Below are 59,881 nucleotides of genomic sequence, written 5' to 3' on the forward strand. Positions count from 1 at the left end.
TGCTGGGAAAGATTGAAAGAGGGAGGAGAAGGGGACAACAGAGGATGAGATGGTTGGATGGCATCATTGACTCAATGGACATGAGTTTGAGTAAACTCTGGGAGTTGGTGATGGACAGGGAGGCCGGGTGTGCTGTAGTCCATGGGGTCACTAAGAGTTGGACACGACTGAGGTACTGAACTGAACTGAAAATCCCATTCCAGTAATTGATGTCCCCACTCTGGCGAGCCTAAAATGTATGTCATCCACAAAATGATTTACTGTCTGAACTTGGAACTCAGCCCTCCACCTGTTCTGATCATTCAGAAAAGATCAGGTAGAAACCATGGGCTTCATAACTGGCCGCCAAGCACCCCAAGGGCTTGCTCTTCATTTCCCTTGTCATTCACCATCGCTTACAGTACTGGGCGCCCAGAGATGAGCAGGATTGGCCTGGCCCGGGAAACTCCCAGTGTCTGATCGATGTAGAGAATGAAGTTTCAAACTGACACCCGGCACAGAGGATTGGAGTGCGGGTGGGGCAGAGGGGAGACACTGAGCTTGATCAGGTGGGGTGTAGGGCTAGATCTAAGCTTTATAGGTGCAAGAGGAGAGAGCAGAGGTACAGCGCTCTAATCCACCTAGACGACTCAGATTCAGGGCTGGGTGGCCCTTGCTAAGAGAATACTACACTGCTGGATATTGCAGACTGGGTGTAGGAAACCGGTTTTAGGTGATACTTATCCATGACAAGCCATTTGTCCACATGCTTCAGTGAGTCACAAACTCCCCGGGGCAAAACCCGAGTGTTGTGCCTACAACTTCTTAGGGCACCTGCAAAGAACGTTTAAGTGCGGGGGCGCCCTCAACACTGGGTTTCTATTTAGACCTTGCCAGGCGCCAGCCCAGCAGCCTGACCCCGCCCCCTGCTGCCTGGACCCACCCCCGGGGGCGGAGACATCCTAAACTGGAGGCTTGGTGTAGAGCCGAGAGCTGCTGCGGCGCAGCGCATTCCTAGGCGCTGCGCTCGGTGCTCTACTTAGAACCCCGAGTTCGCGGCGCGGAAACTGCGCAGGAGAGTCCACTCGGGCAGGTGCGGCGCGGTGCCGCGGTCTGGTCCTCGCCCTTGGAGGACAGATGTGCCTGGGCGTCGCGGCGCGCAGACCTGAATTCAGGTGAGGGCAGAGGGAGACGACGAGATGCCCTCGGAGGAGCCCTGCCCCCCCGGCGCCCGGGGGACCGAGCGCGCGCCGGGCCGCGAGCCGCGCCTACCCAGCCAGCTGCTGCCAGAGCTCTACGCCTTCGCGGCGCGCGTGCTGTTCTGCCTGGCGCCCGTCTACCTAGCCGGCTACCTGGGACTCAGCATCACCTGGCTGCTGCTCGGCGTCCTGTTGTGGATGTGGTGGCGCAGGAACCGCCGCGGGAAGCTCGGGCGCCTGGCTGCCGCCTTCGAATTCCTAGACAACGAACGCCAGTTCATCAGCCGCGAGCTGCTGGGCCAGCACCTGCCCGCTTGGGTGAGCCGGGCCTAGCCGGGCGGAGGGTCGGAGTTGGGGGGATGCCTTGGGGGTTCGGAAGGAAGCTGAGGTCGGCGAAGGAGCTGGGGCGCGCAGACCCGAAGGAGGGCGGGAGCCTAGGACCCTCACACCTGGTCCCCAGGGGACAGACCCTGGGGGCTGTGGCCGTGCCTCTAGCCGCGGCGCTCCCTGGTCTCATTCCCACCGCTGGTCCTGCTGTGCTGGGAGCGTGAACCAGGGTTTCACTTGAGGGCCCAGAACCTGGGAGAAAAATCGCAGGAGGGCCACACCCAGGAGAAAAACAAGGGCGTCTGGGACTCTGCAAAGTTACTGGTGAGGGAGACAGAAGACACTTCTTCCACTCGCCTGTTGATTCAAGGCAAAAACGCAGGGTGCAACACTGACAGATACAGTAGTGACAGAAACGCAGACTAGCTGCCGTTGGCAGAGGCCGGGACAGAGGGAGGCGGCCGGGCTAGAGACCAGAGTTCAGGGATGGGACTGCGAGGGAGAGAGAGAGGCCCAGCCTCCGCCTAGCTGGGACACAGGCTTCTCTCCCTCCCTGGACTGGTAGAGACACACCGATACACACTCTGCAGCTACACAACCATCTCCTGGTGTGGAATGACCTGGGCTGTGGCTTCTCAAATGCTTCTGATCCTGAGAATCTCCTGGCCCACCTAACAGAAACAAGCCTAGGCCCCACCTCACAACCCCCAGGTGGAATTAAGGAACCTCCCTGAGTCTCATGATCAGTTTGGGAAACACCTGCAAGAGGGGCGTTTGGTCTGAGACTTGGTCTGCTGTAAGCCCTCTTCTCTGGATGATGAACTGGGGCTGGTTGTCTCTGATGGCTTCCAGATACATTCAGGCACACTGCGGGAGAGCTGTCCAGAGGCCACCAGACCCCTCACCTCCTCTGGCTTGAGGCCTGTACTCTAGAATCCAGCCAGGCTGTAGGTTCCTCACCCCCACCGGTGACAGTAACTGCTGAAGGGGGATGAGAAGAAGATATTAGAAAGGCCCGTTTATGTTAAATTCGAAAGTAAGCCTTATTGCATTAGTTTTCTACAGTTGCTGTAAAGTACTACAGGCTGGGTGGCCTAGAAATTTATTAAGACCAAGGTGTTGGCAAGGTTGGTTTCTTCTGATGCCTCTCCTTGGCTCTGTCCCCTTATGTCTTCATGTGGCCCTCCCTCTCTACATATCTGTGTCTACATTTCCTCTTCTTATAAGATCATCAGTCAGATTAGATTAGGGCCCACCCTAATGGTCTTGTTTTAACTTAATCATCTCTATAAAGACTCTATTTCCAAATACAGTCACATTCTAAGGTACTCGGGATTGGGACTTAAAAATATAAATTTTGGGAGACACAATTTAGCTCATGATACCTTTTATTTATTTATTAACTGCTCCAGGTCTCAGGTGCAGCATGCAGGAATTTTTTAGTTGTGGCATGTGATCTAGTTCCCTGATCAGGGATCAAACCCGGGCTCCCTGCATTGAGAGCACAGAGTTTTACCAACGGACCACCAGGGAAGTCCCCATAATACTTATTAATATATGGATGGACAGTAAAGCTTCAGAATTAGGTTTACAAATATTGGGTAGCAGCCTTGGAGACTGAGTCTGGGGCCTGTCTTCCCCAGACCTTGCTTGTTCTATGGAGGCTTGTGATCTTGAGAAGTGTGGACCCAGAGAGCAGACCTGTACCTGACCACACTCCTTACTCACTGATGAGGATCTCAGGCTGGCTGTTAGGCCTCTGTCATGACCCCCATGGCAGCCTCAGTCCCTGAGACCTCACCAAATGACACCTCCCCTTTTTTGCCCCTCCCTGTGTTAGGGAGGCCTCCAGGCACTTAGCTGTATACCAAGGCAATGTTTCTGAAATTGGAGTAAGACTCAGATCCTGTAGGGGCCCTGATACTCCCCAACCCCCTATCTCCTACAGACACCATAGAAACTGTTCTGGCTTCTCTTGAGGGAGGTGACCCCAGAGCTACATGGACCTAGCCAACAGGGAGCTCAGCGAGATGGATGAGACAGAACCCAAGACGGTACCTCCTGGATTCTTATCCTGTAAACCATACCCCAGGCCTGAGCCCGCTGGGTTGAAGCAGTGGCCCTGCCAAGAGCAGTCTAAGCAGAGAAGGCCTGTGAGCATAGCGTGGAGGCACGGTGTGGTTGGTATCTGAGCAGGTGTTGGGTGCTTTGCCTGGCTGATGTGTGCAGTGCAGGCTGAAGGACAGGGGCCAGATTGAGGTAGGTGTGATGGAGGTTGGGGCTGATTCTGAAGGGAGTCTGGGGAAGGTTTTGGAAAGGTCCTGTAAAAAGCAGCAGGGCGGGAGGGGTGAAGCTGGAGGAAAGAGACCAGGTGAGAAACCAATTTTAGCCAAGGTGGTATCAGTGGTAGTGGGGACCAAGGTGCGAGGGTGCGGGGGGAGGGCTCTAGAGCAGGGTGCAGGAGGGACCAGGGTCTTCTGCATTCTGATTTGGAGAGCTGGGTGCCTATGACTGGGACTGGGGATCTGGAATGTGAAGCAGGTCTGGGGAAGTAGGTTGTCTGTGTGAACACCTGTGGAGAGCACACAAATAGATGCAAACGTGGGCTTTTGAATCTGCCTCGTGGAGATTTCCATGCCCAGGGATGATGTGGAAAATCTGGAACCTACTTGGTTGAATTTCCCTCTCTCTGCCTGCCTCCTGAGGACAGACACTGTTTATGAAGACAGAGGTGGCTCCCATGTGGTGGGGAAGAGGGACCCTTGCCCACGATTTCAGAGCTTGGGCATCTTTATCTGACATGTGGACCCTTCAGTGGGCCTTCTTCCCTGTTTGGAGAACTGGTTTTCTTGAGTGAAAGGGGATTAATGGACTATGATCTTTGGTGTCCAGAAATATTTTTACTAATTAACAACTGGCAGACCACTAGCCAGGGTGTTGAAGAAAAGGTCTTGAGGGCTTTGAAGCCCTGCAGGTCATCACCCAGCACCCAGTGAGTGGGGGTGGACCCCCGCCCCTGCTGCCTGTCCAGCCATGTGCGCACCTTGCTCTAATTTGCACCCAGTCCCTGTGAGGGGACAGAGGCCAAGGCCAGGCTGAGCCAGACCCGAGAGGCCACAGCAATCCCTTCTCACTGCAGCGGTCATTTCCTGCCCCACTAGACTCCTCCTCAACATGTCATACCAGCTGCTGCCTCCAGGTGATAAGAGAAGTTGCTTTCCCGCGCTGGCTCTCATTGTCCCCACCTGTGAAATCCTGTTAAAGGAGGTTGTTTCTGGTCTAACTTGATACAGCTCCACTCCTCCTCTGGTTCCCTTCCAGGAACAGCTCAAGGGAAGGCTGCTTCTGCTATAGAAGGGGTCACAAGTGATGATGCCAGGGAGGCCCTTGTCCTGTGAATGTGACCCAGCCACGTGGACAAACAGCAGTTCCTCTTCTGAACAGGGGAGCAGCCACTGCCTGCCACTCATGCCAATGTTCCTCATACTCAGTTTTTAGATTTTTCAAAGAATTAAGAGCAAAGAGTTGGACACGACTGAGCGACTTTCACTTTCAAGAGCCTTTGCGGTCAGCCCACCTTGCCAGGGCTGGGAGCGGTGGACAGCACAGTGATAGAACTAGAGACCCTGATCCCATAGTCCCCGCTCCACCACTCATCTAGCCATTGGCCTTGAAGGCTCTGTTTCTACACGTGGTTGTGATGAGCTGAGTCTGAAAAGCTGCTTGTTCAGAGCCAGACATGACTGCATGCTCTGGGGGTCTGTCACTGTATCCTTTGCAATTTCCCAGCCCTCTCAACTCTCTATTTTCCTAACATGAAATGAAGCTCATTACCAAATGGCCCAGCAGCAAATGTGCTCTGGAGTTGGATGGCTGCAGGGTGCAGGGCCCACTGGAGACTCCAGCCCTTCCTGGGGTTCCGTTCATGGAATTCCACCTCTGGTACTTCCTAAACTTCCCACCTGATCTTCAGAGTCAGTCCTTGGTGCTCTGGGCTCCTCAGGTAACCTATACTGCTTGAAGCCTCCACCCTCCCCTGCCCAGAGGCTCAGGCCCCCAGCTGGGTCTCCACAGGCTGCCTCCAAGATCTGGGCACAATTGGCCCTTTGCCGCCCTGTGGTTTATGGGTTGTTGCTCATGGAGCCCTTGACCAGCGCTCACTTGGATAATTGGTTTGTTTATCAGATATTTTTGTGCCCCTGCACGAGTGGGCCGGTGTGAGGAGGGAAGTTTGGTGCAAGTCTCACCTGCCTCCAGGTGGATGTGTCTGGGGGATGAGGGCCCACCTGGTAGTCAGGGGAAAGAACTGTCAGAAACCTTGTGTCTATCTGTGGTCTCAGGCCTGGCCATGCTCACTCTCCTGGCAGCTGATAGCAGTCAGTTGGCAGCTTCGTGGGAGACAGTTAACCCTCATGTGTCTCCTGCAGGGGGAGTGGGCTGATGTGATGTGGTGGTGTGGACTTGGAGTCTGAGGCTCATTCACTGGGGGACCTTGCGAAGGTCCTCTATCTTCTCTGAGTCTCTGATTCCTGCCTGAAAATGATGAGGTTCTAGGGGATGCTCTAGAGCCTTTTTAGCTGCAGGAGTGTGCCACCACTGATCAGCTCCAACTTAGCTTTTCTCCAGTGCCCCAAACCCACAGGACACTGTTCCCAATCTTTCTTGCCTCCCCACCACCTAAGTGGGGGTGCCCACTGAAGCAAACACCCAGGAGAGGTGAGCCATTCGCTCAAAGCGATCCAAGGTTCGCAGCAGCAGCCCTGGGACGATGATACCTGGGATGGATCCTTCTAAGTTTCTGTGCCAGCTGTTCAGCCCGACAACCAGGGCTGAGCGCTTTGCTTTCCTGAGGTTGAGAGTTCACATTCCTTTTGTGGGTGGAGCGGCAGTCTTCCAGGGCCCAGGCTACCACAGTCAGTCCTGTACTAATTCTGCTAATTAGGGGAGTAAATGCAGTGACAGCTGTGAGCTAGGGTGGGAACTCTCAACTTCAATCCCAAAGCTCAATTCTCAGAGTCAGGGCCATGGAGCCTGGTTTTAAACATCAAGACTTGTTGGGCGTGGCTTGGAGCTGGGGACTTCTTTCCCAAAAGGCCTCTGCAGCCCCGTGAGGTCATTCATATGGCTCCGAGTCAGGCCCATCCTCAGGAAGGAAGGGGCAGGGCAGGTTTTAATCATGCCCCTTGGGTCTCTGCCCCACGACCTAGTGATGCATCATGGACTTATCATGTCCTGGGCCTGGGTTGGGTAATAAGAGAGGCAGAATATGGGCCTGGCACAGGGAACTTAGGCATCCACATGTTTGTTCCTTTACTCAGTGAGCAAGCATCTATTGAGGACTTGCAATGTCAGGCACCATGCTGCACCCTGGCCCACAACATGAGTGACACATGGTCCCTGCTTTCAAGGAACCTCTGAGCTGAATGCAGACCCACGAGAACAGACTTTTCTGACACAGCCTGATCCTACAAGGTGGAATGCACGTTCTGGGAAAACATGGGGGAGGGAATGAATCTAACCCAGACAGCCTCCTTGGAGGAAGAGGCTGTAGGAGGGGGTGGGTCACTCCGGACCCAAAGTTTCCATCATGTTTGGTCACTTGAGTGGCTCATCTTGTCCTGGGGTGAGCAGATCTGGATGGCAATTAATGATACCCAGACTCACAGGACTCTGATGCTGGAAAAGATTGAGGGCAAAAGGCGAGGGGAGTGGCAGAGGATAAGATAGTTAGATAGCATCACCAACTCATTGCACACGAATCTAAGCAAACTCCAGGAAATAGTGAAGGAAAGAGGAGCCTGATGTGCTGCAGTCCATGGGGTTGCAAAGAGTCAGACATCAGACAAGACTTAGCGACTGAACAACAGCAACGAGACTCACAGGAGACTGCCTGGTGCAAGTTATGGGGAGCTGAATCTTCCTGGAATAGAGGAGTCCCCGAAACCTTTTCTCCAAGCTAAGGATCCAAGTCATTGGGAGGTCAGCTGGTAGGTTGGGATCAGGGCCAAGGGTAGAACAGCCCCTGTCCTTCACCAGGGGACAGAAAGGCACGGAGAGCTGAGTTCAGCTTGTCTTGGCCTTGTGGTCCAGAGCCTTGACCCCAGACAGAGACGGTCTGTCCGTGGGAATGACCCCAGTGACTTTGGGGGAGCTGCTGGGAGGTGTGAGCTGTCATCCTCATCATGACCCATGAAGGCCACAACACAGCTACATAGAGGAGCAGGGGACTGGGGCCCTGCCTTCCTATCCTCCCATCCTCCATTCAGAGTTACTTCTCCTGGTAGACTCTCAGGCATTTTTAAATCTCAGGAAACCTAGAGCTCATAGCCCCAAAGTGTTCCTGTGTGCTGGAGGAAAGTTTCCCCTCTCCCTCTTCCCCTCCTTCCTCCTCCACCAACTCCTCCTCCACCACCTCCTCTTCTACTGCAAATAGTGAAGAGACAGTTAAATGTTTTCTGGCCCAGTGGGAACTATTAAAGGGACAGAGTCTCATTCTTGTTACCTCTCCTGTCACTTCAAACCAAGGAAATGATGGTTGAATCCCTCAGGCTGCACTGGGAGTCAGGGCTCAGCTCCTGTGCACCCTTTCTGTGTAGGTGTGGGTGGCTGCTCCTGCCTGAGAAGTCCCATCCCACTGTGCCCAGGGTCACTAGTCCTTGATAAGCCAAGAAACTCTCCAGGAGGTAGGATGTTTCAAAACCCCAGGTTCACCCAATCCATTCTTTTGCCCACACTGTGTTTACTTTTTAAAGTAACTGGCTATAAACTGGTTAAAAATCTCATTTTTCTGGTTATAAAAGTGCAAATATTCCCATGGTAGGATATTTGGATATGGACTATAAGTAAATATTAGAGTAAGCATTTACAATTCCACCACCCGGAAATATACCCTATGTTTGAGAACACTTCCTTTGTATAAAAGGTATATGAAAACAATCTTTTGAAAACTTGTACTCTTGAATTTTTTTTTTCTTTTTGTGGCCTTAATATTATCTTGCAAACATTCTTTCAAAAAATCCTTAAAGGTTATGATATCCTTAATATGAAGAGACCGTAAGTGGCTTGACCATTTCTCGGACATCCAGTATTTTGGTTATGTCAAAGTTGGACCTGTTTCTTTGGTGGGCCGAGGTGGGTGTTGTTTCCTCTCTGTGTCTGCAAATTTCTCCCTCTGATCTTCCAGTCTGGCTCCCTTGACTCTTCCTTCAAGTCAAAGCTCAGGGACCTGCGCTGCAACCCTTCTGTCACACCCACTGCCCGTGTTGACTTGCACCTACCTATTTTTATGTCCCAACTTTTCCTCCAGATCAAATATTCTTTTAAGGTGTGTGTCTTATATCTCTCTGTACCCTCAGCTCTTTGCTCAGTGCCCAGTTCAGATAGGCTTTCAATAAAAATCTGTGGCATGAATGCCACACTGAACATCGGCAATGTAAATCTTGGTCCCTGGGCTTCCCTGGTAGTCCAGCAGGTAAGACTTGGGCTTCCAGTGCAGGGGACCTGGATTTGATCCCTGGCTGGGGAACTAAGATCCCACAAGCTTTGCAATGTAGCCAAAAGATTAAAAAAAAAAAAAAACAACTCAGACCCTGTTTCTCTAATTCCTTATATAGATTACACATTAAACTTATCTGTCAAAACTTAAGAACTTGAAAGGTCCTCATTTCCTCTTCACTGTGGCCTTATCAGCATGGAGGAGGAACAGGCAGAGGAGGAAGAAGATGATGACTATTGTTGTTCAGTCATGTCTCTTGGAGCTTGCTCAAATTCACTGAGTCAGTGATGCCATCCAACCATGTCATCCTCCATCATTCCCTTCTGCCTAAAGTCTTTCCCAGCATCAGGGTCTTTTCTTCACATCAGGTGGCCAAAGTATTGGAGCTTCAGCTTTAGCATCAGTCCTTTTGATGAATATTCAAGGTTGATTTCCTTTTAGATTGACTGGTTTAATCTCCTTACTGTCCAAGTGACTCTCAAGAGTCTCCTCCAACACAGTTTGAAGGCATCAATTCTTTGGCGCTCAGCCTTCTTTATGGTCCAACTCTCACAACTGTACATGACTACTGGGAAAACCATAGCTTTGACTAGCCGGACCTTTGTTGGCTAAGTAATGTCTCTGCTTTTTAATATGCTGTCTAGGTTGGTCGTAACTTTTCTTTCAAGGAGCAAGCATCTTTTCATTTCATGGCTACAGTCACCATCTGCATTGATTTTGGAGCCCAAGAAAATGAAGTCTGTCACTGTTTCCATTTTCCCCCATCTGTTTGCCATGAAGTGATGGGACCAAATGCCATGATCTTCATCTTTTGAAGGTTGAATTTTAAACCAGCTTTTTCACTCTCCTCTTTCACCTTCATCAAGACGCTCTTTAGTTCCTCTTCACTTTCTGACATTAGGGTGGTATCATCTGTATATCTGAGGTTATTGATATTTCTCCTGGCAAAATTCTCTTGATTCCAGCTTGTGCTTCATCCAGCCCAGCATTTCACATGATGTACTCTGCATATAAGTTAAGTAAGCAGGGTGACAATATACAGCCTTGACGTACTCTTTTCCCAATTTGGAACCAGTCTGTTGTTCCATGTCTGGTTCTAACTGTTGCTTCTTGACCGACATACAGATTTCTCAGAAGACAGGTCAGGTGGTCTGGTATTCCCATCTCTTGAAGAATTTTCCAGTTTGTTGTGATCCACACAGTCAAAGGCTTTGGCGTAGTCAATTAAGTAGAAGTAGATGTTTTTCTGGAATTCTCTTGTTGTTCCTATGATTCAACGGATGTTGGAAATTTTCTCTCTAGTTTTTATGCCTTTTCTAAATCCAGTTTGTATATCTGGAAGTTCTTGGTTCATGTACTGTTGAAGCCTGGCTTGGAGGATTTTGAGCATGACTTTGCTAGCTTGTGAAATGAGCACGATTGTCTGGTAATTTGAACATTCTTTGGCATTGCCCTCCTTTAGGATTGGATGGTTGGCTTTTTACTAATTTAATGAGCAAAAGGATAAGTTTTTTTACCCTCAAGGCATTACCAGACCTAGCAGGGTCACTGAACTCTCTGGCAATTTAGGATTATACTCAGGTGGGGCTTCCCCAGTGGCTTAGTGGTAAAGAATCTGCCTGCAGTGAAAGAGACCTGGGTTCGATCCCTGGGTTGGGAAGATCCCCTGGAGAAGGGCATGGGTTCATAGGAGCCCAGCAGGCTACAGTCCATTGGGTCACAAGGCGTTGGACACGAATGAAGCGACTTTGCATGCATGCATGCACTCCTTGAAGCAATGACTCTGCAGGTAACTCGGAGCAGTCCCTCTCTGCTCTGAGCCCTTACTCCTCAGCCTGGATGACAGGCTTCTGCCACCCACATTATCTGTCTGCTCAGTCATCCTGCTGAGTCCAGCCAACTGAGGACAGTTCAAGGCTGGTTGTGCTGTTCAGGAACCTACAGATTCTAGAACAGTGGTTATTGTTTAGTTGCTCGGTCATGTCCAACTCTGCAACCCCATGGACTGTAGCCTGCCAGGCTCCTCTGTCCATGGGATTTTTCAGGCAAGAATACTGGGGTGGGTTGCCATTTCCTTCTCCAGAGGAATCTTCCCAACCAGGTCTCCTTCATTGACAAGTGGATTCTTTACTCCTGAACCACCAGGGAAGCCCAAAAATGGAATTCTAAGCTGGCAAAGCAGTTATTTCTCTTAAGGCACTTTGGGCAGGGTGATTTTCACCCCAAAAGTAACAGATTTAATAGCTGTTTCCAGGACTTTCCTGGTGTTCCAGTGGTTAAGACTCCAAGCTTCCAATACAGGGGGCCCAGATTCAGCACCTGGTTGGGGAACTAAGATCCCACATGCTGTGCTGTACAGTCAAAAATAATAATAATTTTTAAAAGCAGTTTTCATGGTTAAACGTTTACCTCCCAAGAACAGAGAAAAAAAGGGATGTAAGGCAATGTTTCATCAGGAGATAAGTGACTGAAATATGGGCTATTTTCTGGTGGGGGAGGAACTCTGCAGAGGCACCCAGAGAGCAGGGACTGTCTCAAGAGGACAGGAACCCAGCAAGGCCTCTTGTGCAGCGTCCCCTTCCCCGCCAGACACCTGGGAGAGGATCTTCTCTCTTCTTTCCATTGGGGATGGGTTGGTAAGATCAGATGAGTCAGCAGGAGTGTGTGTATAGAAATGCCCTTTGGAGCAGGATCCAGAGGCTTTTTTCTTTTTCTTTCTAGAAAAGAGAGTATGTACTTAGATCTTTGTGTGTACATGTGATTCAGTGGCAGAAAGTGAAGAGGAACTAAAGAGTGTCTTGATGAGGGTGAGAGAGGAGAGTGAAAAAGCTGGCTTGAAACAACACTTAAAAAACTAAGGATCATAGCATCTGGTCCCATTCTTTCATGAGAAATAGATGGTTAAGAAATGGAAGCAGTGACAAATTTTGTTTTCTTGGGCCCCAAAATCATTGTGGATGGTGACTTCAGACATGAAATTAAAAGACAAGTGCTCCTTGGAAGAAAAGCTATGACCAACCTAGACCACGTATTAAAAAACAGAGACATTACTTGGCCAACAAAGGTCTGGCCAGTCAAAGCTATGGTTTTTCCAGTAGTCATGTATGGATGTGAGAGTTGGACCATAAAGAAGGCTGAACACCAAAGAATTGATGCTTTCAAATTGTACTGCTGGAGAAGACTCTTAAGAGTCTGGACTGCAAGATCAAACCAGCCAATCCTAAAGGAAATCAACCCTGAGTGTTCATTGGAACGACTGATGCTAAAGCTGAAGCTCCAATACTTTGGCCACCTGATGTGAAGAGCTGACTCATTGAAAAAGACTCTGATGCTAGGAAAGATTGAGGGTGATGGGAGAAGGGGGTGGCAGAGGATGAGATGGTAAAATAGCACCACCAACTTGATAGACATGAATTTGAGCCAATTATGGGAGACAGTGGAGAACAGAGGAGCCTGATAGGCTGCAGTCCATGGGATCACAGAGTTGTAGATGACTTAGCGACTGAACAACAAGTGATTCTGTGGATGGGTCTGTGTAGTTCTGGGTGTGTGTGTCTGTGTGTACATGTATCTGTGCATCTGTGTATATCTTGGTATGTGTGTCTACATGTGTGTGTCCACCTACCTGTATATGTCTGTGTGTATCTCTATGTCTGTACACAGCTGCTCCCAAGGGAGGAGCCACTGTCTCTGTGAGTGTGAAGCAGGATTCACCGAGTGACAGGCATGCTCTCTAAGTGAAGCCCTCTAGTCCCTTGCCTCCTGAGAGAGTCTGGTGGCCAGAACCTCCTGTCCAGGCCTCTCAGCCCAACTTCAGCCCATCTGTGGGCTCCACCCCTCCACCCCCTGCCCACCTATGGCATGCAGCCCTCACAGTCTGGTTCCATTTCCTCACTGCTGTGCAATCACTTTTCCTAAAGAGTTTAAGAAATAAAGCATGTGACCACCTAAAGATGAAGCACCAACATGACCATTTTGGTGGCCTCTGCCAGTCTAGAATTCTTAGACTTGTTTTATTTATTTGTGTGTGTGTGTGTGTGTGTGTATTTATATGGCTATACTGGCTCTTAGTTGTGGAATGCAGGGTCTTCAGTTGCAGCATATGGATCTAGTTCCCTGACCAAGGATTGAACCTGGGCTCCCTGCATTGGGAGTGCAGAGTCTTAGCCACTGGACCACCAGGGAAGTCCCAGACTTGGTTTGATTAGCAGTCTTTCTTGCCTCTCTAGGCTCTGATTACCACCACTCTTGACCATATCTAAAGATGCCATCATTAAATTATTAGTCCACTTTGCCTGGAAGGCTTTGGCCCAAGTACGCTAATAGCAGCATGGCAGTGTTAGCTTAAGGAGGCTGTAGATGTGGGCTGAGAGCTCATCTGTTGAAACTTGCCCAAGGGCTCCTGCGGGCGGAAGAGCAGGCATCTGAGATTCTGGTGACTTGACCACAGGCCCCAGCAACTTTTGAATTTTCCAGGATTGCTCTGGAGAACTGCCCATACCCGTAATACATCAGTCAGAAGAGTGTTCGTGTTTCTATGGAGATGAACCTTCAAGAGCTCTGTCTCCATTTAGAAGTACATCTGTCCTTTCTCTCTCTGGATTGTAGATCCTGTGGGCAGCACAGGACTGAGCAACTTCTCTGCTCTCAATCAGGATAAACCCGAGGCTGCAGGAAAAGGGCCACACACCTGTTAGAGGCCAGGGCAGCCTCAAGCCAGGCAGAATCGTGATGCTGTGTTTTTCACCTGTTAGTTCATGCCTCCCTTTGCTCTTTGTGGCACAAAAGATATTCCCTTTGTAAAAGAAGTGAGGTCCGTAGGCTACGGGTAAAAATTTGATGACAAAGCGATATTCTCCTAAGAGTAATCACTGGAGACACAGGCTGTGACTGTATCCCTGGTCAGGAACACTGGGGAGCAGAAGGGCCACCTTGTTCTAGGTCTGGGGCAGGTCCTCCAGCCTGGGAGGCCCTGAGCACTCATGCTTTCGCATCCTCCACCACCAGGATCAGAAGGAGCAGGTGAGCTTATTAAAGATGCAAGTTTCAAGGCCCTGCCCCATCCTCCTGAGTCAGAATCTCAGAGGGACCTGACCAAGAATCCACATTTCACCAGCTTTCTAGGTGAAGTTTTTATACAGAAAAGTTTGAGAACCGCTCAGAGTCTAGCCCTTTGCATTGCCTGGTGGTGGGTGTGTCTCTCATCCTAGCTGGTCCCAGAGACTCCTGGATACTCCCAGGCTCATGGGAATTGGAACGAAAATGACTTTAGGATTCAGTCTGAGAGTGAGCCAACCTGGCTTCTTTTTCTGCCTTCCCTTTGTTTACCTGGGGAGGGAAAGACAGAGGCAGAGGCTTTGATTGGATCCTTTTGCCCTGCCTATGTTTGGAGCACCCCCATTGGGCAGAATTTCCCATGGGGCCTCTTGGGCACTGGGCTCAGCCAATCAGCAGAGGCCAGGGAAACAACAGGGTCCTTCCTCTTGTGCTTCAGCGGTTTTAGCTGTGTTATCCTCTTCTCATCTTCTGCTCCCTTTTCTCAGCAGTCTCCCAAAGTGCAAAGCCATGGGCACGAGGAGACCCAGAGAATTTGCTGGGCTTTGGATCAAACAGAACTAGACATACAACCCACAGGATCTTGTTTTTGGCAAGTACCTAAGGTCAGAGGTGTCAGTGTTTGTACTTCTGAGGTCTGTATGCCTTCCACTAACAGTCACCATTTCTGGAGCATTTACTCTGAGCTGGGAAGTATAATGAGCACCATACTTGAATTGTTTTATTTAATTTTCTCAGTAACTCTGTGAAGTTGGTAGTACTGTGCCCACATTATGGATGAGAAAACTGAGGTTGACAGAGGTGGCATTTTAAATGCATAGGAGTAGGTTAGAAAAGCACTAAGAAGTAGACTTCAAATGCTGACATTTCAGGCAGCAGCAGGAGAGGGTAAATGGATGAGGGAAAAGAAGGCTGGACTTAGGTGAGAAGATCTGAGTTCTGGTCTCCTGGTTGATTTTGGCAAGTGCTATTCTCTGAGCCTCTCCTCATATGTAAAATGGGGATAATTGCGTGTTTGCTGTTCACTTTATACAACATGAGGAGGATCAAATGAAAGTGTCTATGGAACCCTATGCATGTGTTAGTTGCTCAGTATGTCCAACTCTTTGCGACCCCATGGCCTGTAGCCCACCTGTGTCTCCAGGGAAGAATACTGGAGTGGGTTGCCATTCCCTTCTCCAAGGGATCTTCCTGACCCAGGGATCAAACCAAGATCTCCTGCCTTGCAGGCAGATTCTTTACCATCTTTTATCACCAGGGAAGCCCTTAGTGACTTAGAAAGTGTGGCCTAGTGGTGAAGGCTCAGGTCCCATGAGGGCAGTCCTCTGCCAAATTAGACTTTCTGCAGGAGATGAAAACAGTGGTATGTAATGTTTTATAAGAGGAGTGAGTGTGGACGAGTGGAAAATCACAGACAGTCCTGGATCTGGGTCACAGCTCTCATACTCCACAGCTGGTGATTGTAAGTTCACTCTCAGCCTTAGTTTCATTATCTGTAAAATGGGGCTAATAAGGGATTAAAGTAAGTCTTAAAGGACATAACATGAATTCAAAAAGGTTGAAAACAGGATGGAAAAAAGATACAACTGGACAACTTTGAAATAAAAGCAAGCCCATAGTAACAATTTTCATATTAACTCAGATATGTCTTAAAGACAAAGATGTTATATGCTTATAAAAGTATGAAAATGTTAGTTGCTCAGTCCTGTCTGACTCTTTACACCCCATGGACTGGAACCCACAAGACTCCTCTGTCCATGGAATTTTCCAGGCAAGAATACTGGAGTGGTTGCCATGCCCTTCTCCAATATGCTCATTAAAGGAACCATATTTAAGAAGGTGTAATAATCATGGCCATATATGTACTTCATAATATAAACTTGAAATATAAGCCAACTACTCACAGACTGCTCGGAGAATTAGATAAATCAGCAATTGGGCTTGAAGTTTTTCATATATTCCTCTCTGAAAATGAAAAATCAAGTATACAAAAGGGTAAACAAGGATAAACACTATTTAAAGGCAGTGATTAATAATTTGTCATATGTGGAACAGTCATGGGAATTAATCATATACCAGGCTACAAAGATATTTTTGATATATTCCAATGAATCATGTACCAGGCCACAAAGGTATTATCAATATATTCCAATGAGCAGAGTGTTCAGAACATAAAGAAATGAAATTAGAAAACAATAATGAATAGTTGTAGGTATATGTCTAGATAATTTTAAAATATTACTATTTAAAAACCATTGTTTTAGAAAGAAAAACACCAATACAATATATTAATGCATATATATGGAATTTAGAAAGATGGTAACAATGACCCTATATGCGAGACAGCGAAAGAGACACAGATGTAAAGAACAGACTTTTGGACTCTGTGGGAGAAGGTGTGGGTGGGATGATTTGAGAGAGTAACATTGAAACATGTATATTATCATATGTGAAATAGATCGCCAGTCCAGGTTCAATGCATGAGACAGGGTGCTCAGGGCTGGTGCACTGGGATGACCCTGAGGGATGGCATGGGGAGGGAGGTGGGAGGAGGGTTCAGGATGGGGAACACATGTACACCCATGACTGATTCAAGTGAATGTATAGCAAAAACCACTACAATATTGTAAAGTAATTAGCCTCCAATTAAAATTAAAAAAAAAAACTTTTTTAAAAACATGGATATTTCAAAAACTGAGAGCTGAATAATGATGAAAAACAATGTTGAAAATTGTAAGGGAATTTATAACTTTAAATTTATGATAAAATAAGAAAAATTGAAAAATAAATGATTCAACTCTAAAACTCAGAGAGTCTGACTAATAAAAGAACAATAGGTTTAGATCAAAGAAGAAAGAAGAACATGATAAATATAAGGATGAAAATGAAGAAACATTTTAAAATAACAGTAGAGACTTTTTTGGCAGTCCAGTGGTTAAGACTTCATGCTCTCAGTGCAGGGGGCATGGGGTTTGATCCTTGGTTGGGAACTAAGATTCCTCAGGCTGCTCAGTGCAGCCAAAAGTATAAAAGGTAAAGAAAATTATTAACTGAAGTTAGTTGTCTGAAAAGATTAAACAACAGGACAATAGGTACAACTTTGTCAAGCTTGATTATGAAAGATAAACTATTGATGCTTTTGAGCTGTGGTGTTGGAGAAGACTCTTGAGAGTCCCTTGGACTGCAAAGAGATCCAACCAGTCCATTCTGAAGGCGACCAGCCCTGGGATTTCTTTGGAAGGAATGATGCTAAAGCTGAAACTCCAGTACTTTGGCCACCTCATACGAAGAGTTGACTCATTGGAAAAGACTCTGATGCTGGGAGGGATTGGGGGCAGGAGGAGAAGGGGATGACAGAGGATGAGATGGGTGGATGGCATCACTGACTCGATGGATGTGAGTCTCAGTGAACTCTGGGAGTTGGTGATGGACAGGGAGGCCTAGCGTGCTGCGATTCATGGGGTCACAAAGAGTCGGACACGACTGAATGACTGATCTGATCTGATCTGATAGAATGAAAAAGGCAGAAATGACTATATAGGCATAACAGATTAAAACAATGAAACATTGTAAATAACTATGTTTCAAGACATTTGAAAGCCTGGATGAACTAGATACATTTCTAGAAAAATATAAATGTCAAGATTACCACACTAAGAGATCAGTAGACCTCTAACCTTTAAGGACACCATTGACCTCTAAAGAGAAATGGTGATTCAGTTCAGTTCAGTCGCTCAGTCGTGTCCGACTCTTTGCGACCCCCTGAATCACAGCACGCCAGGCCTCCCTGTCCATCACCAACTCCCAGAGTTCACTGAGACTCACATCCATCGAGTCAGTGATGCCATCCAGCCATCTCATCCTCTGTCGTCCCCTTCTCCTCCTGCCCCCAATCCCTCCCAGCATCAGCGTCTTTTCCAATGAGTCAACTCTTCGTATGAGGTGGCCAAAGTACTGGAGTTTCAGCTTTAGCATCATTCCTTCCAAAGAAATCCCAGGGCTGATCTCCTTCAGAATGGACTGGTTGGATCTCCTTGCAGTCCAAGGGACTCTCAAGAGTCTTCGACACCACACTTCAAAAGCATCAATTCTTCAGCGCTCAGCTTTCTTCACAGTCCAACTCCCACATCCATACATGACCACTGGAAAAACCATAGCCTTGACTAGATGGACCTTTGTTGGCAAAGTAATGTCTCTGCTTTTGAATATGCTGTCTAGGTTGGTCATAACTTTCCTTTCAAGGAGTAAGGGTCTTTTAATTTCATGGCTGCAGTCACCATCTGCAGTGATTTTGGAGCCCAAAAAAATAAAGTTTGACGCTGTTTCCACTGTTTCCCCATCTATTTCCCATGAAGTGATGGGACCGGATGCCATGATCTTTGTTTTCTGAATGTTGAGCTTTAAGCCAACTTTTCACTCTCCACGTTCACTTTCATCAAGAGGCTTTTGAGTTCCTCTTCACTTTCTGCCATAAGGGTGGTGTCATCTGCATATCTGATGTTATTGATATTTCCCCTGGCAATCTTGATTCCAGCTTGTGCTTCTTCGAGCCCAGCATTTCTCATGATGTACTCTGCATATAAGTTAAATAAGCAGGGTGACAATATACAGCCTTGACGTACTCCTTTTCCTATTTCGAACCAGTCTGTTGTTCCATGTCCAGTTCTAACTGTTACTTCCTGACCTGCATACAGATTTCTCAAGAGGCAGGTCAGGTGGTCTGGTATTCCCATCTCTTTCAGAATTTTCCACAGTTTATTGTGATCCACACAATCAAAGGCTTTGGCATAGTCAATAAAGCAGAAATAGATGTTTTTCTGGAACTCTCTTGCTTTTTCCATGATCCAGCGGATGTTGGCAATTTGATCTCTGGTTCCTCTGCCTTTTCTAAAACCAGCTTGAACATCAGGAAGTTCATGGTTCACGTATTGCTGAAGCCTGGCTTGGAGAATTTTAAGCATCACTTTACTAGCATGTGAGATGAGTGCAATTGTGCGGTAGTTTGAGCATTCTTTGGCATTGCCTTTCTTTGGGATTGGAATGAAAACTGACCTTTTCCAGTCCCGTGGCCACTGCTGAGTTTTCCAAATTTGCTGGCATATTGAGTGTAGCACTTTCACAGCATCATCTTTCAGGATTTGGAATAGCTCAACTGGAATTCCATCACCTGCACTAGCTTTGTTCATAGTGATGCTTTCTAAGGCCCACTTGACTTCACATTCCAGGATGTCTGGCTCTAGGTCAGTGATCACACCATCATGATTATCTGGGTTGTGAAGATCTTTTTTGTACAGTTCTTCTGTGTATTCTTGCCACCTCTTCTTAATATCTTCTGCTTATGTTAGGTCCATACCATTTTTGAGTGAGTTAACCACCTTCAGAAGTCTCCGGCTAAGATGGTTTTATAGGTTAAGATGTACTAAATTCCATCAATCAGATAATTCATATATTTATACGTTGTTTCAGAAGATAAGGAAAAGTGTCCCACTTATTTTACAATTATTCATAAAATCTCTGTATCGAAATCAGATAGTAATTGTCCAAGAACAAAAGCTGTTCAGTTCAGTCGCTCAGTCATGTCTGACTCTTTGTGACCCCATGGACCACAGCATGCCAGGCTTCCCTGTCCATCACCAACTCCCAGAGCCTACTCAAACTCATGTCCAGTGAGTCAGTAATGCCATCCAACCATCTCATCCTCTGTCCCTTTCTCCTCCCGCCTTCAATCTTTCCCAGCATCAGGGTCTTTTCCAATGAGTTGGTTCTTTGCGTCAGGTGGCCAAAGTATTGAAGTTTTAGCTTCAGCATCAGTCCTTCCAATGAATATTCATGACTGATTTCCTTTAGGATTGACTGGTTGGATCTCCTTGCAGTCCAAGGGGACTTAAGCTGTAGGTATTACTTTGAATCATTAGTGTATAAAACCTAAGTGAGATATCAGGCTAGCTAAATATTTTAAGTAGGATTTATCCTAGGAAAGAGAGATGGTTCTGGTTTAGAAAGAAACATCAGTTAAGTTGATCACATTAATGGATGAAAGGGAAAAAATAACTTTGAGTCGCTCAATAGATATGAGAAAGTATTGAATATAGTTCAGTACCCATTTATAATGAGAGCTCTTGGAAGTTTAGAAATTGAAAAGAACTTCCTCAGTCTGATAGAGGCTGTCTTCCCAAATTTATAGCAAAAATCATGCTTAATGGAGAAACTTCCTTTCGAGGTTGGGAACCAGATAGAGCTATTTGCTATCACCATGAGTGCCTGTGTAGTGCCAGAGGACTGGCACAGAGAAACAGGTATAAGGATAGGGAGTGGGAAAAAAAGAAATTGTTATCACTTGGAGGTTACAAATGTGTATAAATTACCTATAAGAATTAACAGAAAAAAAAAAAAAAAAAGAATTAACAGAACTGGTAACAAATTTCAAGAAAAGTTGCCCAGAAAATGAAACATCATTTTTAGTAACTGCAAAACCCACAGAGTAATGTAACAAAAAATGTGTAGGACTTCTTTAGAGAAAAGGTTATGATCCTAAATGTGAATACAATCATACAAAATGATTGTATTTTTCAAAAATGAATTTGGATGAGTTCATACAAATATTAATAAATAAAGGGAAATATTCTGCTCATGGATGCAAAATGTCATACTGTTAAAGAGGTCAGTTCTTCCACAAATTAATCTATGAATTTGGAAATATAACCATCAAAATCCGAGGAGGGTATTTTTGGGGAAGGTTGACAAGATGATTCTGAAATTCATATGGAAGCAGAAATACCTACTATTATCTAAAGCAGTTTGAAAAAGAAAAGCAAAAAGAGGGGAATCACCCTACCCCAAAATAGTGTGGTAGTGGTGCCAGAACAGGCAAACAGACTGTGGTGTTCAGTGCCAAGTCCTGAAACACGCTGAGGTGCACGTGAGAAGCTTGTGTGTGAGGGAAGTACCTTCACTAGTTAGTAGGAAACGTGAACTAACCTCCCACCTCCTCCCCCCTCCCTCTCCCCCTCCCCCCGCTTCCTTTCTCCTCCTGTGCTCCTTCCCCTTATCTTCCTTCTTAGAAAATTGACTTCAAGTGTGTGGATAAATTATATACCTACCTCACCCACTATAAAAAAAAATTCCAGACTATTGAAGACCTTACTTTTATGTGAAAACTAAAACACAAAGCCAATAGATAAAAACAGAATAACTTTGAGACTTTGGAATCAGGAAAGGTCTAAATTATAATAAGAGAAAGACTCGTTTGTCTGCATGGGACTGACGACGCACTGGGTGTGAGCAGTTGCTCCATAAAGGTCAGCCTGTCTGCTTCCTTCCTTGGTCCAGAACTTACTCAGGGGCAGTCACAAAGGAGGTGGCCCAGCTCTTGTGTTGTCTCCCGGAGGAGGGAGACAGGGCTAAGATTCAGGCCCAGGGAGGCCCTTCGGTGCCTAAGGCGAAATAGGGTGTCCTGATGGTCTCTTTGTCTGAATCACTGCTCGTGTCAGGGGTTCAGACTCACTCTCTGGGAACATCTCTTAGGCAGGAGCCTCAAATATGGGCGAGGGTGGTCAGTAGAGACTGACAATGTACTCAGTGTGGGCCCTGGGCCTGCCATGCTGTCCTCCCTTCAGGGTCAGTGTGGGTCACTCTAATGCAGGAGGTGGGCTGTCAGTGGCCCCTTACAGCCAGCCCTGACTGAACTCTAGGATCATGCCAGGAGCTTGTTAAAAATGAATTAGAAGCCCCACCCTGGTGCCCCCTGATGAATCTATTGGATTCATCAGATGGAGGCAGTGCGGGAATCTTTGCCTGACTAGATCCCGAGTGTGGGTGAGGTCAGACCCAGCACACTGGATCACCTTTCCAGGATCCAGCAGATCAGCACTTCTCAGCTTCCAGGGGAGAAAACCACCTGGGCAGGGGTGCAGTGCATTGGAAGGGGTATGCACATAAGGTGTGTGGGGCGGGATGGGAAGTTAAGGTGGAAGGAAGGGTATGAAAGGTCCAGCCAGCAGGCCTGGGCAGGAGAGGGGCAGAGGCTCCAGTGACAGCCCCGCTGTAACCAAACTCTCCCTTTTGTGGGCCCCCCTGCCCCGGCCTGGGTGCTGATCCTGTACTGGAATAGCCTGTTAATGGCTTGCTTCCTTTAGCAGCCTGGGAGCTCCTTGAGGACAGGAGCATTCATTCACTCCACATTCATTCATTCATTCCACAAATAGTTATTAAGACATTCATACACCTGAAATGGGCACTAGGAGGGAGCACAGCTGAGTCAGCCCACCAAAGCTTGCCATGCGGTGAGGAGGCAGGCAGAAGGCCAAGCAACTTTAATGAGGGGTGTTGAAGGCTGTAATGGAGAAGCAGCAACACCTAATCGGGACACTGAGCCTCAACCTGAGAGCTCTGGGAAGGCTGCTGGGAAGAAGGGAGGTCTAAGAGAGAGGTGAATGGAGAAATCAAAGGAAGGAAAGAGGTCTGGTTCAGCCCCACATGCAGGAGTTTTACTTCAGTGCTGGGTAGTGAGTGTTCCCAGGAGTAATTGAGGAGTCTCCCCCTGCGCTGGCCTGGAATCCAGTTTGGTGAACTGGTCAGGCTCCTGCCCCACTCCCCGCAAGATTCCTTCCCCATTATCCCCTTGCGTTCCTGGGCCAGACTGGCTCCCTCTCTGGGAACCAGGCAGTATTGGCAGCACCTGGGAATATTAGATGCTTCTCCAAGTTGGTATCGGCCCCAGGCCCAGAGCTGGGGAAGCTGAGCCTGGGAGGATGGTGTGATGTTCCAGGGGTCTCAGAAGCACTGCGCTCCTCTAACCTCTCAGACTGTTAACAACTGCTCCAAGGGAATTCCCTGGTGGTCCAGTGGTTAAGACTCCTTACTTCCCCTTCAGGGGACATGGGTGCCATCCCTGGTTGGGGAACCAAGATCCTGCAAGCCACTCAGTGCAGCCGAAATTTAAAAAACAGGACAAAAAATATTGCTCATGAGAGAATGAAGTTTCTCTCCCCTCCTTTGGGAACAGCTCTTCTCCTGGGCAGGTGGACGAGGCCTCGGTCTGTGTTTGGATCCTTGGGGGATCTCTGGGCAGCACAGGGGCTGGCATTTGACAGGGCTGCACTAGGCGTGTGCACTGTATAGACACATATACTCAGTCCCTGGACAGCGCACCTTCTGAGCCCCTGGGGTGGGAAGGCCTGGCCCTTTCTCCTCCTCAGGAGGTCCCAGGCCCACCAGGAACCTGATCTGGGGTTGACTTCATGCTCCAGACACTTGCAGGGCGACAGTAAAACGACATCGTTTCATGGATCCATGGCACCCACACATGCTTACTGTGTCCATCCCAGAAAATCCTGGTGCCGGGGATGATGGTGGGACTGGAGTAGGAGGTGGGTATTAAGCTCAGTAGACATTCTGAAACTGAGACTTTTGTGGGGAGGGATTCAGCACCCTCAGAATCATGTCATGCGAAGGTTAGGCAACAGAATTGTCACTTCACAGGGACCTCCCCCCACCTCCATCCCCCTCACCTGGCAGGCCCAAGGCTGTGAATATAGGACCTGGCCCGAGGGCCCTCCCTGCTGAGGACAGGGAGCCTTGGGTGGGGCCCAGGGAGGTGAGGGGGCACCCCACTCTGTAGTTGCCCCTGAAAATGGCAGAGTGCCCTTGTTGGTCTTTCAAATGGGCAGCAGTTACCTTTGGGTCAGCACTGTCATAATATATTGTTAAGTGAAAAAAAGCAGGCTAAGAAAAAGCGCTGTGACCTCAGTTTCTGTGAAAACTACAGATACTTGTTTCTAGAAGAGCCTGGAAATCAACCTGGTAATGACAGTTATTACCAGGCAGTGTTCTCTGATAAAATATTTTTCCTTTTGTTTAGCTATATTTCCTAATTTTTCTGCAGAGGCTATGATTACTTGTATCATTAAAATAAGGGGGATGGAATTTGCAAGAAGCCAACTCAGGTGTCACCCTGGGGGAGGCCCAGGTTGGGGTTCTATGCTTCCATCAGGAAGGTGAGGGTGGAGGGTCAGTGCAGAACGGCCCTTCCATGTCTCCCGGCCAGGGTCGCATCAGTGTCAGGTGGTCCAAGGCGGGTGGGCACCACCGGGCTAGTTCCCCTCCTGGAGGGTGGGCTCTGGGTCTCCAGGGTGGGTCTCAGCAAAGCTCCTGTGCTTGGGAGTGGGAGCCTGCCTGGTTCTGGGAGGGCGGCAGGTCTCAAGTCTAACTTCCTCTTCGGCCTTCTGTTCCCTAGATTCACTTCCCGGACGTGGAACGGGTTGAATGGGCCAACAAGGTAAGGCCGGGGCGGGCCTGGGGGTGCTGGCCTCACTCTAGGCCTTGTCCTCCCTCTGGGCCTGGCATGGACCCTGGATGGGGCGGGGATATGGGGGAAGCTTGTGTGAGCAAGGCAGTCCTGCAGTCCTGGTGGAAGCCTTGTCTGGGAGCCACAGGTGGCCCTTAGTCCCTGGGGTGGTGGCCTTCCACTTTTCCCATCCTCAGGGTTCTTCTCCTCACCAGACAATGACTTTCTTTTCTTAAAAAAAGAAGTTTTTTTTTTTAATTGTGAAATTTTTGTCTTTTAATTGCGAAGTTAATGCATGGCCACAGCAGAAAAGATAGAAGGTACAGAGGGAAATGCAGGCCTCCAATCCCACCAGGCTGAGACCAGCGTGTCCTGAGGAGAGGAAGGCTGTGATTAGGGATTTGACAGCAGCTGCTGGGTTTCGCCTGGTCCCCAGCCACGATCTGGCAGCAGTGGCTCTGCAACCAGGGCAGGTCCCCTGATGTCTCAGAGCTGCTTCCTGCCTTTGTGCAATGGGAATAATTATGGTCCCTGCCTCATGGGGTTGTTGTGAGGATTAATGAGGTAATTAAAGAATCACAATGCCTGGCTCATCGAGGCCTCTGAGAGAATGGGCATTAAGCCCTGAAACTCACCTCCTTCAGTCTCCTCTGATTGGGGTTTGAAAAGAGGGAGCTGCATCTTTAAAGCACAAGGGACTTCTCTGGTGGTCCAGTGGTTAAGACCTCGCCTTCCAATGGGGGCTGGGGGGTGCAGGTTTTGATCCCTGGCAGAGAGCTAAGAGCCCTCATGCCTTGTGGCCAAAATAACAAAAGGTAAGCTAGAAGCAATATTGTAACAAATTCAGTAAAAGACAAAATGGTCCACACACACACACAAAACTAAAATAAATAAAGGCCCAGGTCCCAGAGAGGAAGAGGGAGTAGGCCTGTCCCAAATAGAACACATGGGCTGCTGCCCCTCCAGCCCATACCTCCAATGCCATCTGTATCCCTCTCTGATCACCATCTCCTGCCACCAGGTCCCCTGTCTCTGCCACCCTCTCTCCCCAGGTCCCACACTTGGTTCCCAGGGCCATGAGTTGTCCTGCTGCAGAATTCAGCTATAGGCAGCCTTCTCTGATTCTTAGGGAAAAAAATCAAATCCATAGGAAACAATTTAAATTTATCTTCTGTGGTTTCTTTTTTTTTCTTCTTCTTAAACCTCTGGCACCTGCTCCTTATTTACACCATGGTGTTGGTTTGGGTGGCATATGTTTTAGCACAGAACCAAAGAGCTTCATCTTATTAATTCACTGAATGACTGTTTCATGGTGGGCTGCACAATGGCAGCAAATCTTGGGATCTCACTGTAAGCATGAGAACCATGGCCATAGTTATCCAACGTTTGATGAGCAGACAGATGGACCAGGTAGGTTGATGGGATGGGGTGGGCAGACAGGCTAATGGGTGCTGCGGTGTAAGGACTGCCCCTGGGCAGCTGTGGGTTTGGGACAAGGATCACAGACCTGAGCACGAAGGGCATCTTCCTGTCCTCGCAGATCATCTCCCAGATCTGGCCCTACCTCAGCATGATCATGGAAAACAAGTTCCGGGAGAAACTGGAGCCCAAGATCCGGGAGAAGAGCATGCACCTGAGGACCTTCACCTTCACCAAGCTCTACTTTGGACAGAAGGTTGGTGCTGTCTCGGGAGGGGCAGCAGGCTCTTCCCCGCCCCCACGGTGCGGGCGGGGGGGCGGGGGGGGGGCGGTGGTCACGCCTGACTCACAGGGTACCCAGCCCCCACCTGCACTTCCCAGTCTCTTGGCCTCAGGATAAACCCCTCAGCTCCTGATCTCCGCACCACTGTCTCTGCGGGTTCTAGGGAAGCCTGGCTCAGACAGGAGAAGTGGGAGGAAATTCCATTCTCCTAAAGCACAATTTTGAAAACACGCCATGTGGTGGAAGCCAACCCACACAAAAATCTACCAGTCATGCTTGCTAACCTCAGCATCAGCTGGGGAGAACTCACCTTCATGGAGTAGGGGGTCAGTGCTTCACAGCAGTGACTAAGTCTCTACTAACTGATTGATACTGGCAATCTGTGTTACAAATCCATGCTGGTTCAGTGACCAGGATAAAAGTGTGTGTATTGAACACACCTAACGTCCTGTCCCGACTCTAGGCTGCATTTCCTGGTCCATCCTCCTGCCTCACTTTTCCTGCCCTATAGCTCCTCTATAATGTCTTATTTCGATCATCGGAAATGCGTACCTCAGGCAGAGCCACCATGAAGTCCATCACCCTGTCAACCAGAGGTGCTGGCCTCTGGTCTGCCCCAGAATAAGCAGGGGTCAGAAGGCAGGCTGGCCCGCTGAGAGCTGTCTTCCAGCCCCACGGTGTGTGCTCAGCTAGCCGCCCGAGTGGGGGCAGGTCAGGCTGGCCTGAGCCTGGGGGTTCTGATTCAGGCTCCGCCTGGACTGGCTCAGCATCTGTTGGTTATTTGTTCTTTCCCTGCTTCACTCATGTATGCCTTACTGAGCCCAGCCATGTGCTCTGTAGTCAGAGATGCTGTGGCTGTACCCCTGCCTTCAGGAAGAACTCTGTCCTTCTGTGGAGGCAGATGTATAAGCTGGTGGATGATAGATGCTGACCTGGCAGTGTATACGTGATGATGGAGGAACGCGTGGATTCAGGAGTGGAGAGGCATGGGGGCTCTGGGAGTCAGGGAGGACTTCCCAGAGGGGCACACAGCAGGTGAAGAGTTAGGAAGCCCACAGACTGCTGTGTTTATAGCAGAGCCTGCCTGGTCAGGCTGCCCATCGGGCGGTGATGCCTGTGGGACCATGTGCTGCTGGAAAGCGGTCCCTTGCTGGCAGCAGAAGCAGGCCTAGTGATCTCAGTGAGGTAGCAGTGAGCAGTCCTGAAGTGAGATATTTCCCTGCCCAGGAATTGAACCTGGGTAGCCTGGATGAAAGCCAGACCATCAAGGGATAGAGGCTTGTTGTTGTTCAGTCGCCAAGATGTGACTGACTCTTTGTGACCTCATGGACTGCAGTATTCCAGGCTTCCCTGTCCTTCAGTATCTCCTGGAGTTTGCTCAAACTCATGTCCATTGAGTCAGTGATGCTATGTAACCATCTCATCTTCTACTGCCACACCCTTCTTTTGCCTTCAATCTTTCCCAGCATTAGGGTCTTTTCCAGTGAGTTGGCTCTTCACATCAGGTGGCCAAAGTATTGGAGTTTCAGCTTCAGGATCAGTCCTTCCAATGAATATTCAGGACTGATTTCCTTTAGGATTGACTGGCTTGATCTCCTGGCAGTCCAAGGGGACTTTCAAGAGTCTTCTCCAACACCACAATTTGAGGGCATCATTTCTTCAGCAGTCAACTTTCTTTATGGTCCAACTCTCATCCATACACGACTACTGAAAAAACCATAGCTTTGAGTAGACGGACCTTTGTTGGCAAAGTTATGTCTCTGCTTTTTAATACGCTGTCTAGGTTTGTCATAGTTTTTCTTCCAAGGAGCAAGCATCTTTTAATTTTGTGGCTGCAGTCACTGCAGTGATTTTGGAGCCCAAGAAAATAAAATCTGTCGCTATTTCTACTTTTCCCCCTTCTATTTGCCATGAAGTGATGGGACCGGATGCCATGATCTTCGGTTTTTCAGTCTTGAGTTTTAAGCCAGCTTTTCACTCTCCTCTTTGACCCTCATCAAGAGGCTCTTTAGTTCCTCTTCACTCTCTTCCATTAGAGTGGTATCATCTGCATATCTGAGGTTGCTGAAATGTCTGATATTGCTCCCTGGCTTTTTACCCCCACTGAAAGCAAAAGTGTTTCAAGGAGGCAAAAACTGTAAAAACAGATACCAAGTTTATTATCAGAGACACAGAGCTTATTATCATAACACGTGTGAGAGCACACAGAAATAGTTTAAGACAGAAACAGTGCAGAAATACACACCCAGGGAGAAAGGGTGTGGGCGTCACCCGTAATGAGGAGCGCAGGAAAGAGGTGGTTAAATCATTATATAGGGCAGTCCTTCCGGGTCTTTGTTTACCTTTGGCCAATTATCTGGTTTCTTTCCCCACATCTGACCTATTCTAGAACCCTCCCAAACATGCATGCAGAACTTTTTGCTAAGAATGGATTCCGCTGCAGAGGCCGGTGGGTGCATGTCCACACATTATGGGGGGCTGCCCTCCCTTTTTGACCCCCAAGGAGCCTTCCTGCGCATGTACAGACAGGGAAGTTTTCCTTGACCTCAGGAGCAGTCATCTTTACTTCAGAGTCAACTCTTGCCACTAACTGTCCTTGGAGTATCTAGGGGAAACAGAGCTTCAGTTTTACTCCTCTTGATGAATGCCAGCTGTCCTGCCCTGGGGCTCCTCTGCCTCCTACCTCACTACGAGCGGCTGGTCCTGAAGGGTGATTTTCACCCTCTCATGAGCACTTGGCAGGGGCCCTGCAGACTGACCAGATGCCCTGGCCCTGCAGGGGAAATGCCTGGTCCTGGTATTCAAAGTCTTTTGTGTCCTGCCTCCTCCCACCCCTCCTAACTCTCCCATCCCTCTCCCCTCCCCACCTCTCCACTGGGGGGCATCACAGAGGTCTCTGCCTGTGACCTTCCTGCTTAGCCAGGCCCAGTGCACCCTATCCACCTACTCCCTTCATGCCCAAGAATGTTTCCTGCTTCCTTTGATTCCTGTGTCCATGTCCAACCCTGCTCACTGCTATTATGAGCTTGGGCCAGTGATTTAACCTCTCTGAGTTCCAGTTTCCTCATCTGTAAGAGGAAAGGACCCATTTCTGAGGGCGGCTGTGAAGCGTGATTAACAGGCCTGGCATCAGGGCCACTGTGCATGGCCAGGTGAGTAGTGCTCCACATGGAGCACCGGACCAGCCTGGCGCCCCACACCTCACCATGAGCCCTGGGCTGGGACCGCCTGCCTGACACAGAACAGACTATAAGCAGTGGCTACCCCTCCTCTCTGTGGTGGAACCTTCAACTGGGCGGCCTGCTCCAGGGGCAGTCTCCACAGATGGGGCTCTTGGGGCTGGCTGGGCTCTCACAGGTGCCTGCAGGCCAGCCACCAGCCCGGGAGCAGACTCCAGGCTGGGGCAAGTCAGTGACAGGCCCTTCCTCCCCGCCAGGCTTCTGCTGGCTTTTCTGGGTCTTTAACATCTAGCCAAGTGCTCTCCCATCTGAAGCTTCTGCAATTTGGGGGGCCCTCTTAAAGAAAAGGAATGTTAAAATATAAAACCAAGACAAAAATAAATGTTAAATATGAGAATGTATAAGAAAATAAATTATAACAAGTTATACTTTTTAAAAAGCTGACATATCACACCACAAACTCTTTGAAAAAATGTACATAATAATTTTAATGAACTGCTCATCATATCCCTGTAATACTTTTTTCCTGCACTGTTGGCTCTGTATTCTTTGATGTCACCTTTTCATGTGTCAATGCGTTTGTAAGTATCATTTTGCATGGAGAGAGTAGGAGGATAATACTGTGGTTGATTGAACTGTTTCTCCATTATGAAAATTTTGCTTGTTTGTAGAGGGAGGTATTAAGATGCCACCGGTGGGCAGGGTCTACAGGGTGGGTTTTTCTGTTTGTGCTCACCCCTGGAGTGCAGTGGTCACATGGGTTGTTGTGGTTGAAACCAATGGGCAGGGCTGGCAACCCCTTGCTGCCCCCCTACCCCATGTAAGACCCCTGCTGACCAGGTCACTCCCTGCCGCCACCACCACCCCCCAACCTTGGCATCTCTTCCAGTGCCCCAGGGTCAACGGCGTCAAGACGCACACAGACCAGCGCAACCGCAGACAGGTGGTCCTGGACTTGCAGATCTGGTGAGCCCTTGTGCCCCCGGGGGCCTGGTGTGGGGGATGGGGGAGCACTGTGGGAATAGCCAGGTTGAAGATGGAGTTGCAAATAAACACTCATGTGGAGTGTGAAAGCCTCTCATGGCACATAAGCCCCTTCTGCCAGCTGGGCTGGAGCATGGGGTCCTTGCTGGGATGGGGAGGATGGTCCCAGGAGAGCCACTAGGCTAGGCCTGGCTCCTCCCACAGACCAGGCACCCAGGCGTGCTTTGGGTACCAAGGCCCAGGCAGCAGAGCTTTCTTGAAGGCCAGAGCCCAGTCACCTGGAGGGTCAGATCAGCTGTCTCACAGAGGATGTAGCAAGAGAGAGCAAGTGTGAAAGGAAAATGTGGGGACTTGTGGTGTGGCCCAGGGAGCTCGGAGTACAGGCTGTGAGAGGCCAGGGGGAAAACTGGGCACTGTGGCACCTCAGAAAAACTAAAGGATGCAAAGACATGTGAGTGACTTGATTAGTGGATCAGGCAAGGACATTTATTTTGAATGAAGCTGATAATAGGCTTGAGTCAGAGAGAATGGAGGTTCAACCCAGGAAGTCTTCTTGGAGGTGGTGGGATTTGAACTGTGCTTAAAGGACCAAGGATCAACTCCCGAGGTTCCACAATGTTGCCTGTTCCTTTCCAGTGCCACATATATCCTGTCCTTAGCCCAGAGACTGGTGCTGAGAACACACTGGGAAGACAGGAAGTAACTCCGGGAATGCCCATCCCCACGTGCGGGCTGGTCTCAAGTGTGTTAAGATACTGTTGGCACTTGGGCCCTTGTGGCCCCAAGGCTGCCACAGGATGCTTGTGTGAATAGTTGGCACTGGTCAAAGTTATCTAGCCCACCCACCCAGCTCTCCAGTCAGCTCAGGGAGCCCCTGGGATCCCCGGGCACACCCCACTCTTCCAGGGGACACTCAGCATTTCTGTGATGTCTGGCTCCTCAGCCTGCACCCTACAGATACTGGATAGCTGCCCTCTCCCTCCGCTTCTCCTTCAGTCCTTGACTACCTTCAAGGGCACCCATTCTGGGCTCCCTGTGACCATTGCTTGGCAGGAGCACCAGCTGGACTCAGTCTTCTGAGATCTTACTACTTGCCCACCTCATTACCCCCAGCAACAACCCGCATGAGTGGCTGGAGGGAGGCAACAGGGCTACTCTGCGGTCTTCAGGCGGAGACCTGGGCAGAGATGGGGTGGAAGCATAGGAGGGTGTGCACCCCAGACCTCGTCTTTGGCATCCATGGGGTGTCATGGGATGAGGGGTATGCAGAATCGCTGCCCTTGAAGGCAGAGGTGGGGATGTGCATTAGACCCTGGGTGTGGCGTCCCTGGGCACTGTCTCTAGGAGTCTGGGCAATGTCTGCACAGAGCTGAGAAAGGCCGAGGCTGTCAGGGAGTCCACATCCAGGTGATGCAGGGCTCAGGCTTGTGCTGGGCTGCTCTGGGCAGGTTTCTTGACCTTTCTGAGTTGTGGACCTACCCTTGCCCTCAACTTTCCTCCTCCCTCCCCACTTCCAGCTATATCGGGGACTGTGAGATCAGTGTGGAGCTGCAGAAGATACAGGCTGGTGTGAACGGGATCCAGGTGGGTGGAGGCTGGTGTGACTACCTCCAGGGTTGGGGTCAGGGCACGGGGAGTGGGGTGACACTGGAGGAGGCTGCAGAGGGGGCGATGACACCAGGCACAGAGGCTGGTACCAATCAAGGGACTCCAGGCCCGAGATCACAGACCAGGAATTGGTGGCTGGGCTTCACTGCCCCACTGCTCAGGACTGCCCCATCCTGCCGCTGTTGGTGGAATCTCCCTGCCAGAGAGGCTTCAATGACCCCAGGAAGTGAGAGGCTCTGCAGATGCTGAGCGGGTGCTGAGAAACCCAGGTGGATGGAGGAGGTGGAGCTTGTGGCAGGAGTGGAGCTGAGGTGGAGAGCATGCCTGGGCCCCAGCTGTGGGCCAGGCTGAAGGCCCACAGACAGCACAGCAGTGGAGGGCAGCCGGGACCCTTGGTGGCCAGCAAAGGGGTGGCTGCTGCATGCAGGCTTCTCTTCCCTGAGTGCGGTTGCTGCAGTGGTGGCAGGTGGCCCTGACATTTGGGGGTGGCCTGGGCATGAAAGAGCCAGCAGCGGCCTTGCTCAGTGCAACAGGTATGAGGAGAAGGGTGGCTGAGGTCCCTCCTTCCCGTCCAGCTGCAGGGCACGCTGCGGATCATCCTGGAGCCCCTACTGGTGGACAAGCCCTTTGTGGGAGCTGTGACTATGTTCTTCCTTCAAAAGCCGGTGAGTCCCCAGGACGAGGCAGTCCTGCCGCTCCCTGTGAACCGGTGCTGACCCCCGCTGCCCAGGCACTGGGTTTGAGCCCAAGAACAGATGTGCCCAAGCCCACCTAGACCCATCATCTCATATGCTCCCTGGGAGGCCTAGGAGCTCCACCCTGCTGTCCCCAAGACCAGGAAGAAGGCCGGCTAGATGAGAAGTGGCCAGCCGAGGTCACACAGCTGCCTAGGGTGGAGCAGAGGCTCTCTGATGCCAGGCTGGCCTGGCTGTGCGCTTGGGCCGCTCCTGTGGTCCCAGCAGGAAGCAGCCCACCTGACAGCCCTGGTCCTGAGCAGGATGGGACATGCCTCACCCACCCAGCACCGTGCAGAGGGCACCCCCACCCCCACAGGCTGAATTCCCATGGGGGTGGGCGTGAGGATGCTCAGCCGGGGCTCCTGGCTCCTTCCAGCCTAACTGCCCCCTTCTGCCCCTGCAGCACCTGCAGATCAACTGGACAGGCCTGACCAACCTGCTGGATGCACCAGGAATCAAGTAAGGGCCTGTGTGGACTGCTAGGCAGAGCCGAGGTGGGCCCCACCCCAGGCTGTGCGGTCAGTGACAGGAGCTGCCCCACGGCTGAACCCTCCCTGCTCTCTACACCAGGAGAGGCGTGGGACCTGCCCCTCCAGAGGGTCAGGGTTGGTGTGTTTGGAGTGATACCATGAGATGAGATGTCCCAGAGGAGGCCGTGTGGGCTGATGAGGGGCGAGCGCAGGCTCTGGAAGCAGGCCAGACTCCTGGCCCCCCATTAGTCACTGTGTACCTCTGGACAAGTTCCTTCACCTCTCTGGGCTCTTTCTCAGTAAATGGGAGCCTAGTTCCTCTGTTGTGAGTTCCCTGGGAGAACACTCAGGTGTGTGTGTGGTACTGGCACAGTGGGTGTGGACACACACAAGTATCTTCCTTGTTCTTGTTAACTCCTCCCTGACCCATGTGTGTGTGAGAAGCCCCACATGGCTCCTGCCCATGGTGACCACGTCACAGACACCAGTGTGGGAGGGGGCGGGCAGCTGTCATAGCAGAAGCCAGCAAGGAGGAGCTGGTCTGAGCAGCCTGCCTCCCTGGGGCCCGAGAGGAGCTGAAAAGGGCTCCAGCCCTGGGTGGACACACCTCCCATGAGGGAGGAACAGTGAACTAGCCAGGGTGCCCCCTAGCTGGCTCGCCTGCTGCTAGGACCACTTGCTCACTCACTGGGGCCATTCCCACTGATTTCTGCCCGCTAGGCACAGAGAATCCAGTCATGCATTCTTTTGTCCAGAAGATACTTCTTGAGCACCTACTGTGTGCCAGCCCTGTTGTAGGCACTGCCCTGTCTCCTTGTACTGGCAAGATGGAATCAGGCAATAAAGAGAATTTCAAGGTGATGTCAGGGAGTAGAAGAGCTAGTCATGAACGTGTACCTGGCATTTCCTGGACATGGGGCATTGTTCTCAGCACTTCACATGTATTTACTCATCCTTATAACAGCAGGTAGAGATGAGGAAACTGAGATCCCCATTTTAGAGATGAGGAAACTGAGGTCGAGATCAGTGACTTTCCAAGGTCACACAGCTTGTGGTTGGTGGAGCCGAGATTCTAACCCAGCATCCAGGTCCTTGCTTTTGGTTACCATGATGTGACACTTCAGAGAGGAACAGAGCATGATCGGGGTGGGGGGCTGTCAAAATGTACACCCTACATCCTCCCCTGATCCCCCATCCAGACAGGTTGGGGTCAGGGCTACTCTCTGCTGGGAGGGACCCATCTGTCCCCAAGCTCTGCTCCTCATTCCAGGTCCAGGGAAGGGCGGAGGGACAGGTGACCTGGGGGAGGTGCTGCCACCCTCCATAGCTGGTCGTGCCCACTCTCCCCAGTGAGATGACAGACAGCCTGCTGGAGGACCTCATCGCCGCCCACCTGGTGCTGCCCAACCGTGTGACTGTGCCCGTGAAGAAGGGGCTGGACATAACCAACCTGCGCTTCCCTCTGCCCTGTGTGAGTACCCACACTGGCTGCAGAGCACCGGGCCCAGAGCTGAAGGACAGACAGGCCGGGCAGAGGGGTATATCCTCAGATGGTAATGCTTATTTCTGCCCTGTGAGGGCCCGGCATCCCATTTTGTGGGGCCAGGACTGAGTCTCAGGAAGGTTGAATGACTTGCCCAAAGCTACCTGTCTTGGAAGGGAAAAGCCCAGGGAGCATTTCTTCCTGGACCTTGGTCCCCCACAGGGCTTGTGCTAGGGTCTATGGGCAGCCTCATTCACCCCCAGAAAACTCCAAAGCCTGCCACCTTCCCTTAAGGGACAGGAGGCTCCCACTCCATCCTTTGGTGATGCCAAGGACTCTCACATCTGCTGGGAAGGAGCCAGGATATGGGGCTTCCTTGGGTGCCCACCCCCTTGCCCCTGCCCATCCTGGGCCCAGCTCAGGAGGCCCCTGGGGACAGCCACGTGGCCTCCCTGCAGAAGGTGCCCTGGCTGTGGGTCAGGGAGTCAGGGCCTCAGGAGAAGGGGAGGTGCCTGTTTCTACCATCAGTGCCAGGTGGGAGGCATCAGCCCCCTCAGGTCACTCAGGGGGACGTGTGGTCCTTACCCCACCCTGCAGGTTTAGCAGCCTCAGCATAACAACACAGCACCGTCACCTACATCAAAACTAGTGTAAACATTCTGTCCTTAGGGTACATCCCACTGGACATGTACATCAAGTTGCTACAATCTAAACTCACTTGGTTCCTCTCTGTGTTGGTGACAATTGGCCGTGAATGTTTCATTGATTTGTTTCCTTCCATTCCCTATTTCTAGAGGTTTTTTTTCTTTTTTAAAAATCTTAATGCCCTTTTACAATCATGTGAAATATCTGCATTCTTCTAAAGTCCAGTATGAAAAACTATTTTAAGGAGCTTGGCTTCTACCACCTAGTTCTTGCCTCCCCTGTAAGTAAAGGTTTATCCTTCTATTACTTTCCATTATTTATTTTCTAATATGAGCATATACATTTGTACGGTTGTGTGTGCGTATCTGACTGCAGGCACAGTCTCTCTTTCTAGGATGGGTGGCAGCAGGCTATAGCTTTCTTCACCTTGCTGTTATCACACATGTGTTGTGAGAGTTACCCCATGGCATTGTGGTACACCGTACTCCACCATGTGAATGTACTGTATCTATTCAACCAGTCTCTACTGACGGGTGGCTGAATTGTGTCTGGCCTCTGTGATTTCAAACAGTGCTGTCATGAGGAGCCTTGTACATGTCTTTTCATATTTTTGCCAGTAGGTCCTTAAGGATAGATTTCTGGAATTGGGATTGCTGAGTTAAAGGGCAAATACATATGTTCAGTTTACTTCAGTCACTCACTTGCGTCCGACTCTGTGACCCCATGGACTGAAGCACGCCAGGCCTCCCTGTCCATCACCAACTCCTGGAGTCCACCCAAACCCATGTCCATTGTGTCAGTGATGCCATCCAACCATCTCATCTTCTGTCGTCCCCTTCTCCTCCTGCCCTCAATCTTTCCCAGCATCAGGGTCTTTTCCAATGAGTCAGCTCTCTGCATCAGGTGGCCAAAGTATTGGAGTTTCAGCTTCAACATCAGTCCCTCCAATGAACACCCAGGACTGATCTCCTTTAGGATGGACTGGTTGGATCTCCTTGCAGTCCAAGGGACTCTCAGGAGTCTTCTCCAACACCACAGTTCAAAAGCATCAATTCTTCTGCACTCAGCTGTCTTTATAGTCCAACTCTCACGTCCATACATGACCACTGGAAAAACCATAGCCTTGACTAGATGGACCTTTGTTGGCCAGGTAATGTCTCTGCTTTTTAATATGCTGTCTAGGTTGGTCATAACTTTCCTTCCAAGGAGCAAGCATCTTTTAATTTCATGGCTGCAATCACCATCAGCAGTTGGAGTCCAGAAAAATAGTCTGACACTGTTTCCACTGTTTCCCCATCTGTTTGCCATGAAGTTAGTTTTCTGAATGTTGATCTTAGTTTTCTGAATGTTGAGCTTTAAGCCAACTTTTTCACTCTCCTCTTTTACTTTCATCAAGAGGCTCTTTAGTTCTTCTTCACTTTCTGCCATAAGGGTGGTGTCATCTGCGTATCTGAGGTTATTGATATTTCTCCCGGCAATCTTGATTCCAGCTTGTGCTTCTTCCAGCCCAGCGTTTCTCATGATGTACTCTGCATAGAAGTTAAATAAGCAGGTGACAATATACAGCCTTGACGTACTCCTTTTCCTATTTGGAACCAGTCTGTTGTTCCATGTCCAGTTCTGACTGTTGCTTCCTGACCTGCATACAGATTTCTCAAGAGGCAGGTCAGGTGGTCTGGTATTCCCATCTCTTTCAGAATTTTCCACAGTTTATTGTGATCCACACAAAGGCTTTGGCATAGTCAATAAAGCAGAAATAGATGTTTTTCTGGAACTCTCTTGCTGTTTCCATGATCCAGAGGATGTTGGCAATTTGATCTCTGGTTCCTCTGCCTTTTCTAAAACCAGCTTGAACACCTGGAAGTTCACGGTTCACGTATTGATGAAGCCTGGCTTGGAGAATTTTGAGCATGACTTTACTAGCATGTGAGATGAGTGCAATTGTGCGGTAGTTTGAGCATTCTTTGGCATTGCCTTTCTTTGGGATTGGAATGAAAACTGGCCTTTTCCAGTCCTGTGGCCACTGCTGAGTTTTCCAAATTTTCTGGCATATTGAGTTTAGCACTTTCACAGCATCATCTTTTAGGATTTGAAATAGCTCAACTGGAATTCCATCACCTCCACTAGCTTTGTTCATAGTGATCCTTCCTAAGGCCCACCTGACTTCACATTCTAGGCTGTCCAGCTCTAGGTGAGCATGAGTGATCACACCTTTGTGATTATATGGGTCGTGAAGATCTTTTTTGTACAGTTCTTCTGTGTATTCTTGCCACCTCTTCTTAATATCTTCTGCTTCTGTTAGGTCCATACCATTTCTGTCCTTTATCGAGCCCATCTTTGCATGAAATGTTCCCTTGGTATCTCTAATTTTCTTGAAGAGATCTCTAGTCTTTGCCATTCTATTGTTTTCCTCTATTTCTTTGCATTGATCGATGAGGAAAGCTTTCTTATCTCTCCTTGCTATTCTTTGGAACTCTGCATTCAAATGGTATATCTTTTCTTTTCTCCTTTGCCTTTTGCCTCTCTTCTTTTCACAGCTATTTGTAAGGCCTCCTCAGGCAGCCATTTTGCTTTTTTTGCATTTCTTTTTCTTGGGGATGGTCTTGCTTCCTGTCTCCTGTACAGTGTCACGAACCTCCATCCATAGTTCATCAGGCACTCTATCAGATCTAGTCCCTTAAATCTATTTCTCACTTCCACTGTATAATCATAAGGGATTTGATTTAGGTCATACCTGAATGGTCTAGTGGTTTTCCCTGCTTTCTTCAATTTCAATTTCAATTTGGCAATAAGGAGTTCATGATCTGAGCCACAGTCCACTCCCAGTCTTGTTTTTGCTGACTGTATAGAGCTTCTCCATCTTTGGCTGCAAAGAATATAATCAATCTGATTTCAGTGTTGACCATCTGGTGATGTCCATGTGTAGAGTCTTCTCTTGTGTTGTTGGAAGAGGGTGTTTGCTATGACCAGTGAATTCTCTTGGCACAACTCTATTAGCTTTTGCCCTGCTTCATTCTGTACTCCAAGGCCACATTTGCCTGGTACTCCAGGTGTTTCTGGACTTCCTACTTTTGCATTCCAATCCTCTATAATGAAAAGGACATCTTTTTTGGGTGTTAGTTCTAGAAGGTCTTGTAGGTCTTCATAGAACCGTTCAACTCAGCTTCTTCAGTGTTACTGGTTGGGGCATAGACTTGGATTACCATGATATTGAAAGGTTTGCCTTGGAAACGAACAGAGATTATTCTTCATTTTTGAGATTGCATCCAAGTACTGCTTTTCGGACTCTTTTGATGACCATGATGGCTACTCCATTTCTTCTAAGGGATTCCTGCTCACAATAGTAGATATAATGGTCATCTGAGTTAAATTCACCCATTCCAGTCCATCTTAGTTCGCTGATTCCTAGAATGTCAACATTCACGCTTGCCATCTCCTGTTTGACCACTTCCAATTTGCCTTGATTCATGGACCTAACATTCCAGGTTCCTATGCAATATTGCTCTTTACAGCATCAAACCTTGCTTCTATCACCAGTCCCATCCATTACCGGGTGTTTTTTTTTTTTTTGCTTTGGCTCCATCCCTTCATTCTTTCTGGAGTTATTTCTCCACTGATCTCCAGTAGCATATTGGGCACCTACTGACCTGGGGAGTTCATCTTTCAGTGTCCTATCTTTTTGCCTTTTCATACTGTTCATGGGGTTCTCGAGGCAAGAATACTGCATGGTTTGCCATTCCCTTCTCCAGTGGACCACAGTCTGTCAGACCTCTCCACCATGACCCGTCTGTCTTGGGTGGCCCCACACGGCATGGCTTATTTTCACTGAGTTAGACAAGGCTGTGGTCCATGTGATCAGATTGGCTAGTTGTTTGTGATTGTGGTTTCAGTTTGTCTGCCCTCTGATGCCCTCTCTCAGCGCCTACCGTCTTATGTATTTACTATTTAAAAAAAATAGTGCTAGGCAGGAGGCCTCCTGGTCCCCTTAAGTGTTTCTCCTAATTTTTGTGCTCTGTTCTGGCTTAAGGTGTAGCCCAGAGTGTTGGGAGTGAGGTGACTAAGTGCTGAGGCCTTGATGAGCCCAGGGACCTACTGTGAGCCTCATGCAGTGCCCACAGGGGCGTGTACATCTGGGTGTTGGGAAGAAATGATACTGGATCTGTCTGCATGTGAGTTAGAGACAGGGATGGAACACGGGAGGAAACCGGCTCATGGGAGGAAACCGGCTCAGGCAGCATGGCGGTTGGCACGGGGGAGGAAATGGCTGCAGTTGAACAGGCCATTCACGGGGCAGGCTGGAGGGCGGGAATGTGTGTGGGCATCTTGATGCAGTGGGCTGAGCCCTGGGTCCTGCCCGCACTTGCTCTGTGGCCCTGTGGCTTCTGTCTCCAGTTGTGGAAGGGGTGAGATGGGGCTGCAGTGATAGCTGATGGCTTTGGCTCTGAAGTTGGGGACTTTGAGGTTCCTTTAAACAGCTGTGAGCCTCAGATTGGGGCATTTTGCAGGGAGTGATCAGAGTCCACTTGCTGGAGGCTGAAAAGCTGGCCCAGAAGGACAGCTTCCTGGGAATCCGAGGCAAGTCAGACCCCTACGCCAAGGTGAACATCGGCCTGCAGCACTTCCGGAGCAGGACCATCTATAAGAACCTGTCCCCCACCTGGAATGAGGTGTTTGAGGTGAGGGGCTCCTTAGTGGCTCCCAGGTGCTCTCCAGAGCTCCACTCTGGGCAGTACTGGCCCAAACAAGATGGGGTTCTGCCTTCATGGTCTTCACATACCCATGGGGTAGCACTGTGCCAGAGGCATGGCGCTGGGGACAGGCAGACCTATTTCTCAGATCCACTAGGCTTCTGGAGGTGGCCGCTCCCAGTGGAGTAGTTTATTGACTGATTCCTCCCTCTTTTCCTGACCAGAGGCAGCTTCATTGGAAGTTTCCAATTCACAGAACCTCAGGGGCAGTCCTGCCCCCTCTCAGAACCAGATGCCAGTAGCCTTAAGTTCTCCCTTAAGTTCAACCACAGTCCCTATTGTGGGTAGGGCAGGCCCACAGCCAGGTTGAGGGTCACAGCTTGGAAGCTGCAAGCCCCTGGCAGAAAACAGAGCAGCCACCCATCCGAGCCCCAACCCTGCCATGGTCTTACACAAGCTGCCTCTGAATCTCTGCATCCCACAGGAGAGGGCATCACTCCCTTCTTCCAGTAAGGTTCTCCCGGAACCAAGAAAGGCAGGAACCTACCCAGGGCTCCGAGCTTCCAGGAGGCAGGGCTGGAACTTGGCTCCCCTGGGGTCATGCTTGATGTCTGTTTCATCAGCTGTTGGGGCCTGCAGGTCAAGTCACCTCTCTTTCCTCCCAGTTCATAGTGTATGAAGTCCCTGGGCAGGACCTGGAAGTGGACCTGTATGATGAGGATCCTGACAAGGACGACTTCTTGGGCAGGTGAGGAGGGCCAAGCTGGGCCTGGGGGTGCAGGGCTCTAGCCCTTGGGGTCATAGGTACTCCCACTTCCACCATTCAGGGACTTGCAACTCCCACCACACTCTGACATGGTAGCTGTGCCAGGCAGCCAGTACTGCCATTCCATACCGCTGCCATGGACCTACTCCCCAGATGTCCCCTGGGTGTCTAGTCCTGAGTCCTAGCCCTCTGGAGGCATGGAGGGGGTCCTGAGGTTTGTGCACCATGGGCTCTGCTTTCTGTGCTCTTCATAATGTACCCAGAGTACCATCTGGAGCAGTGGGCAGGGCTAAGGCTGGCATGCATAGCCTGGCCCCAGCACCCAAGAAACATGTGCTCACTCTGTGGTGGAACAGAGCCTCTGTGCTCTGAGGATTGAAAGGGCTAGGGTGGGGCCATCAAAACCCCAAAATTACACTGGTCCAGCCATCCCAATTTCAGGAATCTCCTATAAAAAGCATTAGACCTCAATCATTTATTGCAGAACTATCTATGGTGGCAAAACAAAAAACCTGGAAGCATGACCAGACTCAGAGGACACTGGTTGAATATTTGAATAAATTTATCATTGCTAAACTACAGAATACCCTACAGCTTTTAAAAATGATGAGTAGGATCTATGTATGTTGACCATGAGGATATTCAGTATGGCTAAGGAAGTGGGGAAGCAGTCGACATTTTTCTAGGGAGGATGTGTGTGTGTTCACATGTGCTGGTGTGGAAGCGACACCACTACTCATCTCAGAGGCTGAGATTAGGAGGCAACAGAACAGTTTTACCCAGATCTTCATACTCCTAAGCTGTTTAGCTTGTTTCCATGTACATGTGATTTTAAAATGTAGAAACAAAATGGGACAGGCACAACCTAACAGGCTAAGAAATAGCTTACCACCAGATGTGACTTACCATTTTAAATTTTCATCTTAAAGGAGTTGTGACTTTTGTAACGTTACAGATTAGAAGTGCATCTGTGGTTCATGTTTTATGTAACTGATTTCAAGTGTGTTTTGAGGTCCAGCACATTTCTAACAGTTAACATGGAATTACATCCCAGCTGGGCTTTGTCAGGGTAGGTGGGAGGCACACGGTGAATGTGTTACCTTCTTTCACACACATGCCAACGATACTTAGCCCCTGGAGGGCATCTGAGGCAGTTTTGGAAGTGGAAGGGCCTGTTGGGTTGTTACAGTGACTGTGGGAGGTGGTGCCACTGGCATTTAGAGAACACAGGACAGAGAAGCTAAATCCCTGCAATGCATGGGCAGTTTTGCACAATGAAGACTCATCCCAGCCACAATGCCAGTAGCACCCTCACTGAGCATCCAGAGCCAGTGTGTCCAGCAGCGTTAGCTTATTCCCCTCCGGGGGTCAGAGCTGCTCGCCTGCTTGGGCAGCATGCCCAATGGGAGCAGCCCCAGTGGCTAGACAGTTCTTCCTTAGCTTGAGCTCAAAGTGGTCTTCCATTCATTCTTGGGATGAATAAGGTCCTGTCTTGAGGTCCACTCAGATACTTGAAAACGTTTCAGAGTGGGCCTCCGTGCCTGCTGCTGCCCCTGGGCTGAACTGACCTTCACTCCCTGTGTATTCCAGCCTGCAGATCTGCCTCGGGGATGTCATGACCAACAGAGTGGTGGATGAGGTAGAGTTGGCACCTGCAACCCCTCCTTGTGGACAGCATTGCTTCCACCCCAAACTGTAGTACTGGCCTTCCATAACCACCTCTCCTAGCCCAGAGCCCACCCTGTCTGCTCTGGTTCACCTCTTCCCTGAAGCCCCTATCAGGGCCCTATGGAGTCTCACTGGCCCTGTCCCCAAGCTCCCCTCCCCATCCCCCTGCAGTGGTTTGCGCTGAACAACACAACGAGCGGGCGGCTGCACCTGCGGCTGGAATGGCTTTCACTGATCACAGAGCCGGACGCTGTGACTGAGGTGACTGCAGGGTGTCAGGCTTCTGGGCGGAAAGGTGGAGGCGGGCACTTATGAGTGGTGTGTGGGGAGGAGGGAGAAGGAGGGAGCTGAAGCCGCAGATCTTGCTCAGGGTCCTCCGGCCAGCCCCACCTTCTGGAGAGCGTGTCCCTCAGCCCTCATCTCCACACAGGGTGGATGGGATCCTTAAAAGGTCTGTTAGTGCCTGTCAGCCCAGTTCATAGGATGTCCACCAGTTCTGACTTGAGTCTGTCATGCTGCAGTTGTATTTTCAACAAAGAGCTAGGTTGTGAGGGAAGGGATGGCCAGTCTGGAGCCATGAAGAGGGCTCTCCTAAACTGGCCTGTCCCCTGCTTGTAGTGAGGGTCTGTGTCTGCTCGTAGGACCATGGGAGCTTTTCCACTGCCATCCTCGTGGTCTTCTTGGAGAGCGCCTGCAACCTGCCGGTGAGTGGTGACATGGCTAGAGCGTCACACACACCCTGCCTTGTGCCCGTCACTCTCAAATGTCCACATGTTGCTCATTCACCCTATTCTTCTCGTGTTGCAGAGAAGCCCTTTTGAGTACCTAAATGGTGAATATCAAGCCAAAAAGCTGTCCAGATTTGCCAGGGTAAGTGTGTGTGTGAAAGGAAGTGACAGCTCCTTTCCCCGAGTAAACACAGCTTCCAGTCTGCTGTGTATACAGCCTGGGGATGATGACTCAGTGGGGATCACTGAGTCTGCAGTGAGCTGGGCACTGGGCTCCTCCCACATCTGTTATGCCTGAGTCCCATGGTGGCTATGTGTCCATTTTTATTGCCATTTAAAAATAGGACCCAGGAAGCTAAGTGCCTGGGTCACACAGCTCAGGGGAAGCCAGAGCTCAGCTCCACCCTGTCTGTCTCCACAGCTCTAGGGAACAAGCACCTGTGTCCAGCCATGCCTCCTGTCTTTAACCTGGAAGCTCCCCACAGGGTCAGCCCAGCCCAGGTGCTGGCACAGTGATGACAGCCCAGGCCCCTGGGAGCACCAAGGAGGCCTTCTCTCAAAGGGAGGCAGCTTGGGTGGCCTCAGGTCCCATCGATGCTCCTGAGGGTTGAGGGGCAGGGTCTCAAGTTGGCACTGTGGGTGCTATCTCTATTTTGCGGATTTGTCCCCTCACAGAATAAAGTCAGCAGAGACCCTTCTTCCTACGTCAGGCTCTCTGTAGGCAAGAAGACACACCTGAGCAAGGTAAGATAGCTTGGTGTGCAGCCAAAGACTAAGGAAATGGGGGCCCCAACACTTCAGGGAGAGAAGCAAAAGTGAAGGTAATTAGCTTACACTGAAGTAGGTGCCAGAGCACATTATAGGTGCTTTATATCACTGTGTCTTGAAAATAACCTCACGAAAGAGTTCTATAGTTCAAGAATCTGGGGACCAGAGATCAGTGATTCCAAGAACTAGAAAGCAGAACCAGCGTTCCAGCTGAGGCATGGCTCTCAGCCTACGACATTTCCATCACCCCAGCAGCAGAAGTCCCCTTGCCTTTCCATCACCACCTCCCTGGGGAAGTGAGTTCTAGTGCTGGTGGGATTTCAGCCCCTGTGAGAGTTCCTGGCACACTCTCCTCACCTCTGAGTCTGGCTGCCCTGCCCTGTTGCCTCCCACGAGCTGCAGCATGTGTGGGTCTATCCCTGGGTGGACAGAGTGAGAGCAGAGGGCACTGGTACCCTGCTCCACCCAACCTAACCCTTCAGCGCTCCCTTTCTCTCCTGCCCCCAGACCTGTCCCTGCAGCAAGGACCCTGTGTGGAGCCAGGTGTTCTCCTTCTTCGTGCACAATGTGGCTGCTGAACAGCTGCATCTGAAGGTTTGCATGAAGTTGGGCTCTTGGAACAGAGCTCAGAGGTGTCTAAGCCGCAAGGGGTGGGGGCTTGAGCAGGTTCCCCAGGGAGTCAGGAGAGGATACTGAGGGCCCACATCTCATGAGCAGGTGCCCAAGGTCATTGGGGAGGAGGCTGTGGAAGGACAAACCCTTAAGTCCCATGGCACTCCCTGCCAGAGTCTCCAGTTTTTAAATATTAATAGCACCTAGTGTGGCCTGGGTTGAAATCTACTCAGGACATTAATGATGATGTACTTGGTCCCATCATAGAGCAGCACAGCTCATCAGTCCCTAAAGCCCTGAAGGCCCCAGGCAGCGACAAACTTGCCTCATACAGGTCATGGTTGCCTCTCCCCTGAGTCACTCTCTTGCCCTGACTGAAGGCAGGGACCAAGCCAGGTCTCATTTCCAGTCTTCAGAACAGAACCAGAGGCCAAGAGAAGCACAGAACATAGTTATCGAAGTAAACTCAGTCTTGGCTGGAGCCGAGTAGTGCTGGCGAGGGTGGGGCTTGGTTATCATCTTGTTTTGTGACTGGCCCATTGCCCAGGTGCTTGATGACGACCAAGAGTGTGCTCTAGGAGTGCTGGAGTTCCCCCTGTGCCAGATTCTCCCCCATGCAGACCTTACTCTGGAGCAGCGCTTCCAGCTGGACCACTCAGGCCTGGACAGCCTCATCTCCATGAGGCTGGTGCTTCGGGTAAATCTCTCCCCTTTCCCCCAGGGTGGGCAAGGGGTGGTCTGCCCCAGCACTAAGTATCTGCCCTGTGTTGCGAAGAAGTTCAGAGATGGATTCATATTTTTTAATATCAACTTCAGGATATTGTCAGCCATTTTCTCTTCAAATATTGCCTCTCCCAATCTTTTAATCCCTCCGTCTACATTTCCTTCGATTACATTGGACCTTATCATCTCCATGGCTTAACATGACCTGACCTTCATATTTTCTCTCTATCTCTTGGTGCTACCTTCTAATCGCCTCAGACCTGTTTTCCATACCACTAAATCTTTCTTTGGCTATGCCTAATCTGCCGTTAAACCTATTCATGGTTTTTATTTCAAAGGCTATTTTTTCATTTTTCACTTTATGTTTTCCAAATCTACAATATCTTTTCTTTGTTGTATTTTATTTTCATTTCTAGTCCATCTTTAATCATTTGAAAATACTTAAAATGTATGTCTGCTAATCCTGTTATCTGAAGATCTTGGGAGTTAAATTTTGATGTCTGTTGTGTCTGTTGGTGCTTTTTCACAGTGACTCATTTCTACACTTGGTAACTGGGGTTGCAGACATGTGTTCAGTGTTACCTTTGTGACTTGAAGTGAGGTTGTTCGCTTCCGAGGAAGTTCTGCTTTGGCTGCAGCCAGGCACCTCAGGAACATTATAAACCTGAGTCCATTTTTATATTAATTTTCAAACTTTGGGTTTCGTGACTCCACAGGTTGTATAAATATGAATCCAAAATTCATAGGAGACAAACCTATACAGTACCATATTCTCAGGAAATACTTTTATTTCCCACTAGCCATAGTCCAGGCTGAGATATATTTCTTGTCATCAGTCTTTGCTGGTGAGTGAAATGTTTATCCTAGACTACTTTTTCACTAAACATATCCCACCTTCCTAGGTCCTACAATGACCCAAGACCTCATCTCCAAACCCCTTGGATTCTAAGGTTGATAAATAACCCTGGGAAAGTTAACCTTTTTTCAGTTTTCTTTTTTTTGCCTTTTTTTTTTTTTTTAAACCTAGGGATTTCCCTTACTTTCTTGTGAATTTGGCTATGCATTTAGAAATATGTTTGTTTCATTTTATTGAGCATTTCTAACAAGAGGTTTTACAGAATATTTTGATCACCATATTGCTGGAAATGGAAATTCCTGGGAAGAGTCTTAATGATTGATGGGAAAAGGAGAAGGAGAAACAATGGCTGAGGTTTGAAACTTCGGGAGCACATGATTGTATCTGGATAGAAAACACTGGATAGAAAGCAATGGTGAATAAGGTGGTGGTTAGAAATTATCACATCCAGAAGGCAGCTGGTGATATACAGGAAGGCTAAGGTAAATGGGTCAGGTCTCCAGCAACCAGAACTAGTATAGAGAAAAGGGAGTCACAACTGAGTCTTCATGACAGTTACTGAGGCAGCAAGAAAGGCATTGAGAATGTTTGGTCAGAGGGAGCCAGAGGCAGAGAGGTTAAGAAGATAGGTCTGGGAGTAAAAATCCACTGGATTGGGCAGTCAGGAAGGAACGGAGTTTTGAGGAAACTGTTCCTTCCAGAAGAGAAGGAACCATTTCCCAGGGGTGAAGGTGAGAGCAGACGGGGAGAAAGTGCAAGTGGTGTGCCAGTCCATAAACAACCCTGTCATCTGCTTACAGTTCCTGCACTTGGAAGAACGGGAGCTGGGAAGTCCATACACAGGACCTGAAGCCCTAAAGAAAGGCCCTCTGTTCATTAAGAAGGTCACCGCCAACCAAGACCCTAGAGCCCCACCCCAGGGAGAGGGCCTTACAGATCCAGACCCTGCTTCTGAGATCAAGCGAGCCACCAAGAACACCACTTCTGCCACCATCACTGCCACCAAGCCCATGCTTGAAGAGACGGGCCCAGAGCCCAAAGGCAAGGACAGTGCACCCATGGGGAAGAAGAGTCTGGCCACTATCTACCTGGCTGTGCCAGGCCCCCACTCTCCGGGGCCCATCAAGTCACCCAGACCCATGAAATGCCCTGCCTCCCCATTCGCATGGCCACCCAAAGGGCTGGCTCCCAGCATGTCCTCGCTCAACTCCCTGGCCTCTTCCTGCTTTGACCTGACAGATATCAGCCTCAACATTGAGTATGCACCTCTCTGCTTAATATTTTCTAAAATGACCTGCATGAAAAATACCTCCCTGGATGGAAAAGTAGATATGAACTTACTTTTCTATGCAAGTCCTGGTTTTTCATAAAATGGTTTCATAAGGGGGCATGGTGGGATAGAAAGAACACAGCATGTGGGGAGAGAAAGCACGTGTGGATGTGCCCAAAACTCTGGTGGGGCTCTAGCAATATACCAACTATAAAACAGTGCTGGGCTTTTGTTGGTAAGGTTCCTTACAGCAAAAACATACCTTGGATCCTAAAGAGTTATTTATACTGAGATGATATGGAAAGCCAAGAATGTGGAATTACATAATCAATGGCTGCTATTTATTAAGTGTTGACTCTGGGCTTAGCAACTGGATCTTCACAGTAACCCTAAAAGACAGAACTTACTATTATAAAGGTTGAGTAACTTGCCCAAGGTTCCACAAGAAATCATAGTATAAAGGGAGATGTTGCTAGAGAGTTCTTCCTATGGTACCATGCTCTCCCTACAGTGAAGTAGGATAATTATAGATGAATGCGGGATAGGAAGTAATTCCAACTAAAAGGAACCTTACTGAGAACTAATCTGTTAACTGACATGCTTCTTGGGGGTGGGGGGAGAGGCCAGCACCCGTAATGGCAAGAGAAATGACAAGCCCTTTCTTTACAGAGGCGGGGAGCTTGGGCATCGGGGGCTGGGTGAGATTCAGCTCACGGTGCGCTATGTGTGTCTGCGGCGCTGCCTCAGCGTGCTCATCAACGGCTGCAGGTAAAGAGGCGCTAGGACCAGGAGAGATCCCTTGGGAGCATCAGGTGACCAGAAATCAGTGGGGGCACTTGGAGCAATGGCAGGGGCAGGCAGCCCCAAGGTAGACACTTGGAAGGAATGAGGTTCGAATGCTCTAACAGGATCCTCGATGGAGCTGACAGGCTCCAGAATCAAGGGTGTTGCTCAGACACATCTGCTGCAAAGCTGTCTGGGGTGCCCTGGAGCCAGGACATTTTCTCAAGCATCTTCAACTTCCTTTACATGGAAAAGTACTTGGCTCTACCCCAAACTTCATAAAAACACATGTTTTTAAAACCACGCATCTGATGTTTTGTCCTCCAAATTCTGCAGACTTTTGATTTTTTTGGTCTAGATTACAGGGCATTTTTATCCCCAAGGCTATCTAAAGCTGTATGGCTAGTACTGCTTTCTCCAAATGAGTACTTTCAGTATTTCAAAATGAGGGGCCTTTTTCTTTAATGTGTTTGAAACCAAATCAGAAACCTGACGCCCTGTACCAGCAGTGGAGCTGATCCCTACGTCCGAGTCTACTTGTTGCCAGAAAGGAGGTGGGCAAGTCGTAAGAAGACCTCAGTGAAGCGGAAGACCCTGGAGCCCCGGTTTGATGAGACGTAAGTGGCCCAGGTGGCCTGCTTAGAGTGTCTCAGCCACGTGAGTATTTGCTGAGTACCTCCTGTGTGCCTGGCAACTGCCAGATGCTGGGAAGGGCTGGGGTTGAACAGGACACCAACACAGTCATGAAGCTTCTACATTTTGTGGGAGAAAAGGACTGCCAGAGAAGTTTAGCAAAAGTTACCCATTTTTCTTGCCTGTGTGGACCAAAGCGTTCCTGATTATGAAATGTTCCACACTCTTTCTCTTTAAACGAATCCCCTTTGGCAGCAAAAAGATTTGAATCTAGTCAGATGTTTGTTTTCAAACATAAATAAACATACCTTGAACCTAAGGACCTAAAATTTCCTCCAAAGTTCCAAGCTCTTTGGCCTGTCTTCACTCCTGTAACAAGCATAGGTGGAACAGATACCCTCCCCCAGTGTGTCCACCCATGTCCTTGGGGACAAAATTAGTAGACAGAGTCTAATCACATTTCTTGCTTTTGATGAGTCTGTGGTGGTAAGTCTTATCTTTAATATTCTTATTCTTGATTTCAAGTTGATCACAAGGTACTTGCTTGTTTTTGCTGTGGGATCCTAAGAGAAGACATTGCTAGCCAGCCTAGGATGAATTACCTAATGATGTTTGTTTCCGCTTATCTTGATCAATAACTACTCATTTTAAAAAGAGTTGTACTGAGTTCTTTTATGGGTCATGTCTAAAGACTAATATGTTCCTTCAAAAGCTATATTTTTAGTTCATTGATATCAAGAAAGAATGTGGGGAGAGAGAATTAATTCGTTCAATATTTATTGAACACTTTCTATTAATATTAGGCACCATCCTATATTCTGCAGTCACACAAGTGAAACATATTGCCTTCAAAGGGAGCTCTGACATAAAAGGATGTCAAAATTGCTATGTGGGAACACAGGAGGTTGACTTTTGTGACAAACCTAATCTGTTAGTAATTCTCTCTCAAAATTTTAACAGCAAGATATGCCTGGATTATCTACAAGGCAGACTTGGCAACCTTGATCTTAAATGTAAACCTAGAAGTAAAGAGTTCAGGGGTCTCTTGTTGAGTACATGATTGACACCATATACATTATAATTAAAATATCTAAAGTTAAAGATAAGAGAATCTTAAAAACAGCGAGAGAAAAACAAGTAATTACATTATAAGGGAGCCCACCCCCCCCCCCCCGACCCCAGCCCCCAACATAAGACTATCAGCAGAAACTTTGCAGGCCAGAATGGAGTGGCACAAAATATTCAAAGTGCTGAAAGAAAAATGCTTCCAACCAAAAACACTCTACTGGGGAAACTCATCATTCAGAATTGAAGGAGGCTGCTTTAGTACCCTACTTTCATCAAAGGATAGATCATCTGATAAATTCAATAAGGAAACATTAGCTGTATATGACTTGCTAGACCAGATGAACTGGTCTAATACATAGAAGAGTCCATCCAGAAGCAGCAGAATACACAGTCTCAAGTGCACACAGAACATTCTCCAGGATACATTATATACTAGGCTGCCACAAACAAGTGTTAAATTTAAGAAGACTAAAATCATGTTAAGAAATCAAGACAAATAAGATATGTTCAAAGAAAATGGAAATTTAACATAACATAACTTATGGGATGTAGCAAAAACAGTTCTAAAAGGAAACTTCATAACAGTAAATGCATATATCATAAACAAGAAAAATCTCAAACCACCTAACCTTACATCTCAAGGAACAAGAAGAAGAATAAACAAAGTCTGAAGTTAACACAAGGAAGGAAATAAACTTCAGAGTGGAAATAGAGACTAAAAAAACAGTAGAAAAAAAAAATCAATGAAACTTAGAGCTTTGAAAAGAAAATCAAAATTGATAAATCTTTAGCTAGACTCACCAAGGGAAAAAAAAAGAGGACAAAAAAGAGTAAACAGAAGCTGTAAAATTGATACCACAGAAATACAAAGGATCATAAGAGACTATGAATAGTTATATATCAAACAAATTAGATAACCTAGAAGGAAAAGATAAATTCCTAGAAAGAAAACTTACCAAGAGTGAATAATGAAGAAACAGAAAATGTAAACAGACTGATTACTAGGAAGAAGTTTAAATCAGTAATCAAAAATCACCCAACAAACAGGTCCAGGGACCACACAGCTTCACTAGTGAACTCTACCAAATATTCGAAGAATTAATACTATTCCTTCCCAAACTCTTCCAAAATATAGATGAGGAAACACTTGCAGACCCACTTTACAAGACCAGTACTCTCACCAGGTTTATTCAACACAGTATTGGAAAGTCTAGCCATAGCAATCAGACAAGAAGAAGAAAAAAAAAAACCGTCACTGTTTGAAGATGACATGGTGCTTTATAAAGAAAATCCTAAAGATGCCACCAGAAATCTATTATAATGAATTCAGTAAAACTGCAGGATACAAACCTAATAAACAGAAATCCACTGCATTTCTATACACTAACAACAAAGTATCAGAGAAATTAAGGAAACCATTTACAACTGCACCAAAAAGAATAAAATATCTAGGAGTAAATCTAATCAAGGAGGTAAGAGACCCTGTACTCTGAAAACTAAGACACTGATGGAAGAAATCAAAGACAACACAAACGGAAAGATACATTATGCTTATGAATTGGAAGAATAATGTTAAAATGTCCATACTATACAAAGCAATCTATAGATTCAATGCAATCAAACTTCTAATGGCATTTTTCACAGAAATAGAAAATCCTAAAATTTGCATAGAACCACAAAAGAGTCAAAGCAATTTTGAGAAAGGTGAACTAAGCTGGAGGCATCATACTCCCTGATGTCTCCAGGCATCAAACTATATTACAAAGTTATAATAATCAAAACAGTATGGTACTGGCATAAAGAGACATCAATGGTACAGAATAGAGAGCCCAGAAATAAACCCACACATATATGGCCAATTAACTTATGACAAAGGAGACAAGAATGTATAACAGGGGAAGCACAGTCTCTTCAACAAGTAGTGTTGGGAAAACTGGACAGCCACATGCAAATGAGTAAAATTCAACCACTATCCTACACTGTACACAAAAATTAACTCAAATGGACTACAGACTTGAATGTAAGAGCTGAAACTATGAAACTCTTAGAAGAAAACTTAGGTGAGTTAAACTCACTGACATCAGTCTTGGTGATGATTTTTTGGATTAGACACCAAAACCAAAGGCAACTAAAGCAAAACTAAACAAGTGAGGCAACTTGAGACCACATTAAAATGCTTCTACACAGCAAAGGAAACCAACAAAAAGACAACCTACCAAATCGGAAAAAATCTTGTAGATCATATATGGTAAGCAGTTAATATCCAAAATCTATATTAAAACTCACAGAACTCTACAGCAAAAAAAAATCTGATTAAAAAATGAGCCAAGGCTCTGAATAGACATTTTTCTGAAGAAATATGGATGGTTAGTAGGTACATGAAAAGATACTCAACATCATTAGTCATTAGGGAAATGCAAATCAAAACCACAATGAGATATCACCTCATATCTGTGAAAATGGTTATTATAAAAAATAACAAGTGTTGGTAAGGATATGGAGAAAAGGGAACCCTTGGGCACTGTTGGTGGGAATGTAAATTGGGGCAGCTATGGAAAACAGTATGGAGGGTCCTCAAAAAAAATAAAAAAAAATAGTACTACCATACTTCCAGGCAATTCTACTTCTGTGTATTTATTAAAACAACGGTAATTCAAAATGATATATGCACACCTGTATTCACTGTGGCATTACTTACAATAGCCAAGACATGGAAACAACCTGCTACTGCTAAGTCACTTCAGTCGTGTCCGACTCTGTGCGACCTCATAGACGGCAGCCCACCAGGCTTCCCTGTCCCTGGGATTCTCCAGGCAAGAACACTGGAGTGGGTTGCCATTTCCTTCTCCAATGCATGAAAGTGAAAAGTGAAAGTGAAGTCGCTCAGTCATGTCTGACTCTTCACGACTCCATAAAAAAAGAAGTCTTGCCATTTTCAACATGGATAGACCTTGAGGGCATTCTACTAAGTTAAATAAGTTAGAAAAAGATAATTACTTATGATCTCACTTATATGTGGAACCTAAAAATACCAAAAAACCAACCAAACAAAAAAACCCAAGCTCACAGATATAGAGATTGGTGGTTGCCAGAGGTGGGGATTAGGGTGTGTGTGAAATAGGTGACAGGGGTCAATAGGTACTAATTTCCAGCTATTAAGTGAGTAATTCATGGGGATATAATGTATAGCATGGTGACTATAGTTAATAATACTGTATTACATATTTGAAAGTAGCGAGGAGAATGGATCTTAAAAGTTCTCATCACAAGAAAAAAAATTTTTTGTAACTATATGTAGTGATAGATGTTACTTAGACTGATCATTTTATAACATACAAATCACATCATTATTAGACACATAAAACTAATAATGCTATGTCATATCTCAATTTAAAAAATTAAGAGATATTATAGGATTACATTAAATCATGCATGTCAAACTTCTGAAAAGTGTAAAGCACTATTGAATTTAAAGAATCTTCACTCAATTTAAAAAAATTTAAAGATTTTTTTTTTTTTAAATCCTGAAGGAGTCCAGAGGCCTCTTGTGAGTATGTGACAAAGCTTGTATACTAAGATTCCTCTGCCTTACTCCACAGGCACAAGTGGGAAAAGGACACTTTTTTTCCATGCAATTTCAGCAAAACTAATTATTCAGCATCCTAGCCCTTAGTTGGTCAGAAAAAAACAAAAAGGGATTGAGGTGGTACTATGAGCAGGCAGAGTTCAGAGAGAGAAGGGACAGCTGAACAGAGTGACAACCAGAGTAGAGTCAGAGAAAGAAAGAAGCAACCCCAAAGCACAGTAGTCCAAAGAAGTTCTCAAGAGGGGTAAATGGCCTCTTGACACTTCCAGGTTTTGTAACAGGTCAGTGATTATCTATGATAATGATGCAGCAAGTAATTGCTGTAACCTAATACTGCTCTAGATTCTTTATAGTATCTAGAACAGTAGACAGTCTGTATCTTCTGTTTTAAAGGTAGGAAAATGGATGAAACACTAGAGATTTTCAATGAAAATAATTAAAATATATAAATCTCATTTCTGACTTTCTGCTCCTTACAGATTTGAATTTTTTGTTTCCATGGATGAAGTACAGAAGAGGTCACTAGATGTCGCAGTGAAAAACAGTAGACCACTTGGTTCACACAGAAGGAAGGAACTGGGAAAGGTAAGTACAAAAGGGGATCTTGGTACTCTTTCCCTCCTGGTGGCTACCTGGAGTTCACAGGTGGAACACATCCTTGCTGAAATTTTGATGCGATCATCAGTTTGTTATCAGAACTGACTTTAAGGAAGATACAGCCTCACTGGGAGGTTTTTTGTTTTGTGCCTTTTAAAAAATACTCTTAAAACTAAAGTATATAAATTAATAAACCCTATTTTAAGAAACTCAAGAACATCCAAGTTCATCACTACAAAAGTATTTGAACCTCTACTATGATATTAAGTATTGTTTTCACAAGTACAGCATTGTGTGAAGCTTGGATCTTCTCATTATGTCAAGACTTTTGTGGTGAATGTTATTTTAACTTAAAGTTAGAAGTAAAGGAAATATAATCCTCAGGAAGGAGAGAGAAAAAAGAATGGTATTTGTATACTCTGTAGTTGTTGTATTTTAAACATTATCTTATGCTCATTCTTTAAAGCCCACTCTGTGAAGTAGGTGATGATATTCCCATTTTTATTGTTGAGAAAACTATAGTGTCTTGCTTAAAATTCTGGATCAGTTTGTAAGTAAAGGCAAGCTGTTTTCTCTAAAACATTCGTTAAGTAAATTCCTGAGGTACAACTGCAAATAGCAGTTCACCTTTTCCTAGGACACTGAGGTTGGTGTCAGTACTGTCCTTCTGGAGAGGTTCTATATATTGAAAGTCAAAGGAAAAAGAACTATTGCTCAAAACTCAAGGAGGCCTTTTTTAGGATCAGTTTCATTTATCCCAATATGTTTCCATTTAATGCAGTTTTGAGGACAAGAACTGATAATTTGTGCTTGTTTAGGTACTGATTGACTTATCAAAAGAAGATCTGATTAAGGGCTTCTCACAGTGGTAAGTGAGTGGTTTCATTTTATCACATTAAATCTGCTACTCAATTTATTTCAGGTGGTTGCCTATATTCTCTTTTCAAAGTTCTTCCCTCTTCAATATCTTATCAAGGAGGGGGACCTTATCACTTTTACTTAAGGCTTTAATGCTTACAGACTTCACTTATCTAAAGAACCGCTGTAAGCTCTAGTCTTAACCCTGGCTGGTCAACTTACAGAGATGAGTTCTGCTGGTCCCATAGGCCCAAGTAGGACAGACTAGGCCACTTGTCCTGATATTGCTACACCACACTCGCCAATACTAACACAAGTCCAAATCCAACTGTCTTACAGGTATGAGCTGACTCCAGATGGACAGCCTAGAAGTTGATGATGAACAACAACATCTTTATTTTTTAAATATGTACATATGTATATTTTATAATTTAAATCACAATAGCAATTTGAAAATACACATATGTGTGGGTGTATATATATATACACATACATATGTGTATATATACACATACACACATTCTTGTGTGCAGTATAACTGCATGACTGGATAGTATTATGCAGCGGTAAACACATGTAAAAGCAAGAACTACTCTTTCTTGGTTGGGTTTAATTGTTTAAATCCAAAAAGAAGTGGGGTATTTGTGCCTAACAAATGATCAGAACCTCAGTGGTGAATTTTCACTGACTTAGGACGTGCATGAATGTCTACACCAAGTGTCCTGTCTTAGACACAGAAGATGAGGGAGGTCCGTTTGTGGAGCAGCTGTCAGTACTCCTGGGCAGGGACTGACGCAGGGAGGAAGGTTTTTTTATGGGACTAAAAAGTGACCCACCCAAAAGTTCTGAGAGCTAACTCTACCTAAGCTCTACTGGCTGCCACCTTTGGTACTTCTCTGGAGGTTTGTTCCTGTATCTACTGTGAAACTAAAACATACTTTCCTGATGACAACCATGTTAGTGATATACCTATATACCTTGAGTTAAGTACTTCAGTGTGGGATAGCCTGGAATCAAACTCCAGCATGTGGCATTATTTCTATTAAGAAAATGCAAACAGAGTTTCAAGCCCAGGCCTGTCTGCACTCCCATAGCAGAGCACTGGAGACTGGAGTGCCAGTGAGAACAGGGGCTTTCTGTATCTCTCTTAGATAGGTTTGGGAATTCTGTTCCACTTTTCTGAGGGCTGATTCACCTACACAACATTAAAAACCAATTATGTAAACTGTATATTTAAACAAGTGCCTCTTTTGCATTTCAGACTTTATAAAACCAAATATTCTTGTCATTTCTCGTGTTCCTAGAGCTGCTGTCAAGTCTTCTTGTCACCTGTCCGCTCAGGCAGCACCCCTGCCCTTGCTTCCTCTCCCACCACTGCTCTCACTGCCGCTTTTCTAAAGAATGGTAACATCTTAAAACAAAGTTTCTGTCAGGTTACTCTCACTTATAAATGATCTCTTTCCTGTTTTCTACAAAATTCAAGCCCACTCCTTGTATTTTAGACTGAAAACAATCAGGTCTCCAGTTTTTGGCTGCCTTATTCATGTGCAGATGCTCTGTTCCAGAACTATCCAAATATATCCTCTGCTTACTAATCCTACTCACCTCTTAGAGGCCTGTGTCAAACCTAGCTCCTCTATTGAGCCAGTGCACACTGAAAGGACCTCTCCCCCAACCTACAGCATCTACTATCAACATTCTACATTTTTCATTTTAAAAATTCCCTGCCTTTAATTTTTAAAAATGTTTATTAAATATCTACTAAAGTCATATGCTAAGAAACTATCTGTATTGTGTTTGGTATTTGATGCTTCTGTTTACTTTCTAATTAACCTCAAGTTACTTGAATTTTTACCCCCATCATCCAAGACTAAGTACAAGACTTAGTACATCCATGCTAAGTACATGGCAGATGTGTAATAAAATTTGTTTTTGCTGTTTTGAGTGACAAGTTCTCATTATAAAATAGGACAATTGATGCCTGTCCTATCTACCTCACAGCAGCATTGTAATGTTCACTAAACAGACAAGTTCCTTGAAACAATAAAGTACCAGAGGAATAAATGGAATGTATCATATATCATTTCCTGAATATTAGCAACCCTAAAGCAACTACTTGAGCAAAATGGCAGACAACACAGACAAGTGAAAACCTATCCTTCCTCTAGTCCAAACACACAGAAAACCTAATTAAACCATAAATTTTAAGCATGATTTTAAACATGAATGACTAAAAAGTAACACAGGTTAAGTTCCAATGATAGTTCAAAGAGAAAATCTAAAGTAGCATATAGGAACTGAAGAGGGTGTTTTGAAGAGAACCAGAATTTTAGCACACCGGATAAAAGGTAAAGCTACTATGTAAGGGATGTGGAGCCTGGAAAGTTTTGTCCTCACAAAACACCTTGGCTGAGAATGAGGACAAGGAACTGGTTGTCAGCAATGGGTGGAAATAATCAACTACTCTCTCCTATCGGGAACATGGAGTCTGAAGTTACACACAACTGATTTAGTTTGGAAACCTCAAAACTAATGTGAAGATGGGTTTAGAACCTGGAACCATGTCAAGCCCTGACTGGGGCAACCACAAAATTGCCCCTAGGGTTGTGATTCCCATCTAGGACACACGTGGAACCACCACAGCAGATATTCCCACTAAAAGAAAGCTCACAGGCAAAAAAAAAAAAAATTTTTTTTTAGTATGAAGCACATGGGAATACCAAATTGAAAAATGGCCACTGGATGTATTTCAGCAAGAAACAAAATGTAACATAAAGCAGGAATGGCTTGTGGAAAACAACAGAGAGTAAGGTAAACCTAAATAAGTCTTGACTGTTTTAAACAAGGAAGCAAGCAACCTAAAATGTCTGCAAAACTGGGCTAGGACTGACATCTAAGAGCCTTGAAGCTGGTTCAGAGGAATGTTAAAAGTATTCAAGTCCTTATTTAAGAAGCTAAGGAGTTTTGCACCCCACTCCAGTACTCTTGCCTGGAAAATCCCATGGACAGAGGAGCCTGGTAGGCTGCAGTCCATGGGGTCGCTAGGAGTTGGTCACGACTGAGTGACTTCACTTTCACTTTTCACTTTCGTGCATTGGAGAAGGAAATGGCAACCCACTCCAGTGTTCTTGCCTGGAGAATCCCAGGGACGGGGGAGCCTGGTGGGCTGCCGTCTATGGGGTCACACAGAGTCGGACACAACTGAACCGACTTAGCACTTAGCACTAAGGAGTTTTATATTTTAAAATATAGCTTTGTATGTGGCAGTTACTAGTTACCTTTCAGCTACAAATCAACCCATCTTGGCCCTGCTTTGATATTAGAAATAACACAGCCTCCTCCCCTCTGCCAGGGGTCTTGATGTTAGGCTTATCAATTGAGGACACTGCAAGGCCCGAGTGGGAAGAAGGGGGTTTTTCTTCCTTTACTGAGGTGCCCTTATCCATGGCAGCTAGCTGACTGTCGTGTGAGGCTGTTCTCTGTTACCTAAGCACCTGCCACAGTTTACTCTTGGCTCATGCCCTTGGGCCCTGCAACCATAAACACAGTCTTCATGGTTCAGCACCATCCAACACCCTCTGGCAAGTTTATTTGCCACAAGTGGGTTGCCTGTTCCTGTGGCAGCCAGACCTCTACTCAGAGGTTTAAATATCAGCCTCGTGGGAAGGCACTCTTAAGTTCGTTTCTTGTTCAGTCTCCTTTATCCCTGGGGGTGGTATCTGCTTTCTCAAGTCACTACTGCATACTCCTTAGAGTCCTCTTTTGTTTCCTTTTAGCAGTTAACTACTTTTACTAGTCAGCAATTCTTATTTTAAATGTTTCCTGTTAGGCTACCTGTGCAATGTAGTTTTTGTCTTCTGACCTGACCTTGACTTAAGTGTGTATTAAAATTTTTAAGATAACCAATAATATAGAGTAACAATAGAAAAATCAATAGAGTTGAAATATAAAACTTCCAAATCAGTAGTGAAGAATAAAAATTCAACACTGCTCCAAAAAAATAGGAAAGAAGAAAAAAGTAGCATAGAAAAATATGATTAAAAAAAAACAAAAAGGCAAAAGACTTCTAAATATACTTGTAATCATAGTAAGTGAAGTGAAAGTCACTCAGTCATGTCCAATTCTTTGTGACCCATGGACTATATGGTCCATGGAATTCTCTAGGCCAGAATACTGGAAGTAGGTAGCCACTCCCTTCTCCAGGGGATCTTCCCAACCTAGGGACTGAACCCAGATCTCCCACATTGCAGGCAGATTCTTTACCAGCTGAGCCACAATCATAGTAAAGGCACTATTAAAACTTATTATGTCAAATTCCGTGAAAATTAAAAATATGCTATTTACAAGAGGTTCTCTCCAAATACACAGAAGTGTTGAAAGTAAAAGGATGAAAATGACAAACCCAAGGGTAGTTTAGACTTCTGTTTATAGTAATGGTACCAAGTGAAAGTTGTTCAGTCATGTCCGACTCTTTGGGACCCCATGGTCTGTAGCCTGCCAGGCTCCTCTGTCCGTGGAATTCTCCAGACCAGATTATGGGGATGGGTATCCATTCCCGTCTCCAGGGATCTTCCCAACCCAGGGATCGAACCCAGGTCTCCGACACTGCAGGCAGATTCTTTACCATCTGGGCCTCCAGGGAAGCCCAAGAATACTGGAGTGGGTAGCCTATCCCTTCTCCCATGAATCTTCCCAACCCAGGAATTGAACTGGGGCCTCCTGCTTTGCAGGCGGATTCTTTACCAGCCGAGCTACCAGGGAAGCCCAACATCATGCTTAACGGTGAAGCATTAAAAGATTTCCTTTTGAAATCTGCAACAAGAAAGGGTTGATTCCTATCACCACTTCTATTCAGCCCTATATTGTGGCCTATGTAGTTGGGTAAGGAAAAACAGGTATATCTGACCAAAACTGTTGTTATATGCAGATGATATGATCATAAGTATGAAAATCCAAAATAATCTAAAGATATACTGCTAATCAGAGTTTCCAGCAAGAATGTTGAATACAAAGTAAATATTTAAAAATCAATTATAGTTCTCTATTTCTGAAACAGTTGGAAAGTGAAATTTTAAAAAGACAACTTATAAATGCATAAAGATCAAATACTATGAATGTATCTGTATCAA

At 47.2% G+C, this 59,881-nt stretch overlaps 1 protein-coding gene and 1 long non-coding RNA gene across 5 annotated transcripts; one reads left to right on the forward strand and one right to left on the reverse strand.

Moving 5' to 3' along the window:
* The first annotated feature begins 956 nt into the window (after window positions 1–956).
* On the forward strand, window positions 957–56,534 carry ESYT3 (extended synaptotagmin 3). 4 transcript variants are annotated; one of them, XR_015149138.1, is made up of 23 exons: window positions 964–1,496; window positions 24,290–24,331; window positions 25,881–26,015; window positions 30,111–30,187; window positions 31,723–31,789; window positions 32,389–32,478; window positions 32,954–33,009; window positions 34,371–34,491; window positions 39,654–39,824; window positions 40,502–40,584; window positions 42,193–42,241; window positions 42,442–42,531; window positions 42,912–42,974; window positions 43,078–43,140; window positions 43,674–43,742; window positions 44,274–44,360; window positions 44,926–45,075; window positions 46,758–46,998; window positions 47,897–47,995; window positions 48,496–48,627; window positions 53,777–53,882; window positions 54,713–54,762; window positions 55,092–56,534. XR_015149138.1 is itself a non-coding variant. In XM_086362294.1 (23 exons), exons 1-23 carry the CDS (start codon window positions 1,179–1,181, stop codon window positions 55,126–55,128), a joined length of 2,613 nt encoding a protein of 870 aa, XP_086218420.1. In that variant the 5' UTR covers window positions 964–1,178; the 3' UTR covers window positions 55,129–56,534. The 4 variants fall into 4 exon arrangements, 3 of the variants coding, with proteins under 3 accessions (XP_086218493.1, XP_086218420.1, XP_086218444.1); XM_086362294.1 differs by having other exon boundaries at window positions 46,758–47,215; XM_086362367.1 differs by lacking the exon at window positions 39,654–39,824 and having other exon boundaries at window positions 957–1,496; window positions 46,758–47,215.
* On the reverse strand, window positions 2,356–3,691 carry LOC147379167 (uncharacterized). Its single transcript, XR_015151029.1, has 3 exons — window positions 3,564–3,691; window positions 2,891–2,996; window positions 2,356–2,486 (listed from the first exon to the last, which is right to left on the reverse strand). It is a non-coding gene; the product is annotated as an uncharacterized LOC147379167 (long non-coding RNA).
* Window positions 56,535–59,881: the final 3,347 nt, after the last annotated feature.

Source organism: Bos grunniens, chromosome 1, assembly GCF_055505025.1.
Source record: "Bos grunniens cultivar Pamir isolate PY7600 chromosome 1, Bosgru_T2T1.0, whole genome shotgun sequence".
Classification (NCBI taxonomy): Eukaryota; Metazoa; Chordata; class Mammalia; order Artiodactyla; family Bovidae; genus Bos; species Bos grunniens.

Excerpts from the sequence above, each read along its gene's own strand:
- ESYT3 (XM_086362294.1), top strand. The coding sequence starts at position 1,179 with ATGCCCTCGGAGGAGCCCTGCCCCCCCGGCGCCCGGGGGACCGAGCGC. Across the intron at positions 1,497-24,289 it reads GCCAGCACCTGCCCGCTTGG|ATTCACTTCCCGGACGTGGA; the intron begins GTGAGCCGGGCC and ends TCTGTTCCCTAG. Across the intron at positions 48,628-53,776 it reads GAGCCCCGGTTTGATGAGAC|ATTTGAATTTTTTGTTTCCA; the intron begins GTAAGTGGCCCA and ends TGCTCCTTACAG.